Source organism: Zingiber officinale, chromosome 3A (assembly GCF_018446385.1).
Source record: "Zingiber officinale cultivar Zhangliang chromosome 3A, Zo_v1.1, whole genome shotgun sequence".
Classification (NCBI taxonomy): domain Eukaryota; kingdom Viridiplantae; phylum Streptophyta; class Magnoliopsida; order Zingiberales; family Zingiberaceae; genus Zingiber; species Zingiber officinale.
Window position 1 is genome coordinate 2,393,750 of NC_055990.1, and position 60,948 is coordinate 2,454,697.

General features: G+C 39.8%; 6 protein-coding genes across 13 annotated transcripts in view; 3 read left to right on the forward strand and 3 right to left on the reverse strand.

Moving 5' to 3' along the window:
- LOC122051005 (eukaryotic translation initiation factor 6-2) overlaps nt 1-598 on the forward strand; it is a 3,989-nt gene extending 3,391 nt beyond the window's left edge. Inside the window, exons 7-8 of the mRNA XM_042611900.1 lie at nt 1-65; nt 151-598. The exon at nt 1-65 is cut by the window's left edge and continues 46 nt beyond it. Of these exons, the coding sequence (XP_042467834.1) occupies nt 1-65; nt 151-408 (323 nt within the window). The 3' untranslated portion in view covers nt 409-598. The remainder of the gene's footprint in view (nt 66-150) is intronic.
- A 22-nt stretch (nt 599-620) lies between these two features.
- On the reverse strand, nt 621-3,569 carry LOC122051003 (probable receptor-like protein kinase At5g61350). The gene has a single exon (XM_042611897.1). The coding sequence runs from the start codon at nt 3,445-3,447 to the stop codon at nt 778-780; it is 2,670 nt and encodes an 889-aa protein (XP_042467831.1). The 5' UTR covers nt 3,448-3,569; the 3' UTR covers nt 621-777.
- An 806-nt stretch (nt 3,570-4,375) lies between these two features.
- On the forward strand, nt 4,376-8,403 carry LOC122051006 (putative pre-16S rRNA nuclease). 4 transcript variants are annotated; one of them, XR_006131299.1, is made up of 9 exons: nt 4,376-5,007; nt 6,006-6,250; nt 6,824-6,881; nt 7,065-7,136; nt 7,209-7,304; nt 7,379-7,468; nt 7,738-7,839; nt 7,958-8,037; nt 8,162-8,402. XR_006131299.1 is itself a non-coding variant. In XM_042611902.1 (8 exons), exons 2-7 carry the CDS (start codon nt 6,102-6,104, stop codon nt 7,792-7,794), a joined length of 522 nt encoding a protein of 173 aa, XP_042467836.1. In that variant the 5' UTR covers nt 4,376-5,007; nt 6,006-6,101; the 3' UTR covers nt 7,795-7,839; nt 7,958-8,403. The 4 variants fall into 4 exon arrangements, 2 of the variants coding, with proteins under 2 accessions (XP_042467836.1, XP_042467835.1); XR_006131298.1 differs by having other exon boundaries at nt 4,377-5,007; nt 7,738-7,826; nt 8,162-8,401; XM_042611902.1 differs by having other exon boundaries at nt 7,958-8,403.
- A 1,516-nt stretch (nt 8,404-9,919) lies between these two features.
- LOC122051004 (mitogen-activated protein kinase kinase 9-like) lies at nt 9,920-11,253 on the reverse strand. The gene has a single exon (XM_042611898.1). It carries the CDS (start codon nt 11,185-11,187, stop codon nt 10,132-10,134), a length of 1,056 nt encoding a protein of 351 aa, XP_042467832.1. The 5' UTR covers nt 11,188-11,253; the 3' UTR covers nt 9,920-10,131.
- Nucleotides 11,254-25,351: 14,098 nt separating this feature from the next.
- LOC122051007 (protein GID8 homolog) lies at nt 25,352-37,281 on the reverse strand. The gene is made up of 6 exons (XM_042611903.1): nt 37,098-37,281; nt 36,860-37,019; nt 36,646-36,752; nt 26,465-26,596; nt 26,007-26,163; nt 25,352-25,657 (listed from the first exon to the last, which is right to left on the reverse strand). The coding sequence occupies exons 1-6, from the start codon at nt 37,149-37,151 to the stop codon at nt 25,536-25,538; spliced, it is 732 nt and encodes a 243-aa protein (XP_042467837.1). The 5' UTR covers nt 37,152-37,281; the 3' UTR covers nt 25,352-25,535.
- Nucleotides 37,282-38,624: 1,343 nt separating this feature from the next.
- Nucleotides 38,625-51,391, forward strand: LOC122051008 (F-box/LRR-repeat protein 15-like). 5 transcript variants are annotated; one of them, XM_042611907.1, is made up of 18 exons: nt 38,627-39,076; nt 39,166-39,754; nt 40,477-40,708; nt 40,791-40,923; nt 42,754-42,853; nt 42,945-43,142; nt 43,236-43,506; nt 43,586-43,684; nt 43,758-43,846; nt 43,919-44,018; nt 44,128-44,295; nt 45,368-45,520; nt 46,498-46,658; nt 46,734-46,932; nt 48,157-48,608; nt 48,701-48,764; nt 49,175-49,264; nt 50,986-51,391. In XM_042611907.1, the coding sequence occupies exons 2-18, from the start codon at nt 39,315-39,317 to the stop codon at nt 51,055-51,057; spliced, it is 3,021 nt and encodes a 1,006-aa protein (XP_042467841.1). In that variant the 5' UTR covers nt 38,627-39,076; nt 39,166-39,314; the 3' UTR covers nt 51,058-51,391. The 5 variants fall into 5 exon arrangements, with proteins under 5 accessions (XP_042467842.1, XP_042467841.1, XP_042467840.1 ...); XM_042611906.1 differs by having other exon boundaries at nt 38,627-39,054; XM_042611905.1 differs by having other exon boundaries at nt 38,627-39,004.
- Nucleotides 51,392-60,948: the final 9,557 nt, after the last annotated feature.

Below are 60,948 nucleotides of genomic sequence, written 5' to 3' on the forward strand. Positions count from 1 at the left end.
GGCAAACGATTGCTGGAAACATACTAGTGGGGAGTTACTGTACATTTTCGAATAAAGGGGGACTGGTTAGTTCGTGAGCAGCAAGAATTGTTCTTGCTAGATTTACCACTATCCTTCGTCTTCTGATCTGTGACCAAAATATGAATACAGGTACACCCTCATACATCCATCGAAGACCTTGATGAACTGTCAACACTTCTCCAAGTCCCTCTGGTCGCCGGAACAGTGAACCGAGGCAGTGAGGTCATTGCTGCTGGAATGACTGTCAATGACTGGACGGCTTTCTGCGGATCTGACACCACCGCAACTGAGCTCTCCGTCATTGAGAGTGTCTTCAAACTAAGAGAAGCACAGCCAAGCTCCATCGTAGATGAGATGAGGAAGTCTCTCATCGACAGTTATGTGTGAGCTCTTGAGATTCTAGTTACAAAAGTATGCCTGGATAATATCTACTGTTACTTTGCATATGGATATGCATCGCTCCCAATGCTATTTTAATTTAAAGTCTATGGATTCAGACACACTCAAAATTATTTAGATAAGATTTAGAAGGAATCTTACTTAAGATTGTATGAATTTATATGATGATTTTGCTTTACGACTTGCGAGTATGATGTTGGTAGCAAAAAAGAAACACACGCACATATGATTTGTGTCAATAGAAATAGAATTTAGACAAAACAAAAAATAAGCTCTAAACTGAAAACAGAGGCTATTTATCGACGCCATAGACATCATAATTTATATTCATGAGCTTAGACCCCTCCTCAATTACTTTCACCTCCCTTGGCACAGTGGGTTGCTCATTAGAGTCGACTCATCGTCGCCGGTGGCGGCTCCGTCGTCGCAGGTGGCGGCTACGTCGTCGCGAAGGCGAACGGGTCCTCCGTCGAGCGGGATGTGGGTGGCACTTTCGTCGGTGGTGTCGTCAACGGCCTGCTGCCCCACACCCGCCTCCTGGAGCTGCAGGGCGTACTCCAGGCTCCAGAGCACGTCGCCCATGGACGGCCGGTCCACCCCGCACTCCGCCAGGCACTTCTCCGCCGACTCCACGTACTTCTTCAGCGACGCCGGGCTGATGGTGCTGGCGATGTGCGGGTCGACGATCTTCTCCAGCTGCCCCCGGCGATGCCACTGCATCGCCCATTCCGCCAGGTTCACCTGATCCCGCGGCAGCGCCGGGTTGAGCGCCGCCCGCCCGCAGAGAACCTCAAACAGCACCACCCCGAAGGAATACACGTCCGACTTCTCCGTCAGCTGCTGCCGCCGGAAGTACTCCGGGTCCAGGTATCCGAAGCTACCCTTCACCGCCGTGCTCACGTGCGTCTGCTCCAGCGACGGCGCCGCCTTCGACAGCCCGAAGTCGGCCATCTTCGCCACCAGGTTCTCGTCCAGCAGGATGTTGGTGGTCTTCACGTCGCGGTGGATGATCCCATGCGACGCGCCGGTGTGGAGGTAGTGCAGTCCTCGGGCGGCGCCGATGCATACCTCGAGACGCTGCTTCCACGAGAGCGGCGTCCGGTCGCCGCCCACGAAGTGGTCGCGCAGCGGTCCCTTCGACATGTACTCGTACACCAGGATCATCTCCTTGTTCTCGTAGCAGCAGCCAATCAGCGAGACCAAATGTCGGTGCCGGAGCTTGGACAACATCTGAATCTCTGCTTGGAATTCGTTGATCCCCTGCTCCGACGACGGATTCCCTCTTTTAATGGCCACTTTGGTGCCTTCGAACTCGCCCAAGTACACCTTTCCAAATCCACCCACACCAACCACCGCCTTCTCGTCGAAGTTGTTGGTCGCTTCCTTCATCTCCCCCAACGAGAAGATCCTCCCAAGTCCCATCGCCCCAGACGGGAACAAATTCGCGTACCCGCTCTTGCACTTGTTCGATCCGAACCGATCTCTCGAGCTCCCCTTGCTGCTTCCACTACTTCTCCCGTAGGTCCGGTGCTTCATGTGCACGGGCAGTAGCCACGACGAGATGCCGTTGATCTTCCTCCACTCCGCCGGCCGCCGCCTCCACCGGCAGAACATCATAACCACTAGCACCATCGCCACCGCCCCCAGTACCAACCCGACTCCAGACACGATCCGCCGCTCCAGGCTCACCGCCCCTGATCCTCCGTGATATGACCCGTCAGCGGAGAACTGGCCGTCGAGGCTTCCTGCTGAGTTGCTCATCTTCATCACCTCGATCCCGTTGAGAATCGCGTTGGGCGTCCCCAAGCCAGAGTTGGGTGGCGGTCCCACCTGGATCGTGATGGCTTTGTTCGAGATAGTGGAAGCGTTCGCTACGAAGTCCTTGAAGTAGGCCACCGAGAGGTCGCCGGTCGCCGTGGAGAGGTCGAGGCTGGAGACGCCGATGAGGCCGTTGATGTACACGTTGAAGTAGAGCTCATTGAGGTTCTTGCTCACGATGTCGCAGAAATGGAGGCGGATCAAATAGGAGAAGGACGGATCGACCGCGAACTGCCATGTGATGTTGAAGTGCCGCTTGTCGGTGTTCGCGTTCGCCATCTCCTGCGCACTCGCGTACACTTCGCTCGGCGCGATCAGCGGCGTCACCGATTCGTCTTCGGGGAATTTGATCTTGCGGGCGGCGACGGAGACATTTTGCACCGTCTTGAGCTCCTTCAAGAACCACTCATCGGTACGCCATGTCCGCGAGAGTGTATCATTTTCAGGCGCGATCTCCGGGCCCCCCGCGTTGATCCGGTAGGTGACCTCGAGGGAGTAGTGTCTTAGGCCGGTGAACTCGACCTGGGGGGAGATGCTGGTAGCCGTGTTGGCGATGATTTTGTCCGGCGCCGACACAACCTCGATCGCATTGACGAATGCCATGCGGCCCTTTTTGGGGCAGAAAATGAGCGACACTCTGTCCTCGGTGATCTCGATGAGATACTCCTTGAGGAGCGGCGACGCCGGCGGGGTGGTGGCGGACGAAGGATTGAAGTCTTGAAGGAGGACGAGGTCGTCGGTCCTGACGGTGAAGGACGCCGCCGTGAGGTTGTAACCCGCGTTAGGGAAAGGGAAGAAGTAGAGGCGGATCCAGTGACGGCCGGGCTTCGAGATGAAGAAGCTGTATTTCGACTCTTCGGGGAAGACCCTCGCCGTCAGATACAGAAGGGGCACATCCGTCGAATTCGCTGCCGCGGTTGAGTTATCGGCGACGATCTTGATGTCTTCCTTGGTCGACAGGTAGGAGGACGATTGCGACTCTGAGCGAAAGAAACGGCCGTCGTCGCCCTGGGTCATCTTAGGCGAGCCGCAGTCGATAAGGTAGTTGTCGATGGGAGAGAACCTCACCGGCGCCAGCTGGGCGGAGGATCCCGCTGCGTTCGCATACGGCAAGGTGGGAGGGGAGATCAAAATAAGGAGGGAGAAGAAAACAGGCGCCATTACTTTTTTCTTAGTCGTTGTCGACCCATGTTTCTCACCTCCGGCCATATCATCAGCTACGGTGAGGACGCGGCAGCGCTCAATGGCCGTCGCCGACGTGCATCCTGAAGGCCGGTCGGCGAGATGAGCCTCGATCAATGGATGCAAGGGGATAGAAAGTAAAAAAAAAAAATGGTGGTTTTTTGGGGACGCAAAATCCGTTTTACCGAACGGAAAAGAAGACGTTGCGAACGCGGAAAAAGGATTGGTACGGATTTGAGGAAAGCTTGCAGAAAGAGAGAGAGGTGGACGGGAAGAGAAATGCCGTTATTTTTTGTTGTTTGGTGGATCCTGTTGGACTAGTTAAGATCAATTGATGAGTTCTCCTTCTATGCGCTTTATTGGCTAGTTTCTATGTTTTCTGTACAGGACTTATAGGGGATTCGTTAGAATGGCGAACTCCTCGGTGGTCCGTCCTTAAATCATGCACTTAAATGGCTATCCTTTTGGGCCGGGCCGTTTTGTGATAATCACTCTTTGGGCCGGTTTACCTGCGCAGCTTTGGCGGCCTCTCTCTTTGTCCAGGTGAGTCTCCGCCACCGGTCTGGGTCAGTAACTACTACAATGTGTAGTAATTTATCTACAATATGTAGTAATTTATCGATAATAATTGTTATAAGTAGAGGGTGATCGAGGATCGGGTTGGTTCGATTATTAGGATAAAAAATTATCCGGCCTTACTAGACCTGATAATTTAATATCAGGACCATATATCCGGTCCTATATTCGGCGGATTTTTTTTTCGATTTGACTCGGATCAATATAAACGGGTTGATTGATTTAACGAATTGATTGCTGACCCCTAGCTCTAACGCCTACCTATCCACATGAACCTACCTCTATATTTATTCATCGGCCAATTTAATGGGGCGGATCTACCATTTAAATTTCAAAAAACTAATTGTAAATATAAAAAATATTTGAATCCTTTTGCAAGAATGCAAAATTAATACCCAAACCCTATTTCACATTTCCCGTCCACTCTCGCTTCTCGCCGTCCGCCAAACCGACGCCGCCGTTCGCCGCCCACTCTTTTCGTTTCTTTGTGCAAGACGTGCCGGCCTCTCCCCGTGAAGTCGTCGTCTTATCTTCTCCGTTCAAGAGTTTCCTTGAGCAAGTCCTCGCCAACCTCGGTAGACCTGGACAGCACAAGCGCACAAGATCTCGATTTGAGGCTGCCGTTGCTAATCCGAGCGTTTCCGATCTCTCGCTTTCACTCCCACTTCGTGAGCTTCGCCCCCTAGCCAGTCTCTTCTCTAGCAGAAGCTTCCTTTTCCCCTTCGGCGCGGGCAGCGACATCCCCCTCGGTTTATTTGTCACGATCAGAAAATTAAGAGCGTTCTGGTCCATCCGTGTTGCTTCCCAATTGGCGAGCAGTGGCCACATTGAGTTCAACATCAAACATAAATTCTAGCAAGGTGAACAATAGGCTGTGATAGTGGTGAGGACCGTTCCGCAGAAAATCAGCGGGTTGAGAAGAGCTCTGCGACAACAAAGCGCCACCAGTCCGTATCCACAGGGTGTAGAATTCCCCAAGGCGAACCCAAAGTGATCTGAATCTTCGACAAGGTGGAGGTTTTCTTGCTTGTTTCATAATAGTCGTCTTGTGCATGATTAAATACAGAAGATTAATGATATTAAATAACTAGAATAGTATTTTTAAAGAGTAAATTATTAATGGGTTGTTTGATTATGAAATGGAGAATAAATAAACAAATTGTAGGGATAAATAATGTAAATAAATACTAAAAAAATTGATTTCTTTTCCTGCTTCCCATAATTCTATCTTGCTATGCTTGAGTATGCAGTATGTTGGTAATACACATGGGAGGTTTTTTTTTTTTTTTTTAAAAAAAAAACCTCATTCTTTATTTTACCTATTGCTACTTATTGTGTTCTTGCCTATATATTCTGATTGTTGAATGCCTACTGGCCTTTCATGTTAAAGTTATTACTAATAACTATGGCTATTAGAGTAACTAATAGATACAGGAAAACATTATGATACATGGTTAAAGACAACAAGTAAATGGGAACCCCTTTATATATATGAACAGGCACTGTAGAGCTACACTTATGGTATAGAGGGATAAGACTCATGGGTCGTGACAATTTTTCTTATGTGAAAAAATTAATCAACTAATTAATTAAATTAAATTGATCTGTAACAATTCTGATATGATGTTAAATATATTTTAATTTAATATTGATTATATTTAGTTTATATCTTAAAATAATTTAAACTAATCAAAACAATTTTAGTTAAATTAATTTTAATTTAATTAATTTTAAAATATGTTTAAATTAATTAATTGTGTTAATTTTTTTGTTAAATTAATTAATTGATTTTAGTTGAATCAATACTATAGGATATTCAAATTGGTGATTTAAATTAATTTAATAAATTTAAAATTTGATTTAATCTTATCTTTGCCTCCATTATGTTCAATTAGTTCCATCTTTTCTTTTTTATGCTTTAAATTATGCTACTTGATGTCCTTCCTAGTCATAATTTTACTAGTCCTTGTAAAATTTAATGATAACCTATTATTTTGTTCATCCTGCAGGTAATACCTCTACTCAAGCAAAACCACACCATTGAAGAGAGTCTATTGCTATTTCAGATTCTAGGTTTTTGCTTGTTAATCAAGAAGTTAGAAAAGATGAAGGAAGTTAAACCTGTGGAGTTATTCAGAAAGCTGTACTGTTTACAAAACAAGCAGAAAGCAAGATTGTTGGGATTAGATGTTGGGCAAAAATATGTTGGTTTGGCTGTTTCAGATGTCACTAATCAATCAACGTCACCTTTAAGGTCCGTTGTTTTTGTATATTTGATTTTAGTTGCAGTGCCAACTCATTTTTCTTGTTTAAGTCTTGCCTAATCTTACTGCTCATTTTTCTTCATTCTCTTTCCCTTGATGGAATTACTAATATCATTAGACTGCACAACATCTACAATTGTATCTGCATTCTGTTTGCACGCATAGATTATCATTCTGTGTCAATATAAAGTGTTTTAAAAATTGTTTAAACAACATTGTCAGTGCCATTTAAGAACTTCTTTCTGTTCAGTAATTTTTTTTTAACATCCGGACCCTGTTTTATAAGGAATTTTTTAGATTAAGGGCTTTTGAAGGGAAGGATTTAGTATCCTTTCTGGAAAATTCATTTTAAAGGAGATAAATTTTATTCTACTATGTTTTTTTTTTCAATGTATTCACCCAATATGGTAGCTTTCTTCAAATAAGAGGATTTGAATTTCATCTCTCTTCTTGTCAGTTTTGTATTTGTACTTTGTGCATGCTTTGATTTTGCTAAGATGTTATTTAGTTTTGTGATTTGTGTTACCTTTCTGAGGAATCTACGTGCTTAATATCTTATGCAGTGTCTTAGTGAGGAAGCAGTCAAACATTGATTTGATGGCCAAAGATTTCCAAACATTAGTATGTTGACTGATTCCTTTCTCCATTATTTAGTGGCAGTATAAAGTTAGATTACTAGGTTTCATTGTCTGCATTGAGCAGTTTGATGATTCACAAAAAAGATATAATTATCAATGTCATGCTTTTCTTGAAGTCTACATGTTTTAAATCAGAACTTATAATGAATCTAATTCTCCTTTGCAGGTGTCTCAATTTTCTCTTGCGGGTTTGGTTGTTGGTTTCCCTTTTAGCTTGATGGGCCAAACAAGTGTGGAGGTACCCTAGCCGATAACTTCTATTTTCAAGTTTTGAACATATCTTTGACCATTCAGTTGTTCCATGGAAAAGGCTGTGCAAATTAGGCTTTTCATGAAGGAGCTATGCAAAACAGGGAGACTCGATGGCCTTACCTACACTTACTGGGATGAAAGTTATACGTCAAAGGTGAAGATCATACGTTAACTTTTAGTAATGTTGTCGCGAGGATAATTTCTTTCCCAATAATTGATTGTTTGCAGTGTGTTGAAGCCCTTTTGGAGCCTTTGGATCTACATCCAGTGGAATCCAAAACAATCGTAGACAAGTTTGCTGCAGTTGGAATACTCCAGGTAAGACAGTATTGTGTTCCATTGAAGCCTTCTATCAATTGAATGATGCTCATACTAGTTAACGGCAATAACCACATGCTTGTGAACCAGTATCTACATATTGACATGCATGTAAAATAAGTTGGCATTGCCTTGTACTAGCGGTTCATCCTACCGCTTTGGTGGTTCAAATGTATGCCTTGGATCTCTGTTTTATGCTCTGGAGTCAGTCTGCCTTGTTGATCAATATGATACTAATAAACTCTTGGGTGACTAATATACGTCGACAGGGGTATTTGGACAACATGAACAGAGATTTGAGATCAAGGAAAATCACAATAGAATGATGCTACTGCTGGAAAGATGTCAAGATGGAACGGTAACACTGATTCGTATGTTCTAACATTATTATAGTTGAATGGATGATATTTAGGAATATGAAAGTTGAACATTATGTTTCTTTGCATACTAATCTTATTAACGTCTTAAAAAATTGTATTTACTTAATAGAGATTCTGAAGGTGAGCCTGGGCAGCAATTTTACATGGGTTTGAGTGGAGAGAATAGTCTCTTGCAAAATGTAAGGGAAGGTAAGATTACGTACGATAAACACAATATAACTCGATTCTTTCATGGGATCTCGCATTGGTAGCAATTTTATGCATTGATCTATCCTTTTTGCTTAATAGTTTTTCTTTGTTTCTTGTGCTTCAGAGCCCAAACACCTACTCGAACATTGTCTTTCTTAGACTTGGAATTCCAAATTATAGCATGCCCAACTTTGTCTAAATTATTAACTTAAACGTAGAAAGTCATCTGTTGTTCTAATTATTCAGCCTAGGCACACTTGACTTGACAATGAAAACTTAATCTCCAATTTATTTAAAAACTCATGGCAGCTGGCTGCGTTATGTAATATAATATCTGCAGTCCAAATTAGAAGAATTAATTTGAACACATAAGGAACTTCTTGTGTGTGTGTTTTTTTTTCTTTTTCTGCTAGATGATGTTGAAAGTGAAATAACAAAATAATATTTGATGCAAACGAGGTTTGGAATTATTATTTTTAGCTCATAAACTATTCTCATATTTCTCTGTTAAATCTTAGTAACTAGGATAAAAATAACTGATATCTCATTAAGTTGCCAATTAGAGTTTAACTGAGCGTGCCGTCTATGCCAATATGCTCATTTTCTTTGCTTATAAAAGATAATCATCGCGCTATAAATATTCAAAGTTGGCTCGGTGGACTAGAAAACTATTCTTCAAAATAACATCAAACGCCAGGGCTAAATCTTGACAAAGTCTGAGGAATAAAAAATTTAACAGTTCCTCTAATTTAAATAAATATCTATGGGATGCTATTTTAAATAAATATTTAATGAGTTTTTTTAATTTTCTTTTAAAAAATGTTTCTAAATTGTTATTTATATAATTTAAAAATCTTTTTATTAGAGAGAGATGATATAAGTTCATTTAATATTGAAAAATGATATATTCAAGAAAAAATTTTCAAGAAAAAATTTAAGATAGACATATAGGTGTCCATGAAAAATGAAATGATGGATCATTAATTTATATGTAATTTTTTCTTATACATATCATTGGTGGCAAAAGGTGAATATATTCGCCCCCAGCGCTCTCGTCAATTCATCTCAAGGTCAACACGGAGGAGGTAACTCACGGGCGGTTATTAATTTTTGGAATAGTGACTAGCACATAAGGGAGATATTTATTTTGATTTTATCGAGATTCGAACTCCAGATCTCATTGATGACAATATTTCATGTGTTAACTAATAAATCCATCCAAAAAGACTTCTTATACATATCATTGTTCTTTAGTATTATTGATTTCATCATAAAATAGACAGTTAAATTAGAAGGATATTTTATAGTAACGCTACTGCACTCAGAAAAAGATGAGACATGTTTTTTTTTTTACCTCCTTTAACAATTGACCGAAGACCTGGTAAAAAGTGTAGTCTGTGTGCTAACATGTGACGGCTTTAAAGTCCTGTTATTGTTGCCTGACGGATCATCCATACTTTCTTTTTGTTTTGCTTACGTGCAAATTCCCGGAACGTGCAGGGTAACCTTCCACGTGCAGATAACTGAATCCCTCACGTTTTTAACTGTTGCTTGAGCAAGTGCATCAGGCAACCTGCCTGCCGTTACAATTTTCTTCCATCTTTCCAACGTTCATTTGTTTGTTTATTTATATAAAATAATGTATTCTTCAGTCGTTCCCAACCTCCATTTATTTATTATCTACTTTAAGATAATATTTTTTTTATCTTAATTATAAAATGATGTATTTTAGACACATTCATTAACTTACCACTGAATCGATTTAAGAGATGATAAATTAATAATATAGCAATAATTTATAAAAAAAGATTAATTTATCAACGTTGTAATAGATACCTTTGCTTCTATAACTTGGCATATCGAACAACCTTCGATAAAAATCTCCACTGAACTCAACAATATTATTTGTACTGAAAAACTTATAAAGGAAAATTCACAGAGCCCTTTAAATAATTAAAGGCACCAAAAATGAAAAAAGAATTGGGGTCACGTGGACGTTGACGGTTGGCCCAATCCAAGTGCTGCCGACTTCCATGTATGTACACGAGTAACGACAACCGCCGAGTCGGAACTCGGAACTGCAGGCGCGGCGAGTTACGATTCGGCCGAGTTCTCCCGCACCAGTTCACGAAGCGCCTGCTCCGACTCGGCGCGGTCCGCGCGGGCGACGAACGGGTGCCCTAGCAGCTCCGCCACCGACCACCGCTTCCCGCTTTCCTTCTGCAAGCAGCACTCGATGAATCCCCGGAACTCGCACGACGCCGCACCCTCTGCTACCGCTCCGATCGTCTCCCCCAAGCAGATCGCCACCATCAGCGCCGCCCAATCGGGCTGCGCCCCCTCCGGAAGCAGCGGGAAGTGACCGCGGTGCAGTTCCAGCACCGCCAGCCCAAGGCTCCACACGTCGGCCGCGTATGGGTCGTAGTCCCCACCGTGCGACGCCGGATCGAACCGCTCCGGGCTCATGTAGGCGCAGGTGCCCACGTAGGAGTCGCAGGGGTCGAGCGACCGCCGCAGCACCTTGCCCACACCGAAGTCGGCGATCTTGATCACGCCGGCGGAGTTGACGAGGAGATTGGCGGGCTTGATGTCGCGGTGCACGATCTGGCGGGAGTGGAGTTCGGCGAGGCCGAGGAGGGCCTGGCGGGCGATGGAGGCGAGCGCAGACTCCGGAAAGGGGCGGCTCCCCCTTCGGCGGAGCAGGGCGTCGAGCGATCCGCCGTCCATGTGCTCCAGAAGGAGCGCTACGTCGCCGGTTGGAGTGTGTACAACGGAGTGTATGCATACTACATGGTCAGAGTCCGTGGCGCGGCGCAGGATGTCGATCTCGCGGTACGCCTGACGCCGGAGGGACGGATCGGCGTGAACAACCTTGAGTGCGTACACGGCGGCGCTACGGCGGTGGCGAACCCTGTAGACAGTGCCTCCGTTTCCGTGTCCGAGCACCCGAAGCTTCTCGAAGTCCGAGAGCCGAAACTCGGTCGACAGGGTAGAGGAGGAAGACGAAGATGAAGAAAAACACGGTGCCGCGGCACCCGCCGGCAGAGGTGGAAACGGGAAGCGGAGGCCACAGTCAGCCGGGGCGGCGGTTTCCGGAAGTTCGAGGGTGAGATTGAGGTGGGGAAGCCTTCGATTGCCGATGGCCGCCATGGCGGAAACCTTGGTCTGTAATGGAGAAAGAATTAGGGCTCTATCGGAGGACCTTCCATTCGAAGGCTGCGGCCTTTTATGGACATCAGTCGGACGAGATGAGTGAGATTCTGGTCACCGCACCTACGATTACCAAACCAAACGTGAAATACCAACGGATCAAGGTAGTCAGTAGCCTGTGCGGGGCCGTGGGACCTGGGAAGGAGGTGAAGATTATTAAGGTGAGCAGATCCCAACGGAGTGAAACGTGGAACGGGGGACGAAGTAGGGTAGAAGGTGTGGCGATGGCTTCCTTTTATTTAATCAAATAAACCATTAATTAATTGCGTTTGATGGGAAAAATACTTGAAAGAAAATGACGTGGAAACCGTACGTGTATTGTTTACGCGAGGGTGGGCCCATAAATGGGATGAGGACGAGTTTGTTTCTCTCAGAGCCTGCGCGATACGAAGTATTGGTTGAGAATATTTCTCTAAATATTGTAGATCTCAAATATTTTCATGAATATCACGGAGGAGATTTAAAATTACATTATTTATTATATATATATATATATATATATATATATATATATATGTGAAATTTAGAATATTTGATAATGAAATATTTAATAAATGATCTATAAATATTTAATTTGTGAAATATTTAATTGTGACATTTAGTATATTTAAGGAATAAAATTGATATGGACGTGGAGACATAAATATTTGGGAGAAATATTAATGATGCTCTTAAGACATCCATAGAATATATTTGTAAGGGATATTTTTCTAATTATTTTTCATCTTAAATATTCTCTATTGGAAGAGGACATTATGGAAGAGATTTAAAATCACAGTAGAGATTTAAAATCTATGTTTTTTAACAAAAAAAAATTAAAAATATATTTAATAATGTAATTTAAAATATTTGACAACGTGACATTAATAGGTAATTAGTCCCATAAATATTTAGTTTATGAAATATTTAATTATAAAATTTAGAATATTTCAAAAATAAAATATTTAATTGATGATATGAATGGATGTCATAAATAAATATTCCATATTACTATGGATGCTGTTAGCTAAACGGTGGTCTAATGGGGTGAAATTGTTTAATAAAATATTATTATTTATTTGAGATGTGTTTATCTTTAGATAAGGTTCCTAATGAATAAATGAAATAAGGATATTTAATTTCTATTTTTTTCTCTTTATTATTTTTATTATTATCATTTGTTTGAGTATAATCAGTTCGACTTTGCGTTGACTGTTATCCGATGCTGTTCTACGACTGGTCTTGTAATCATTGCGAAGGTGGCTAGAAGCAACTCACATGGCCATTGCTTCAAGTAATTAATGCCTTCTCATTTAATTCGCAGTCATCCAATCCATTTGCCGTTCTAAAAAAGGAAACAAAAATTAATTTTAATTTAATATTATTCATAGTGTAAAGATATGATATTTTGTGTTTCACTATAGAATTCATAGATTTGTGTATAATAAATGTTGTGATGATGATAAGGTCTTGCCTTGGTATTAGTGTAGAGGTCAAAGTTAAAATGGTCAATACTTATAAGTTATTTATCGATCAGAGGAGCATGACTTGATCGGGAAGAGAAAGGCCCGATCTGATAGCACATATGACTCGGCCATGAGCCGAACACCCGACGCTCAAATAAGAGGATGACAAAGGGAGCAGTATGCAGAAATCGGACTGAGTGACTCTTCCGCTCGACCTAGCAGCATATTTGACATCAACCAACTGAGCGACTATCCCGCTCGGCCCAGCAATAGAGCATGCGGACGGTGAAATTCTGGTCAAGCGACTATGCCGCTCGGCCCAGCAACAGAACATGCGGACAGTGAAATTCCGCCCGAGTGATTATCCCACTCACCCCAACAATAGAATATGCGGACAGTGGAGTTTCGCCCGAGCGGTTATCCCGCTCGGCCCAGCAACAAATAACACGCGGATGACGAAATTTCAACCGAGCGACTATTCCGCACGGCTAGGAAACAGACACAACAGACTATTTTTTGACATCTTTTTCGGAGCTAGTGCCGCTAACAGGCGGCATGGTCAGACAGAGGATCGTACGGCGGAAGCTTTCACTGTCACTTCAGAGATATGCCTGACATGTTAAGGTACTGTGTCAGGGACACTTTACCGATGAGTTTTTTCAGGGAAAACTTGGAGACACGTGTCTGCCTTGGGAAGCGTGCACACGCGCTACAGGAGCTCTATATAAAATGGGGTCTAACCATCGCCGGAGGTATGCCATATTTTACTGTTGCACTACATTCTTTTTATTGCTCCGCTTACTGCTTCTTCTTCTTCGTCGGAGACTAATTTGGGTGTCGGAGGACTATCGCCGAGGACCCCTCTCCTGTTTCGGCACTGACGTCAGTTGTATTACAGGTCGGAACGAAATCTATAAGAGGTCAGTGGGAACGCCACATGACCCACATCCCCAGCATTCATCTCATCGACTTTCAGACATGATCAATAAATATTCTTGTTTTTTAATTGCAAAAACAATTTTAGAATGCATGTTTTTATAGAATAACTATTTTAAACTTTAAAAATAACAATTTTATTTATTGAAATAACACATTAGACTAACTCTATTGCACTAATACTAGCACATTAGGTATCACTAGGCTGAATGGTTTGACCGTCTCACTAAGGAATAAGTTATCAAATTGCTAATCCACCTAACAATATCGCATGACTATTGTTGATAAAGACAAAATCAAAAATATTTTTTCTCCCAAGTTGGTTAAATAAGTAAGTTTCTTCGCAACTCAACTCAACTCAATCATTTTGGGGACAAGCATTGAAGCTGTAATACAAAGAATCCGCCACCTTGGAAGGAAGATGGAAGGTGCACAACATCAATCACATTATAATGTGTCACGCATCGTTATCTTTCTTTATGTTGCCTTCAAATTTCCATACTTGTTTTTTCTTTTTGTTCATAGGAGAGCCATGGGGCTCATTTTATTCGAGCTCGAATGGTAGTTATATAACTTCCACAACGGTGCTATGTTTGTTGCGACGTTAATGTTCGGGTGGTTCTATAGGTCGTGTAGTTTGGCGACGAGAACCAGAGTTGGACATGATCTATGTAATTCGTGTTAGTCTCGGGCAATCTGGGCCTATGATCCATCAACAGGCCCAGAATTATCCATATTTGATCCAAGAAAAATTCACTAGGTTCTAGTGAAATTCTAATTGAAATTATTGGAAAAATAAAATAGTTGGTTGACTACCATAGTAGGGTGAGAAAAGATTAGTTAAATCGAATTAATTGATTGAATTTGAAAGTTGGATTCGATTAATTCAGAAATTTAGTTTTTATTTTTATTTTATTTATTCAGTTCAGTTGTAGTTTTAAAATTCATATAATGATTAAATCAATTAAAGTAAGTCATCATTAGTCGATTATTATATACTTGTATCAGTAGGACTGTAAATGAACTAAGAGTTCATAAATAAATTTGATGTTTGATTTAATAAGAACTTGTTTATGTTCGTTCAATATACATAAGATTAATTAAATAAATAAGCTTGAATAACTCGTTAAGCTAAATAAACAAGCTTGAACACATATGTGTTCAGCTTGTTAATGTTCGTGAATATTTCGACCCTAACAAGTGGTATTAGAGCAAGTGACATCATAGGTGGATAATCATAACTCTCAAAATACCTAGATAGATATGCATGATCTCTAATTTAGGGTAAAAAAAAAAAATCAAAATCTACATCTCACGAAGACTATTAGGTGACTTGTATATGTTTTAGTGCACATTAAATACAAGTGAGATGTTAGGGTGATGAAAAAGACTCAAGATGTTGATTTAGTGCATCTTTTTAAGTTTGATTTCATCAAAACACATAGTTATGTGTACTCCAATTATTAGAAAAACTAATGTACAAGTAAGTATGATGATATATTGAGCATGTGGATAAGAGTTAAACTCAACAATAAATAACAACCAAATCAGATATTTATGAAATGTAGGTATACTTTCTACATTTGCACTAATCAATTTTCTTGCATATCTAGCAACAATAGCACATAGAAAGTAACCATAAGGTGATGTTAATTTAAAACTCAAGAAGCCTTAATTAGATGTTAAATAACATCGCATATAGATGAATGATGTACCGATGAACATTGTTGATTTAGACCACCATTTGCATCAACTATCAGATAACCTGATGGTTCTATTGTAGAAGCAAAGAAGCATATCAACAAATATTTATCAATCAAAATTATATCATCCATACGCAGGCATACTGATATTTCTGGTTTAAATTAGATACTGGTTTGCCTGGGATAAGCTGAGTGCAGACTCTCATGTTAGTCATTTACCAATGTGGAAACATTAGATGGTCTCGTTAATTAGAAGTACATGTAGCTTGGACGAAATGCTCCAATTCATGTGCTAGTTAATTTTACAAGTCGACCAAGCAATGAAATAGGAAAAAGAGGTGGTGGTTCAATTATTCTTCTCCATCTTCACCTACTAGCAAATCCGCAGTTCTTGATATAAGTCACTTAGTTTTAACCATTAATAGTTTGAACTAAAACAAATTGTAGTAGCTTTTGGACAAGCATGAATGTGAACATCATGACGAAAATAGGAAAATCACCTTTATTCATGATAAACAATGATTGCCCGTGTAGATGAATCAGAGACATGATTAGCACTGCTGCACTCATGTCATGAATCAAGGCTTTGGTAAATTTATATCAAATATTGTAAGGAGAAAAAATTTTCTTCAAATTAATTAGCCTAAGCAGATAGGCAACATATGCTCAAGAAATATTAATGCAATTTACATTTTTCTTTTTGAGGAAGCACATAAGTTGACATTGTTCATTAGAAAAATGAATGCGTCAAGATAGCTAACAATCAAATATGAAAAAGTATAATGATGGGAGAGTCAATATTGATGACAAATATGTCATAAGCTTACTAGACTGAGAAAAATAATGTAGAGAAAAAAAAATCATAATGCAAAAGTTTCATGTGCCACAAGAGGTATTAGTTATTAGTGAGTCCAAATCTTATTGTGCACTACAAAAATGATACGACACTAAAATAACAAGTAATCCATCACTGATTGTAAAGAAGGCAAAAGATCAAATCTAACAACATGACAGGATATGTATAGCAAGCAAACAAGATAATCAAACAAAACAAGAATGTGGCAAGCTGTGTACTCCAAGTTTGTAGATTTGTCCTTGTGAACATGAATCTAAATGTTAAGAGAAAGCATTTAACAACAAAAATGTATAATGACGGTAAGACAGATTTAGAAGTTCTATGCATTATTTTAAAATGTGTTTCATGTGGCCACATGCAATGCTTTACCAGACTGCATATTAGTGCCTATTCAACTGCAGTCACAGATTACCTTAATCAATTAACTCACCTGGAAAAAAAATATTTTTAATTCATAGAGATATTCAGCTAAATGTATCGGCAGTTATTAAATAATATTCTCACGGACCTGATCACAAACTGTATCTGTAATTTGGACTACATCGATGCCATCTTCTGGATTTTGTGATAGAATACACTCATCACGTAGTCTCACCATATCATCCTAGAAAAAGTAAATATGTTAAAAATAGTGTAAAAAATAATTATGCACGGTTAAGAACAAATTCACTAAATAAGATCATAATATACATATGCAGTTTTTGCCGTGTCCCCAATCCACCCTTTCTTTGAGCTATATTGAGTTTCATTAAAGACAGTAATCCGATCTTTTCTTTGTGACTGATCGATCTAAAAAAATAATGCGTTAATATTTTAATCAACAAACAGTATAAGATAATTATAAAATTAATACTTACACCATCATAATTATACTGAATGAATGATTTAGAACCTCCGCGATGGTTATATGAGAGTTTTCCTCGATTTTTGACATTTATTGCAGATCGTTTCTACAACACAAAATTTTGTATAAACAAAACAATAATTATAGAACAAATAGTTAAATTTTTATATAAATAAGACGTTTGTTATAGAATGAGTTACCTAAAATGCCTCAGATTCAAATAGAGTACACATGTAGTCCCAATCATCTTGAGCCTCACAGAACTCAATCGGAATATGCTGTCGGCGCTCAGCAGGAGGAAGGTGCGATAGCTTCTTATAATGGCTATGCATTTTAGATCTATTGTCTCTATATCGTGCACTTATCAATCGGTCGGTCTCCTTCATGATCGACGATGAACCCTCCTGAAAACTTATATCAAAAGCAGCATGAAAAAAATAAATTTATTTTGCACATGGTTAGTAATAAAGGAGTGGTTATAAATATGTTGAATTACTTATACTTACTGATATTCGATCGTATATCATCCTTTAATTCTCAGCGGGGATGTGCTTCCAGCTCTTAGCTTGTAAGGGAGCAAACTTCTTTATTGAGAGGCCTAATTCGGTCATAAATGAAGCTGTATTAGGGTCAATGGGATGTCCATCGCTCTGACGGAAAGTAACAGGCAATCTACCCCGATCACTTATTTAGCGTCGTAGCCGATCAGAATGTGTGCCACGTGTCTCCCTACGTATCGGCCGACTTGTAAATGTAATAGTGTTAACAATTAACAGATGAAATATTTAAATAAAATTTTTGTAAATTAAATATAAAACAACTAACCACTGGAAGAACTATCATCTATAGGTGTCTCCAAAACTGGTAAATGCTCAATCCTCTTAGGCGGCATGGTTGTCGCATATTCATCATATATAGATTAACAAATATGCATCAACATATATAGACATCTACAAGTAATGAATTAAAAAAAAAAACATATATACCATGTTCATAAAAATTAATAACCACTATCATCTGAAAGAGATAATTGATCATCTATGTTATTATCAATTTCAGTATCTTCATCTAATTTCAGTATCTTCATCTTCATCGTTAAGAAAACTTTAAGCATCCCTAGCAAGCTCCACTTGTGCATTTGACATATTTATATGTTGATGCTAAACATCTAATCTACAAAGTTGGGATATCTCTAATTCTTCACCAACTACTAAAGTTGGTTCATTAGAAGAATTATCTTGGTTAGTGTCAATATTGAAATTATTTCCGGATTCAATTTCTTCTGATACTTCATCAACTTCAGTTACTTCATATATTTCTCGGTGTTGAACCTTCTACACTACCATCCAATAGCATCCACACTTTATATCATTTAAATAATAAACTTGGTTTGCTTGGTTGGCCAAAATGAATGGGTCATCAACGTACCATGTTTTAGAAGTGTCAATAGATAATAGACCAAACTCTTCAATTATTGATTTTTTTTTCGGATTACATTGTAACTATTCGCACCAAAATAATTGTACTTTATATCTGAAAGAGTAAAATAGTTGAACAACATCCTTCAACACTCCAAAAAAATCTAAATTGTCCCCGTCATCAGATGATGGTACGCTAACCCCGCTGTTCTGAGTAGTTCTGCGAGCATCACGAGATCTTGTATGATATCGAATACCATTTACAATGCATGCATCATACAATTGAACTTCAAGATCAGGTCCCATTGCTAAATAATATATCTCGTTTGTGATTTCTGAATTTATTAAATTCTTTAACTTTATCATTCTATCCCTAAACCATTGTGGCAAATCTCGCTCATGGTATTGAAGAAGTTGATTTGAATGAACTTTATGTGACAAAAGTTGTAGATGTTCACTTGTAACAACCCGACCCTTGCGGCTGCCCACTGGCGGCCCTTATGTTGTCGGCCCATTTGGCAATCTCTAATGTCGTCGACCGACGACCCTTTGGCCGTGCTGTTACTTACTAGGACTTTCCACCCCTGGTTGCGGCTCTCACTTGGCTATCAGGATTCATAAACTCTAGTACTTAAGCCTAGAGGTCTAGAGTTCGAATCCTGGGGAAGGCAAAAATCCACTGGCCAAGGGTGGAAAGTCCTAGTGAGTAACGACACGGCCAAAGGGTCGTCGGTCGACGACATTAGAGGTCGCCAAATGGGCCGACGACATAAGGGCCGCCAGTGGGCAGCCGCAAGGGCCGCCCAAGAGGCCAAAGGGCCGGGTCGTTACAATAAAAAGGCGCTTTTTTATTGTAATGACCTGACCCTTTGGCTTCTTGGACGGCTCTTGCGGTGACCCAACTGGCAGCCCCTTATGTCGTCGGTCCATTTGGCGACCTCTAATGTCGTCGACCGACGACCCTTTGGTCGTGCCGTTACTCACTAGGACTTTCCACCCCAGCGCTCACTTGGCTACCAAGATTCATAAACTCTAGTACTTAAGCCTGGAGGTTTAGAGTCCGAATCTTGGGGGAGGCAAAAATCCACTAGCCAGGGGTGGAAAGTCCTAGTGAGTAACGACACGATCGATGGTTGTCGGTCGACGACATGAGAGGTCGTCAAATGAGCCGACGACATAAGGGGCCGCTAGTTGGGCCGCCCAAGAGCCCAAAGGGCCGGGTCGTTACAATAAAAATGCACCTTTTTATTATAACGACCAAACCCTTTGGCCTCTTGGGCGGCCCTTGCAGCGGTCCACTGACGGCCCTTTGGCCGTGTCGTTACTCACTAGGACTTTCCACCCCTGACAATGGACCAACTGACTTGGTTACTAGGATTCATAAATACTAATACTTAAGCCTGGAGGTTTAGAGTTCGAATCCTGGGGGAGACAAAAATCCATTGTCAGGGGTGGAAAGTCCTAGTGAGTAACGTCACGGCCAAAGGGTCGTCGGTCGACGACATGAGAGGTCGCCAAATGGGCCGACGACATAAGGGCCGCCAGTGGACCACTGCAAGGGCCGCCCAAGAGGCCAAAGGGTTGGGTCGTTACATCACTGTAGAAAAAAATAATTATTTTACAATTGTATAATGAAGTATAAACAATAAAATTATATAATGTAAAAACTTACTTTCTATATTGGTCAACTTCCTTACAATTGTTGAGAATATACCAATGTGCTTTCTTATGCAAAGTCAAAGGCAATTTCAGATTATGTGGATTGTCAAATACTCTTGTTTGTTGTGAGAAAACACTTAAATTGCATGTTACTGGTTGAACATCTTGGTTTCATTCTGGCCTACTAAATCTTGTCTCAATTTGACTCATATATAAGGAACTGAAAGTCAATGCCTCATTTACAATATACCCTTATGCAATAGATCCTTCAGGCCTTGCTTTATTACGAACATATTTTTTTAGTCTGCCCAAATATCGTTCAAAAGGATACATCCATCGTGAAGAAACAGGTCCAACTAACATGACTTCACGAGGTAAATGAATTGCCAAATGAACCATAATGTCAAAAAATGTTGGAGGAAATACTTGTTCCATCTTACATAATATGAAGATTATTTCCTCCTCCATTTTACATAAGTCCGCTAAGTGTAAAGATCTTGCAGTTAGCTTTTTGAAAAAATCACATAACTCAATTAGTGTGTCGCATATGTCTTTTGGAAAGAATTTCCGTACGGCTACTAGAAGTATTCTTTGCAACAAAACATGACAATCATGTGATTTTAGTCCATGTAACTTTCCATCATTTGCATTCACATTTCTAGATATATTAGCAGCATATCCATCAGGAAACTTCATGGATTTTAAAAATTGACAAAATTCACGTATTTCTTCTAATGTCAATGTGTAACTTGCATATGGTTTACTAAATTTGTCTCCAACTTTCTTTAAATGCAATTCACTTCTAATTCCCATACCCTGCAAGTCTAACCTTGCTTTAAATGTATCCTTTGACTTTCCATCTATATTAAATAATGTGTCAACCAAAGCGTCACAGATGTTTTTTTCATGTGCATCACATCTAAATTGTGTCTCAACTTTAAATCTAGCCAATACTTTAACTCAAAAAATATAGACTTTTTTACCCAATTGGTTTCATCCAAAGATCGCTATCGCTTTTTACTTAATGTAGGATCCTTACTGAATGTCACTTGGGGTAATGCATTTAACTGTGCTAAAATCTCATAACCATTAAGTCTTCGTGGTGGTCCTTCTTGTTCAACCTTTCCATTGAAATTCTTATTTCTACGCCATGGCTGTTGCACATTCAAGAATCGACGGTGACATATATAGCATATTTTACTCCGTAATCTTTGGGATTTAGTTTCATTAAGACATACTGGACATGCTTTATAACCCTTTGTGCTCCATCCAAATATTGTTCTATATGCTGGAAAGTCATGAATGGTCCACATCACAGCAGCATGTAATTGAAATACTTGTTCAGTCGATGCATCATAAGTTTCCACCCCATCATCCCATATCTCCTTCAGTTCGTTGATCAAAGGTCGTAAGTACACATCTATCTCTTTCCCAGGTGATTTAGGACCAGGAGTTAAAAGAGACATTATCAAATATGATGGCTTCATCATTTTCCATGGTGGTAAATTATAATTTACAAGTATAACATGCCACATACTATAAGCATTTGACATGTTTCCAAATGGATTAAAACCATCAATAGCCAACCCTAAGCGAATATTTCGTGGATCACTAGCAAATATTTCATGTGATATGTCAAAATCTTTCCATGATTCACTATCTGCTGGATGCCTTAATACACCATCTGTTTCAACCCGTTTTTCTTTATGTCATCTCATATCTTTTGCTGTATGTTTGGCAATAAACAACCGCTTAAGTCTGGCCTTTAAAGGAAAATATCGAAGAATTTTCTGAGCATTCTTTTTCTTATTCATCTTCCCATCATATTTGTATCTAGGCTCCTTGCACACTGGACATATATTTTTATTCTCGTGCTCACCCCAAAATAATATACAATCATTTTTACATGCCTGTATCTTCTCATATGTCAATCCTAACTCTTTTAACATTTTTTTGCTTCATAATGAGAGTTTGGAATCACATTCGGTTTTGGAAATGCCTCTTGCAATAACTGAAGTAACATATCAAAAGATTTATTGCTCCACCCATTTAACACCTTCACATGCATTAACTTGACCAAAAAACTGAATGCAGAAAAATTAGTACAATTGTGATACAACTCTTTTTGTGCTTCTTCAAACATTGAGGTATAACTTCCTCTAATATCATCTGCATTAATATCATCTGATTGAGGTCCACTGTATTGATATTTTCTGCATTTCTTAAATCAGTAAATATATCTTCAAAATCATCTTCTTGATCATGTTCCTCTTCATTAACAATATTTATATTAATAGATGATGTAGTACGTAGCTTCTCCGTGAAAGTTCCAAACTTTGTATAATTTATCAAATCCCCACCTATAAAGATGTCCTCGAACATAATTCAACTCATATTTAAACAAATTGTCACACCTTCGACATGGACAACGAATTTTAGATAAATTCAAACTTATCATATAATTCTCTGCCACCTTTAAAAACGGATTTAGTCTATTTATATATTCAGGCTCAATCTGATTCTCAATCATTATCCAACTTTTATCTATATTTATAACCTGATTAATAATATAAAAAAAATCATATTATTCAATAAAATAATCCTAAAATTAATTAATAGCATCAAAAGAACCCTAAAATTATCATCTAAGCATTAAAATATTACAATTATAAACTAGATAGGCAAGATTTGACACAAAGCTAAGATTAATTTTAATTACCAAGCTAAGATTTGACACAAACATGAGGAGTGGACGGGGATAACAAAAATGTAGGCAAGAGATCACCAAGGACTAAAGAACTAAACTAGACATAAGCACATAAAGATGAATAAAAATGAAAAACACAACTGACAGAAGGTTTCGAGTTTCAATTAATGCTCACTCCTTCTACGAAATTAACATTATCTTCTATACTATGTACTCCTTATGCGAAACCAAATGAACCGAGATGCTTCATGTCTACTATGTACTTTTGAATCAAATAAAAAACTAAAGGAACAAGAAGCAGAACAGTGCAGGTTTGAATGAAACACGTTCGTGGAAAGAACTGATATGAAGCACGTTCAAGAGGAAGAACACAAATCCACAGCAATAACAGGCAATAACAAGAGCAAGAAGGAGGGAAGAGTCACCTCGCCGGAAGGAAGGAAGAGACAAGGCGTTCGGTGCAGCGTTGGGGGAGTCTCGCCGAAGGAGGGAGGGAGGGCGTAGGAATGAGGGAGGAAGAATCGCGGAATCGAGTGTGTCGGGAGGAAGAAAGGGTCAGTCCAGTGTCGGTGGAGTCTCGCCGGAGGAGGGAGGCCGCAGGAATGAGAGAGGAAGAATCCCAGAATCGCTAAGGGAGGAAAAATCGCGTGCGTCAGGAGAAAGAAGAGGGTCGGGGCAGATTTAGGGTTTAAAACGGATATTAGCGGCGAAATTCCCAATTTCGTCGCAAACATTTAATCATTTGCGGCGAAAAAACCAGTTTTCGTCGCTAAATTTTTAGCGGCGAATTAATTCGCCACTAGAATCGTCGTAAAAATATATATATTTTTTTAAAAAAACAATTGGCGACGAACGGTACTTACTTTCATTGCAAACATATATTTTTTTAAAAAAATGGGAAAAGTTTGTGTCGATACTATATTTAGTTGCAAATATCGTTATTTAGCTACGATATTATGTTTCGTCGCTAATACTTCATCGCTATTTTCCTAATTTTTTGTAGTGAGCCACTGATCTCCGACGTTAATTTCCTCCGCGAATGCACGGAAGGCCACGACGACCGCACGGGGCGGGCTCGGTGGATGCGAAGCACTGCTGGTTCCACTCGCTCTCTTGGGCAAGTCGCTTGGCCATGGATGCCAACCCTTCTCATTGGCCCATGTTACGCGCTCTGGCAGTGTTCGAGACCTCCGACACGAGATCGGTAGGCTCAGGTCGGTTGAGGAGGGCCTTGGGGGGTGGGCAAGTGGTTTGGACCATAGGCGGCGACGATCCAGTCCTGGATCATGCGATGAAGGGAGTGCTTAGGAATAAGGAGGAGTCCGACGTCAAGGTTGAGGGGGCGATTGGTGACTGGGCGAGTAGCATGACCGTGTTCGAGCCATTCCTCATGCTCCGACGGTCGTAGGTGATGCCGGTGGGCATAGTAATCGGACCCTCCATGAGTTCAAGCAATATTGATGGTTATCTGAGATGGTAAGTGGTGATTACGTTTGCAGCTTAAAACGTGGGGTCGAACCACAGGGATGTCGGGCGTAAATCTTCGGACTCTGTGTGTCTCACCCCACTCACCACTTATTCTCTCAGCTACCGTGATTTACTTCCCTCGTAATGACCTTAGTTAGGTGCGACAAGCTAGAGACGAGTGATTTTGCCTTTTGCAGATATTGGGCACCGGAAGTGGGGGACGAAGGAGAACTCATCGGTGGCACTGGATCCTGCAGCAGAGAGGATCAGCCGCTTGACTTCTGCGAGGGAATGCGCCGGCGTCGGCCTCTCCACGGAAACGCCATGGGAGATGAAGATTGGAAGAAGACGGTAGGAGAAATTAATGAGGAAAGGGAGGAGGATTAAATGGGCCCCTCCCTGTTTAACATGGAGACGAATTGTTGACCTTTCATTTTTTTGAATGCCTAAGCCGCGGGAGAAACGGTAAGAGCGATTCTTCTATTCACTAACAATACTTTTTAAAGTATTTTAATGATATATTTATTCTTGGTAACATTTTATAATCTTTGTTTAAATACAATTTTGCTTAGATATTATAATAAAACAAACTTTTTGAAAAACATTATATTATTATTGTTGTTGTTGACTTGACGGTCTATAACAAAAGACAGACCGTGGTTAATCTTCTTGATCAACATGTAGATCAAACCTTTGAATTGACCAGTTGGCATGTTAATTTATGTAAAACATGATGACAGGCAAATTGATGAGTGCGATTTAGCACAGGATGGAGTTCGAATTATATGGGTTGACCGGTTCTATTCTACTGATTTTTACCGGTTTGGAAACTCCCATCTCTAGCAAGTTGTTCATTGAGGTTTGCTAACCAACTCAGAGATTTTGACACCACCTCAAATAATGGTGCCAGATCTCAATCTACCAAAACATAGTCGAGTGGGTTCTCTCCGACCCACTTCACCTGAAAGCTCCGTAGACGGGATACCGTAACCTATGCTCTTCTCGGAGGCATCAATGATTTCGCTTACAGACCTCGAGTGCCCAGTACTGTGGAACAACCCAGAAGAGCTTATGGCAAACGAAAATGAAGAAAGTAACAGGAATGGCTGGACTGTGTACATTCGATGAACAATTACTATGCTAATCGATACATCTACGAGTCACAAGCAAAACTTTTTTATTGGCCATACATGCAAGCTGCAGGCTTTCGTACGAGGATGAGATGCATGCATGCGAGATAGGCTATAGATAATTCAGATTTCTGGGTCTTCGAGTGCCGCTGCAGTTAGGTTGTTGATTTTTGGGTAAACTGCCTTCTCGTCCAGCTGATTCTGAGCCCATATCAGCATCTTGAGCATGCTTGGAAGCTTTGGATCTGCCAAAAGTATTGATTGAGTCTTGTTCACATGAACTTAAAACAATACTTGAGTGTAAGAATATGATTGTGTGGATTTGAAAGCTCTGTGAAGAAAACTAAAAATCCACAATCACTGAGGTTTCTATGATTGAACTTGCTAGAGACAAGTTAAGCAATGTTTGGCACCACAAAGATGTGAAAGGAATTCGAATCTGCATTGAATTTACTAGCAACAGCCTAGATCATCCATCATGAAGCATTGAGATTTAGGTTCATTAATAGGGGATTTAGTTTTAGAACATTCAAGCAGACGTTTTATTCTATAAGAAAACAACATGAAACTCAAACCAGAATAAAAATCACCAACCTTTCTCATGACTTTGGCTTGTCAATATGGCAGCATTAAGCTCGCTTGCAGTTTTCAGGCGTTGCGACACATCTAGAAGGTCGCCGTAAGGACAATTCTTTGCATCTTCAAATACCAAGAGAGATACTGTCTTCTCCAACTCTTCTAGGAAACTTTGCTGCCAAAATCAGTATATAATTGAATTAGATACAAAACCAGCACATTCATTTTGCTTGCGATCAGAACTAGCAAATAAAAAATAGAATAAACTGGTTTAAAATTTTGTTTGGGAAATGAATATAGTATTTTCAACCAAACAATGCAGTATAGAAACCACAACAAGGTTCTTAGATTTAAGCATATGATCTTATAAAATTACCAATATGAGTAGGTCAAATGCAAACCTATTTTGGTCTAAGTTGGTCAAACACAATGACAATAAACCTCATTTGATGTCTAAGCAAGCATAAAAAACATACATTTTCTTCTCCTCTTGGTGCAAGCTCCTCTTGGGCAAACTCTAGAGCCTCCTCTATCTTTCCGCTGCGAATCAGCTCAATCAATCTCTGCTGTTGTAGATGGAAATACAGTTGAGGGTTGGTGTCTAGAATCTGCAAAATGAATACGCCAAGTTAAATAATATGTAAGAAAACACTTCATTTTACAGTACAGTTTATACTTTTGAAATCATATGAATACAGTTTGGAAACAACAAATTGAAGTATGTGTTCCAGAACAACATACTAGGTACTAAATAAAAAGGTTCACATGAGAAGCTCAGATATGCACTGTGCAAATATACTTCATTAGTCAAAGCAAGATCAAGTTAACTGGATGAATTGAACCATTCGGTTGTTTTAGTCTTGGCTAAAATGAGACACTATAGTGTGGTTTCGGCTTGTGCCGCAAATGATGCCGTACAAATTTTGCAGTCGCAGACAAAATCATGGCCGTGAACGAACTTATGGACAAAGCTTGCAATCATAGACAAACTTGCGGTCGGGGATGGACTCACATAAGAAATTCACAATTGTGGATGAACTCATGAAGGGCACACTCGCTATACTATGGGGTTTGAAGGTTTTCGAAGCTAAAGCTCACAAATGAACTAATGGTTGTGGACAAACTCATGAACAAAGCTTGAGGTCATGGGTGAACTTGCTGAGGAAGCTCGCGGTCGCAAATCAACACTCGAAAGAAGCTCACAGATAACTCACAATAAAGTATCCACTCACCATACTGGGAATTTCAAAGGTTTTTGCATGCTAGTCGATGGATGGAATGAATTTTTTAGCAAATGCAAAATGGCAAAGAATGCGATTTTAAGCAATAGAATAAATAACAATCAAATTCTTTACGAAAAAAGGTTAATATGTAAACCTAGCATAGCCTTTCCACGTTTTCTCAAATCTAATTAAAATCTAGAACTAGTTAAAACTTTTATTCACCCATCGTTAAAAAAACTTAAATAGCCTCCACAGAACATTGAGTTTTTGATGCTTGGCATTTTATATTGGGATGCCAACATGGATTACACATTGAATTTTTGACATATTCGAGGTGATATGCAATTTACATCAAAATCACGAAAAAGGCAAAAATAATGGATGTAGGTATCCCAATATACACTTTGCTGAGTTGACATAATGTTATAATGGTGCCCTGTTAGCCCTGTAAAGATGGACAAGAATGCAACATGTACTTACATTTTAACACAATTTGTTAACATTATACTCATAATTTTAAAGAGCAGCCTAGGTAGCTGCCTAACATTTTAGCAGCCTCCTGCTTCACATATAAGGTACATGGTTCTTGTTAGGCAGTTGATTCAAAAGGTGAGATAGGCAGTTGGCTAGGCAGCCCAAGCAAATCACGTTGAAAACCTATCTAGGTGCCTAGTTCAGCTCATTGGGAAAAAAATGAGCAACTTAGTGAAAGGGATGAGTTCAGATAATATAACCCTAAACTAACTTCCTAAATTGAGCGTATGAAAATAGATATTTTTTATGTTTTGATATTGTAGTATGACACTAATTACAAATTTGTTATGCGTTTTCTTGCAATGTGGATTGATTTTAAAGTATTGTGCAATTGATTTTAATTTTTGTTTAATTAGTTGCAATGTGAAATAGGATTATTTTGTTGTTATTATATGTTTAATGATTTTTAGTATGTGTGCTTACAGTGTGATATATAAATTAAGATTTATAATTGTAAACTTGAGTGTCTAATCATATTTTTGTATTGTAATACCAAGTTGCACAGCCTAGGTGCTTACCTACGGTCTAGAACTACTTTTTAACATCTTGAATAGGCTAAATATGAAAAAAATGTTTTTTTTTCTAAATTAACAAAATGTAAAAGTTGCTAGGTTTATACATTAATCCATAAAAAAGTCCAACCTCCAGCAGTCTACTTAGGTTGTAATACTAATATGATCATATGGCCTATGATACGGATATATGAGGAGGGCTCGAAGTGTGATAATAGGGAAGACAAAGGGCATTATTGTCATCTCACTTGCTAAGGGTTTTAAGTATAAGGGGAGCACGGTTCACGAAGGAAAGGAAGGGGGGGCCGCTGTGCATAGGAGGGAGCTCCTTTGGTGCGTGTCCACCATCGCCGGGGAGGAATAGGAGAGGGGTTTTTCCGCCGCCATGATCGCGTGAAAGCCACGACCAGCACCCCTCCTCCACGCCGCCGCCGCCGACTTCTCCTTCCTCACCAGCTAGCCATCTCTCTCTTTCTCTCTCTCTCTCTATAGCTCACTCCACGCTCTGCTCCGTGGGGAGCTGTAGTCGCCGCCAGGGAGAGCACACCTTCGGTGCTACCACCGTTTCCAGCGGTTGCCGGTACCTCCTGCCGCCACCGCCGTCCCCAACGGCTGTGGGTTCTGCCAACGACGGCCACCGCTACCTCCGTTCGCGGTCATAGTCGCAGCGTCCAGCGGCCTTTGCCGCTGCCGAGTCCGGCGACCACCGCCGTCGTGTGTAGCAGCCACCGCAGCTTCTCCCGTTGTCCAGCGCCACCTCCTATCCCGGTGACGTCTCCAGCGGCAGGTGCCGTTTCTTCCAACAGCGCCTCCGGCGGCCAGCGCCGTCACCTCCGGCAACCCCTGCCGCAGCCACCGACACCTCCGGGCAGCCGTCATCACCCTCCAAGCAGCCGTCATACGACGGGCACAGTCATTAGTATTATCCGGCCTGCGTGCCGTGTGCCGGCCGGTGAGCCGCTGTATTGTTCCGGGCCGCTGCGACTCGATTAGCGACACGACCAGCTCATCCATCCATCTGAGGGCGCCCCCCTGGGCCAGGGTAAGTTCTCGTACTCGGTATCTGTTCATTTTATTGCTATACTATTATGCGGTTACTTATATGTCTGTGGGATTCGCCTCGAGCACCGAGGTACCAGAGACCGGGGGAACCCGGTCGCTGGATACAGGTATAGTTGACCGGAGGAGGACTTCAGACGACTTGGTCAACGCAGTGGACAGATCATCAACCGGGTCATGGGGATGCGGTCAACCTTCCAGACACGTCATACCGGCAGGTTCGTCTTCTCAGCTTTCAGACAGGATCAAATTGGCGCCGTCTGTGGGAACGCGCCTGATCTGGAACGTGAAGATGGACGATGCCGGAGAGTTCTGCCGTTCTCATGACCCCGGTCAGTTTTTCCGTTATTTATTTTGTCAGTTATATGAATTGCATTAGTTCCTCGGGCGAAGACCCCCGAGCCGATCGGCCGGGCGGATCATATACGAGCCACAGGCTCGTTGGCGAAGACCCCCGAGCCGATCGGCCGGGCGGATTATATACGAGCCACACGCTCGATGGCGAATACCCCCGAGCCGATCGGCCGGGCGGATTATATCCGAGCTGCAGGCTTGATGATGAAGACCCCCGAGCCGATCGGCCGGGAGGATTATATCCGAGCTGCAGGCTCGATGACGAAGACCCCCGAGCCGATCGGCCGGGAGGTTATATCCGAGCTGCAAGCTCGATGACGAAGGCCCCCGAGCCGATCGACCGGGAGGATTATATCCGAGCTGCAGGCTTGATGACGAAGACCCCCGAGCCGATCGGCAGGGAGAATTATATCCGAGCTGCAGGCTCGATGACGAAGACCCCCGAGCCGATCGGCCGGGAGGATTATATCCGAGCTACAGGCTCGATGACGAAGACCCCCGAGCCGATCGGCCGGGAGGATTATATCCGAGCTGCAGGCTCGATGACGAAGACCCCCGAGCCGATCGGCCGGGAGGATTATATTCGAGCTGCAGGCTCGATGACGAAGACCCCCGAGCCGATCGACCGGGAGTATTATATCCGAGCCGCACGTTCGATGACGAAGACCCCCGAGCCGATCGGCCGGGAGGATTATATCCGAGCTGCAGGCTCGTTGGCGAAGACCCCCGAGCCGATCGGCCGGGCGGATTATATACGAGCCACACGCTCGATGGCGAAGACCCCCGAGCCGATCGACCGGGCGGATTATATCCGAGCTGCAGGCTCGGTGACGAAGACCCCCGAGCCGATCGGCCGGGAGGATTATATCCGAGCTGCAGGCTCGATGACGAAGACCCCCGAGCCGATCGACCGGGAGGATTATATCCGAGCTGTAGGCTCGATGACGAAGACCCCCGAGACGATCGGCCGGGAGGATTATATCCGAGCTGCAGGCTCGATGACGAAGACCCCCGAGCCGATCGGCCGGGAGGATTATATCCGAGCCGCAGGCTCGATGACGAAGACCCCCGAGCCGATCGGCCGGGAGGATTATATCCGAGCCGCACGTTCGATGACGAAGACCCCCGAGCCGATCGGCCGGGAGGATTATATACGAGCCCGTGGCTGCCACGGGCTCGATGGCGAAGACCCCCGAGCCGATCGGCCAGGTTTGAATTAGCCCTCAGGGCCGTCTAGCCCAGACGTTAAACCGTAGAGTCGAACCGGCGACTATAAAAACCCCGGCTTGAAGACCGTCTAGCCCAGACGTTAAACCGTAGAGTCGAACCGGCGACTATAAAAACCCCGGCTTGAAGACTGTCTAGCCCAGACGTTAAACCGTAGAGTCGAACCGACGACTATAAAAACCCCGGCTTGAAGACCGTCTAGCCCAGACGTTAAACCGTAGAGTCGAACCGGTGACTATAAAAACCCCGGCTTGAAGACCGTCTAGCCCAGACGTTAAACCGTAGAGTCGAACCGGCGACTATAAAACCCCGGCTTGAAGACCGCTACATGGACTAGTTTATCAGATATTCTATTTCCCCCGTTCGGGGTTGAGCGCATCAGTTATTTCATCTCCCCCGTTCGGGGTCGAGCGGTCGGCACTGGTCTCGAACTAGCTTCAGATATTCTATCTCCCCCGTTCGGGGTCGAGCGGTCGGCACTGGTCTCGGACCAGCTTCAGATATTCTATCTCTCCCGTTCGGGGTCGAGCGATTATCACTGGCCTCGAGCCAGCTTTTCAGCATATCGTATTTCTTATCTCCCCCGATCGTGGTCGAGCTATCTCCGATGGTCGCGAACAAGGAGTATCTCCATTGGTTTCAAACCAGAATATAGGTTATGCGCCCGTTCGGCTCGTGACTTTCGCCTCCACGAGCCTTCGATTCACGGGCTACACTTCCGATCGACTCACGAGTGATGCGGTCACTCGGCATCATTCCATTTAGTTCACTCGATTGCTGGGTGGCACCTTACGATCGCTCGTTGACTATTCTTGAGGCTGCACAGTCAGCACTTTCATAGCCGTCCGATCGGCATTATTTCGATCGCTCGCACGACAGCGTCCGTCGATCAACTATTCATCCGATCGGCATCATTTCGATCGCTCGCACGACAACGTCCGTCCACCATCTATCCAACCGATCGACATCATTCCGGTCGCACGCGCGGCATCGTCCGCCCGACATCTATCCGTCCGATCGACATCATTTCGATCGCCCGTTCAGCATCTTCGTGGTCGTGAGCTAGGCATCGCTCGTCCGCTCGGTCTACTCGGTGTCCAGCATGTCGCTTAGTCTACTATCCTTGCACTCTTAGCTCGCCTGCTGTTTTGCCGCTCGTTTGATGTTTTGTCGTTCACTCGACATCGGGCCGGTTATCGACTTAATTCGCTCGGCACTGTTGCTATCTCATGCGACACCATTATTATAGCGACCGCTCGCGTGACCTTGTACATTGGGTTCATCGATTTGACTTTGGCATCGAGAGCGGTTGAGCCTTGGTGATGGACTGTCTAGTCAGTCGGACTCGCGCCTCCTTCGACTAGACTTGAAGGGAAGGCTTGTGATACGGATATATGAGGAGGGCTCGAAGTGTGATAATAGGGAAGACAAAGGGCATTATTGTCATCTCACTTGCTAAGGGTTTTAAGTATAAGGGGAGCACGGTTCACGAAGGAAAGGAAGGGGGGGCCACTGTGCATAGGAGGGAGCTCCTTTGGTGCGTGTCCACCATCGCCGGGGAGGAATAGGAGAGGGGTTTTTCCGCCGCCATGATCGCGTGAAAGCCACGACCAGCACCCCTCCTCCACGCCGCCGCCGCCGACTTCTCCTTCCTCACCAGCTAGCCATCTCTCTCTTTCTCTCTCTCTCTCTATAGCTCACTCCACGCTCTGCTCCGTGGGGAGCTGTAGTCGCCACCAGGGAGAGCACACCTTCGGTGCTACCGCCGTTTCCAGCGGTTGCCGGTACCTCCTGCCGCCACCGCCGTCCCCAACGGCTGTGGGTTCTGCCAACGACGGCCACCGCTACCTCCGTTCGCGGTCATAGCCGCAGCGTCCAGCGGCCTTTGCCGCTGTCGAGTCCGGCGACCACCGCCGTCGCGTGTAGCAGCCACCGCAGCTTCTCCCGCCATCCAGCGCCACCTCCTATCCCGGCGACGTCTCCAGCGGCAGGTGCCGTTTCTTCCAGCAGCGCCACAGCGCCTCCGGCGGCCAGCGCCTCCGGCGTCCAGCGCCGTCACCTCCGGCAATACGACGGGCACAGTCATTAGTATTATCCGGCCTGCGTGCCGTGTGCCGGCCGATGAGCCGCTGTATTGTTCCGGGCCGCTGCGACTCGATTAGCGACACGACCAGCTCATCCATCCATCCGAGGGCGCCCCCCTGGGCCAGGGTAAGTTCTCGTACTCGGTATCTGTTCATTTTATTGCTATACTATTATGCGGTTACTTATATGTTTGTGGGATTCGCCTCGAGCACCGAGGTACCAGAGACCGGGGGAACCCGGTCACTGGATACAGGTACAGTTGACCGGAGGAGGACTTCAGACGACTTGGTCAACGCAGTGGACAGATCATCAACCGGGTCATGGGGATGCGGTCAACCTTCCAGACACGTCATACCGGCAGGTTCGTCTTCTCAGCTTCCAGACAGGATCAGCCTAGTTTTTCAAATGTATCTCAAGTTTGTTATGACCACTTGACGTTTGCCCACAATTGTGTTGATCTTAAAAAATATAGAAGAGCATCATAAGCAAGGTTTAAAATTTTGACCCGTGTCGAAGTTTCGGTCCTAGATCGAAACGCTACAATTTTGGTACCGTATCGTGTCGTGCCAATATAGTTTCGATATTTTTTAAATATAAAATATATTAATTAAAAAAATAAAATATTTAACATAAATATTTAAAAATAAACAAAATAAACAATATAAAAAATAATCTTTTAAAAAAGGAAAAGATATGAAAATAGATAATAAATAAATAAAAATTTTATGAGGATTTAATAAAGCCTATTTAGATTATCTCCATCATAACTAGGAGTTGATTAAAATAATTAACCTAAGTTTAATTAAAAAAAATCCGAAATACGATGCCACTCGCGAGCTCATGCTACTTCAACTATGTCGCGGGGTTGCACAACTCCTCAGCCATGGCCACGAGGATCGTGTGACTCCTCCAACACGATCACGGTGATCGTGCGACCCCTCTGTAGCAGCCGCAGGATCGCACAACGCCTCCGTGGCGGCAGCGAAAGGCTTATGCAACCCCCTTGTTATTGTTGCGGGGTCGAGCGACCCCTTCGCTGCGGCCACGGGGTCATGCAACACGTCACAGCTGTCGTAGGCTTGGTGCCGAGTTGTGCCGATACCGATCGTCGAACGGAACCAGATATTTCGCCCGTTTCGACCGTCTCAACAAGACACTTTAAACCATGCTCATAAGACCAGTCATCCTGCCAGCAGTGAGCCTTATATTAGATGATCCAAAGTTAAACAAGAGAATTGAAGCTACAGACATCGTATTTTCTGAAAATTATCCTTCGACTATATCATCTCTATGATTGGTATTTCCTATTTAACAATGCATATGCAAAAAGACAAAGCATGAGATAGGACTATCATTACAGCAGTCTGTTATATGTACCAGATTATAGAGTGGAAATACTTAGAACGGAGATTAGCATTATGCTAAAACTATGCTACAAAGGAAAAAAAGAGTATAAGCAATTACACAAGCTGAATGACTAGAAAATATGACAATTCTCACAATGTGCATTGTAAACCCATGCCGTCAACCAATCTAAGGATGTGAAAATATTGTGAAATTCACATTCCAATCTCCCCTACTACATCTTAACAGATACATAAATGATAATTGATTTCATATACCTATTCTAGCAAGCTTCCACTGTTTAAAGAAGCCTCAACAAGTAAGTTATTGGTATTTTTATAGAGGGTTGCTAACCAACCAAGCTTGGCAATCAATCTCCATCAGAGTCTAGGAAAAAGAAGTTTAACCTGAAGTGTTGGTGAATAAAACTCTTAGCTGATATATATCCACCCAACATGAAAGGTATAAGAAAATCATGATTACTGTATGCCAATAAAAGTAGAGCCAATAATTTGGTATTCTTTATGAACAAAAATGAATGTAAATTTGCCAAGTTTTCACATGTCCGTTTGACCTTATGGTTGTTTTGATGTGATCAACCAAGTTAGGTTAGATCATGTTTGTTATTTGATCGCTGTGTCTAAGTGTGCAGGAACTTAGGATCGCAGGAAGTCGAGCGGAAGACGCAGCTAGCGAGAAGGACGACACGGGAAGTAAGCCAAAATATTGAAATAAAACATTTAATTAACTTACTGACAAAGTATGAAACTAGAAATTAGAAAATGCTTTAAACAATTTTTTTTGGAAATTTCTCAATTTTTTTTTTAAATTACCTAAGTAAGAATTTTTCTCTTACTTAGAAAATTTTCCTGCTTAAAAATGATTTATTTTAAAACTTGAATACCTTTTACTTAGAATATTTTTACTTGAAAATTATTACCCCTTTTTTTTTATGTGATCAAAGGGGGAGAGATAGGTACAAGTTTAGGAGGAGTTTTAGGGGAGTTAATGTTTTTATATTTTTTTTACTTAGTGTTGCAAATTCTTTTATTGCAACCTTTTTGCTTAAAATGTTAGTTTTAAATTACTTGTCTGTTTTTTGTTCCCTAACTTGAACTTAGGTTGATGCACATCAAAAAGGGGGAGATTGTTGGACCCCGTGGTTATTTTGATGTGATCAACCAAGTTAGGTTAGGTCTTGTTTGTTATTTGATCCCTGTGTCTAAGTGTGCAGGAACTTAGGAGCGCAGGAAGTTGAGCTGAAGACGTAGCTAGCGAGAAGGACGACACGGAAAGGGAGTTGACGGGCTCGGTGCGTCCGAAGGACGAAAGATCTGCGGAAGAGTACTCCGATGGAAGAGAAGAACGTGCGCGACGTTTGAGGGACGAGAAGCCGGGACGGAAGCTTGCTCGAGGAGAAGGCCGGAAATTGAGTTCGGATGAGCCTTATTTCAGTTGGTTGAAATCACCCAAGCAATCGGAGCTTCGGAAAAAGAAAAAAAAGAAAAGTTGGAAGCTATTTATATCATGCAGGTTGAAGGTGCCCTCAACAACATTGAGGGCGCCCTCAACATTGAAGGCGCCCTATGCCATTGAAGGCGCCTTCGACCCAGTCTACATGACTGTTTCGCAGATTGGATAAAGTTTTATCCATACCTTTGTTGGAGGCGCCCTCGACCTCGTTGGAGGCACCCTCAACCCTCGAGATAGGATTTTCAGGAGCTATATAAAGGCCCCTGGAGCTAGGAAATTATTTAATCAACTCTGTAATCAATTCCTAGCAACTTGTGAGCTTTCTTAGCGTGTAAAAAGGCTTCTCCGCCTACAGTAAAGGAGACTTTCTTAGTGCGCTTTCCAACTGTCTTGGATTAACAACCTTCTTGGTTGTAACCAAGTCAACTCGCTGAGTCTTCCTGCTTTTTCTTATTTTTATTTTCTTATTATTATTGTTGCTATTATTTTTGAGTTGAAAGTGTTGAGGAGGATATTTTTATTTTACAAGTAATTCACCCCTCCCCTCTTGCCGACCCCGCTGCACCATCAATGCCTTCTTGGATAAATTTTATACGGTTCCATAAATTACCAAGGGTGAGAATTCCTACAATATAGATGAAGGCTGCAAGTACACAAAACCAATTTTCAGTAGGTTCAAATACTAGCACGGGTAGCATCATATAACAACAATTAGTCGACCTAATTCCTAACTTATATATGAAAATAATTTTTTCACATCGATCCATCTTCCTTCTCTAAGTTAGCATCGTAAAATTATACTGGCAAGTAACTTAAGAAAGGTGCAGCGACAAACTTGGATCTTACCGTGGGGTTCAAATCATTAACCTTCTCGATAGCATCCTCGACGTTGCCAGATTGCAAAGCCTGCTTCACTGCCATGCGATCAGTTATCGTGCCGAGGTCAATATCCGCTAATCACATATAAGGAAAATCAAATCGCAATTATCAAGAGAAGAATCAAAACAAAAGCGAAGAATAAACTCAAAATTCAAATTTCAGCAAATAAGTTAGAGGATACGCTCGGTGCCGGATTCAATGCGGAACTTCTCGGCGGCCTCCACATATCCTTCGGTGACGAGGAAGTTCATGACAAGCTTATTCATATCCTCCTTCCTAATCTTCACCTCCTTAAGCTTACGCTCCCATTCCTCTCTCGTAATCACCTTCTTTGACATCAGCTGCAATACGGATTGAGTCAAGATCCGAACCAAACCCTAATTGGCTTCGCCGAGAAGGGGGGATGAAGGCAAAATTACCGGGATCTCGGCCTGATTGAAGAGTCCAAGGAGGTAATAGAAGTGATGGGACATCAGAATATCAGATCACCAGCTCAAGGCGGCGCAGCTGATCCCATCGGAAGCGCGAGGAAGAAGCGGTGGTGCCGTGGTTGTCGTTGTCGGCTTCGTAGCCCAGACGGGAGTGAAATATTGCTAATGGAGCCGGGGCAAATGGATAAATATAGCCCAATTTATCATAATATAAAATTTGAAATTAATAAAATTATTATTTTTTCTTAAAAAATAATAAACTAAGGTAACATTAAATATCAGTTAAATATTAAAAGATAATATTAAATGGTTAGAATTTGATGAACTAGAATATATATATATATATATATCTATATATATATATATATATATATATATATTAACCTTAGGATGAATTGAAAGAACGCTGAATAAACGTATTTAACTTTTTGTCATTATATATATATATATATATATGAGTATTTTAATAACATCATATTTATATATTAATTATATATATATATATATATATATATATATATATATATAACTTAAAATTTATTTTTAGTCAACAAAATTTATTGCATATTAAATAGGCCATGTATATGGACTTAATAATTTTGTCAACTAACAACTTCCACAGTAAAAAATATTTAAAGGAAATATTTTTTAAACATTCTAATCTTAAATATCTCCTATTAAAAAGAGATATTATGGAAGAAATTTGAAATATTTAATTTATGAAATATTTAATTATGAAATTTAAAATATTCAAAGAATGAAATATTTGGTGACGATGTAAATATAGAAATTTAAATATTTAAAAAAAGTATTTGACATTTAATAGGAATGCTTTAACATATTTAGTAGTCAATTAAAATTTTATTATGTTTTTAAGTTAAGTTGGTTATAAGAATGGCAAAGTTGATTTGATTAGATTTGACAAGAAGGAAGATGTGACGGCTTGTAGTATCCTATTAGAAAGCGGTATATTAGAAAGCGGTGGAAGTGGTGACTTTTAAAATATATTTATTAATAAGTACATATTTTATTATTAGTATTTATAAAATAAATATTTTAATTTAATCAATTTTAACTCATTTTCACAATTGGAAATTTGGAATGACTCAATAATCTCACCTCGTTGCTCCGCACCTGCCCCATGACCTACCTTGTGTGCCTACTCTGCACGGGGCTCACGGGCTCTCGTGCCGGGGACGAGGGACACCAGCCACACTCCGCTCAAATAGGTTCGACAATCCAAGACCGAACAGCAAACTCCGTTTCCTCGCCCTACTCTTTTCCACCACGAGTAAATTACCAGTGGGATCGGCATCGCAAGGCGAATTATTCGATTTCTCCCTTCTCGGTGTCGGTGCTGAGACGCGGGATCTCTATTTGGCAGATGGTTAGGCTCGATGAATACGCTCAACAGCAACCGCTCGTTTTCCACTACTCGTTAAGCCCCACGCGTAGAGTTATAACCCGCGATGGGACCCGGAGTGGGACCCATAAAAGGCCGCGCGTGTTCCTCCATGTCTGCGAGATGACCCCCCGGTCGATTCCATTTCTTCACACAACAAATCCAGACATCTTCCTGTCTCTCCCTCTCTCTCTTCTCCCTTCTCTTCTCGGAATCGACGACTACGAGGTTTCAAAAAGCGAGCGAGAGGACGAGAGGCGCGTCGATTGTCGGAAGAGGAGAAGAAAGAGGGGCGATTTCCAGATTCAGATTTATCATTACAATCCGATCCTCTGCGAGGTTTCAGGAAGCGAGCGAGAGGAGGAGCGGCGCGTCCACTGTCGGAAGGGGAGAAGAAAGAGGAGCGATTTCCAGACTCAGATCTATCCCCACAATCCAATCATCGTCTTCCGGATTACCGATCTGAGATAGTCGCGAGGGATCTACATTTTTGGTGATTTTTTTTTTTTTTTTGCTCTCGGACCCCTTCTTGTTTTTCCAACGGTAAAGATCGCGTGCCGTTCTGGTAGAAATCGTGTTTTTCCATTTTGCCCCACTCGTTCTCCTTCATTTTGACGGATATGTGTTGAGTTGATGAAAATGTTGTCATTTCAGGCTCGGCGTTGGTGTTTTTTGGAATTTGCGTTAGGGTTTTTACTGTTAAGATAGGGGGAAATCAGCGATTGCTCAGCTATGGCGATCTCAGATGTTGGGATAGGATCTTAGCTTTTTTCTTTTGCTGTGAGTGGGTGAAGGGTTGCAACATGGCGGATGAGCGCATGAAGGCTGTGGTTGAAGAAGATGAAGTTGAAGATGGTGACGGGGAGGTTGGGTTGCAGGAAATGGTCGAACGCGACGAGGAAGATGATGAATTGGAGCTTAGCCTCTCACTGGTCAACCAGGGATGGAATGTAGGGTTTACAAGTGATTGGCCTGCGATGGATACATCGATATGGTCAGAACAGGGTGCTGGGAGCTCCCTGGACGTCAAGAGGTCAGGACGCGGTAGGCAACTGGATACTGGAGAAGGGACGAAGGACTGGGGAGACGTGGGAGACTCTAGAGAGGGCTTGATGGAGACTGAGCCTCTGCCTCACATAAGTCCTTTGTTTGATGCTGACTATTTGGATATGAAGATGGGAACAATCTTTGGCAGGGAGAAGGATACCCAGCACAAGCGGCCTAAAGTCGTTTCCAACCAACAGTAATCCTTTTAGCGCTTTTTCTCTTTCCAAAAACATATTTTCCAAAGATTCCTTCTCTTTCTGGTTATTTTATATAACCTTCATGCTGATCAAAATGCCATTTTCTCATGTTTTTACACAGTTCCTCAAGATCTTTTGCCTGTTAAATTTTCTGTTTGAAGTATGAACTGGACTAGTTTGGGGCTATTAGAATTTATTTGCGCTCTTCAAACTTCTTTACTCCTTGCAATGGTTATTTTTTTTATCTTAATTTGTATTGACTGAGCATAAATCTGAGGCCACTAGATGGAAATGTGTGTAGCATGTCCTTGTGAAAATGCACATTGATAGCTTGCTATCTGTCATCCATCTCAACCGTCTCATGTTTAAGTCTTGATGTAGAAACAGTGGCGCTCCTTATATTTGCTACCATGATTATACAGTTACAATGAATTTGCACTAGGGTTTAGCAATTTTTTTTTCCCATGGAAGTGGATTGATGGAGTTTAAACTGATCATCTTCTGGTGTTTATTTGTATGCCCACTTGTATTTGTCATGTCTATGTGATTGAGGTTGTCTACCACTGTAAAGTCTATTTTTTAGTGTCATTATGTTTGGAAATTTGATGTCATAATGTTTATTGCCTTGTCTTTTAGTTATATACTTATGTTTAATTCCCAATACTTCAAACATGATTTTCTTTTCACTCTTGCACCTCTGATTTTCGTTGTCTTTAATCAGTGAAGTGCCTACCTCTTCTGCTAATCCAATTGTACCAGCAGAAATTATCGATTTCATGACACTAAGTTCATCATATCAACCTGCTGAAATGAAAGGTCAGACCTCAATCGTTCAATCAGATGATGGGACCAACAAACCCGATGGTGGGGCCCCTTATGGGGATAACATAGGCGCTAGAAATGCTGAAGATATAGAGTTCAGGATGGATCTTTCAGATGATCTGTTGCATCTGGTGTGTCTTGGACTTTTTGTTATATTTCCATTTACTTGAAGCCTTGAACTCCCGTTCATTATGAGTAGGGTATATTTTGCAGGTATTCTCTTTTCTAGGACAAAAAGATTTATGCAGAGCTGGGTCTACATGCAGGCAGTGGTTAATAGCCAGCGCAAATGAAAATTTTTGGAGGTGCTTAAAATTTGAAAATACAAGGATCTCCCTGCAGAACTGTATGATTTCTTCTCTTCTTCTTGTTGCCCTGATGACGCACTATTGTCAAGTCTAGTTGTTTTCCAATGCAACTCTAATTAGGCAGTAAATTTCATCCAAGGCTAAATATTGGTGAGATCGATAACAACTTAATAGAATTTTGATCATTAAATCCAACTTAAAATGGTTTGAAAGCAGAAGTACTAGAGCCCCCCTTTCCATTTTCTTAACTTTCCTTCTGAATTGAAAAGGTCCACTTTGCTTGATGAATTGTTTGAAAGGATTTTTATTCAATATGATTTGATACGAATTGTATTTTGTATGATATTCATTAAAAAAGAAAGCTATTAAGTAATCAAATTTGACTTATTAATTTAAACCTCAACCTATTAATGTAAAATGAAATCATTGTAAAGAAAATAAAAGGTGAATCTTATGCCACACAATGGTGGATAGGTTGATGGAGAGGGAAGCTAGTAAGTCAAGTGACAATGTTGAACATGAAGAAATTTTATTGTGGGCAGACTTAGAATTGACACCCTTGTTTCTAAAAAACAAGTCTTGTTGTATTGAGTCTCAAATTCAAGGATGAAGGTCTTTGGGGAGAAGTCTTGATACATTGAAGATGTCATTCTATTCCTCTTCCTATAGTGTTGTCATTGTCTTCCCCTTTTGTTCTTCCTCTATTCAACCATGTTATAGCATTGAGACTTAGACTGAGTTTACTTTGGTGGAAAGAGGGTAAGGTACTTTGGTGGAAAGAGAGTAAGGGAAGTACATATAAGTGATTCATGCTCCATATACAATATTGTGACCCTTTCCCTCTTGCTCCCTTTCTCCTTCATATTTTTTCATCCAAGTAAAACCAGTCTTACAGTCAAAATTGAGGGGCATGGTCGAAGATGACTGCCCCATTTTCATAAGCAAACTACAATATATTGTTTTGTTCATTGTAGCACAATTCTAAATCAACTGAAACAGACAAGATTCTGTAATTCTTTGGTCAATAGTAGATATGGATTTATATGTTTGTGAATCATGACAAGTCTGCTCCATTGATGAAATGGTGCTATTAAATATGGCATTATGTCAATTCATAAATGTTAGGATATAAAATATTATTCCATGCAGGTAGAATATTGTTAATCTATTTTATGAATTTTCAATTGCATCTTACAAGCGGACAACCTTGAATTTCTATCTGCTAAATTTTAGTTCTAAATATCAACCTGAAGAAACACATGAAATCAAAAAAGTTTGCATTTCACTTTGCTACTTACATAGTAAAGATGTGGTAAATTAATTTTAATTTAAATCGTGGTGCATTAAGCAATTTTAATCTTAAGAAATTTAGAAGCCTAATCTAGGGTTTCTCTGTCCTCTTCCCTTGTCTCTTTCAAAGTTACAGTTTTAAACAGTTTTTTCTAGAACATTCCAAACTTCATCAGTGAAGGATCCATTGAAGGAAAGGTGATTGGAAGAGTCAGAGTCCACATTGCATATTGAGGGCATATAGGTAACATAGAAAACCAAAAGAAGCCACCTAGAAGTTCTTTTTCCTCTTTTATGAAGAAGTTTCCAGTAGAAAACTCTCAATCTGAGGCTATTTCCTGTTTCCATGCTTAGCCATCTAATATGTCATTGGATGGGATATTTAATATTGTGTGTGCACGAAAGTGATAGGCCTGCGAGAGGCTTCTCTCCTTTGGTTTTCAAATCCAGATGTTATCTTAGTGAGAAATTACTGTTTGTTGACTGTAAATAGTTCCTCATAAACCAAATGATTTTTCCAACTATTTACCTTGTATTGAATTTTGCTTTTCTCATCAACTGCTAAAGAACCATTGCAGTTATTGCTATTTGTGATCGTTACCCTAATGCTACTGAAGTGAATATGATTGGGACACCAAATGCTGATGCGCTTGTTAATATTGCAATGAATTCTCTGAGGTCTGTTTTACCATTCTTTTTTACTTTAACTCAAATTTTAATGATTTTACTCAGAGTTGTCCCTTACATGTTAGTTTGCCATAATTCACAGGAGACTTGAAATTTTAATTTTGGACAAGGGGCATTTCAGTGATGGATTTTTTCATACATTGACGGATTGTCCTGCATTAACCAGTTTGAAAATTTCCGATGCATCTATTGGCAATGGTATTCAAGAGATTACTGTATACCATGAAAATTTACACGAATTGCAGATGATAAAATGTAGAGTTCTTCGAGTTATTGTTAGGTGATTATACTGCCAATTGATCAGTAATATTTTCTTTTCCATAACCATATTGCAATATATAAAATAATTATTTTGCATAACATTACTTTGCAGATGTCCTCAGCTGCAAACTTTGTCACTGAAGCGCAGCAGCATGGCCCATGCCTTGCTTACTTGCCCACAGCTACATTTGCTGGATTTATCTTCCTGCCACAAATTATCAGACACTGCAATTCGAACAGCTGCTATGTCCTGTCCTTTATTAGCATCTTTAGACATGTCATCTTGCTCTTGTGTCACTGATGAAACCATACGTGAGATAGCTTCCACCTGTCCAAACCTATGCATTCTTGATGCTTCAAACTGTCCAAATATTTCATTAGAGGTTAGTTTTTTAAGGCCCTGATATTTTGTAACAATACTTCTAAGTTGTGTTTACCAGAGCTTGTGTTTGGATTTTCAAGTCAGTAAAACTCCCAAAGTTAATGGATTTAAGGCTTGAAAGCTGTGAGGGAATAATATCTGCTTCTATAACTGCAATATCTTACAGCCAGATGTTAGAGGTTAGAGGCATACAACCCTTTTTGCATTTAGTGTGTTTCATTTTGTTAATTTTCTCACCTTGAGATATTGCAGTCACTGAAGCTTGATAACTGCAGCATGCTTACTGCCATGACACTTGATATGCCAAATTTGCAGAGTATAAGTCTCGTACATCTGCGCAAGTAACAATTTCTTCTCCCTCCTCTTTGATTGTGTTTTTCCTTTTCTGTAACTAAATTTGGCACATGTATTAGATTTGTGTATTTAGATTTGCGGAGTCCTGTGCTCAAGCAGATCAAGATTTCTAGGTGTTCAGCACTCCAAGACATAAGTATTATTTCGAATGTTCTTCAGGTTCACTTTCTCTTTTCTGAAACTAGAATTTATTTTCTATTCTATTATAAAATTTTATTGAAGTGAATATGATTTTGAAAGTATGACCCCCTGATTCTTTTTTATGCAGAAACTGGTATTGCAAAAACAGGAAAGTTTGGCTTATCTGTCACTGCAATGCCAAAGCTTGCTAGAACTGGACCTCAGCAATTGTGATTCTTTAACAGATTCTCTTGAAGTTTTCAATAATGAGGGAGGTTGCCCCAAGCTTAGGTCATTAATTCTCGACAATTGCCAGGTCTGCTGTTTACTTATATCAGTGTTCTCATGACGATATTGAATTTCAGTGATTCTTTGCTGTTTAGTTATGTCAGTGTAGTAAATAACAATATTGAATTCCCATGAAGATATATGCTTTCTAAGTATTAAATGTGGTTTAGATATTGTGCTACTGATATAGATGCTATTCTAGGTGCAATATATTGTTTCAATTATAGGTACCAACATAATAGACATGAAGTAGCTTGAAAATTCAAACGATCAGGGCAATGAAAAAATAATGAAAAGAAGATAACATAAATATTCTGTGTAGGTATTTAATGTAGTGAGAACACTACATTATATATTAAAGAACATGTGCGATCATCCAGCTTATGGCATATTTGCATATATGTTATGTGAATGCATGTACATGTGCATATGCCATCATTATTAAGCAATTGCTTAACATTAATTGTATTTGTTAAAATGGAGTTGAAGTAGTTGTTGAGAATTTGATAAAAGCAATTCAAAAGGATTAGCTACACATATCATAGGCAACAAAATGCAACATGAAATGCAAGTTTTGTTAGAATTTATAGTCTACTTCCACATGGGATATTATACTTGAAAGCACACCAATAAGGATCTTGTGTTCATTTGCATTCTTGCCTTATAGATGCATGCACCTTTGTTAAAGTTGATTGCCTAACCACGTATTCAAAATCTGTTAGTTGCCATTATGAGGGACTAGACTTTGGATACGTGAACCTATATCACTTACAAATTACAATACTTAGCTTCTTATTTATAAGATATATATACTTATCTGGCATAATTCATGATGTTACTACTGATATATGGCAATCTAGCTGTTAACTTGAGCATTTTGTTTTGGAAATTTTGAAAGGCTTGATTCAGTTCATGATGCTCATTTCCAAAATCCTTATTATTCACCTTTCAACTTTAGTAATTAAGTATTTCGTTTATCTGTATTCATCCATCAGAATTATAACTAGTGTTCTATTTTTGGTTTAATGTTATGTTGTAAATCATGTTCAAAAATAACTGGCTTGTTTATATTTATTCATTGATGGTTTCATTTTGTCCAGAGCCTAAGTATAATTGACATTAAAAGTTATACTCTTGTCTCCCTATCCTTGGATGGGTGTCGTGCCATCACTACCCTTGAACTGTCATGTCCAAATCTTCAAAAACTAAATCTTGACGGTTGTGATCACCTTGAAAAAGCTTCGTTCTGTCCGGTATGTGACTGTTGTTCATTCTGCTATTTGTTTCATGTAATCACTTTTATTACCAAGAGGGAAATTTCTCTGTATATTCTAATGATCATTGTTAGCAAAATATTACAAGTTTTTTTCTATATTTTGCGGTAACTTTTTTAAATTTAGATTTTAGTTTTTCCCACCTAATGGAATAAGGCTTGGTTGTTGTTGGTAGCTTTTTTAAATTTATAATTTTATATATATTAAGATCATACATTTTCTATCCTGTATGTATTGTGAACTAAATGTCAAATAAGAGTCTTTTTTTTATCAAGGTAAGTTTAATATTATTTTAGAGGTCTTCAGATGTTTCTTTTATAAGAAAACGGAACCTAAAATGCTTGAATTTATAAATTTTAAACATCAATAGAGTCAATTCTCTGTTGCAAGCTTTATTAGAATTTAACATTGGAGCAGATCTTTGAGCAGCTGCAAAGTGCTCTCAGCTGTTAAATGCTAGATTAGTTATTCTGATAATCTATTTGGTGTTGTTAATTAAATCTTGTAACTCATTCTGAGTAATTTTTGGTAATGCAGCTGTTAAAATTTTGCAGAGGTGATATTTTTCTCAAACTGTTGTAAACTAACACTGATTATCCGTTTTGTTGATGAAATTTTAAGCTCACTAGGTGCAATTGTTTGGCCGAATCTCACATAGATGACTATTTTCTTAATACATCACCTGTTAGAATTTGGAAACTGATGCTATTGCCTATTCCTCACAGATTTACTTGATCGTGTTTCACCTAGCTATTATTGCATTTTTTTTGCTCACAATGTTTCGAATTTGATGCTTTGCTGCTACTTTGGATGATTGCTGGGAACTTCTTTCCTCTTTTTTTAATTGATTTGGTAAAACGGATTCCTAACATGTTTTGGGCATTCAGCCATGTTACTAAATGACTACCTCACAACACCTTTTATATGCCTTGATATCAATCTTGACTGTTTCTTAGGTTGGTCTTGAATCACTTGATTTGGGTATCTGTCCACGATTATGTGTTCTACGGATTGAAGCACCAAAAATGCTACGGTTAGAGCTTAAAGGATGTGGCGTGCTGTCTGAGGCTTATATTAATTGCCCTTGTTTGGAGTCCTTGGATGCTTCCTTCTGCAGGTTATCTACTGTCAGTTTCTTCCCTTGGAATAACTGTTTTCTTTTAACAAAACTTACGTTTAGTCTGTTTTGCAGTAAGTTAAGTGATGAATCATTGTATAGAACAGCTGGATCATGCCCACAGATCAGATCCTTGGTCCTATCATCATGCCTATCTGTTGGACCTAATGGGCTATCTTCCTTGCATATGCTTCAACATCTGGCTTTACTGGATCTGTCCTATACCTTTGTGACAAACTTACAACCTGTTTTTGACAATTGCTTTAAGTTAGAAGTAAGTTTTTTTTAATGTTTTCTCTTAATTTTGTATCTTTATTTTGATTCATATTTGTGATTTGGTTCTGAGCTGTTTGCAGTCATTCAAATTGATTTCCATGAATATACCTGATAAAAGTTCAAATTGGTCACTTGTATCATAGTTGTCGAAGTGTGCACTATTTGAAATTTACTCTAAAATGTATCATGCAATTTATATCAAATCAGTGGAATATGGTATAAATGTGTTCAGATGAAAAAAACTTTGAATATCAAAGCTAATTTCTTGTCACTGCCCAGGGTATTCTTTCACAGACCAGAAAGTACCCTCAACTAGTTACAATTTGTTTGGAAAAATTCACAATTATGATAGTAGAGAGTGTGCACCATCTAGAATTTACTATAACATGTATCATGTGGCTTTGAATATCTAAGCTACTTCCTCGTCATGGCCCAACATATTCTTCCACGTAGTCGAGAGTACCCAACCTAGTGACAATTCACAGTTATGATACTACGAGATGAGACATGCTAAGCTAATACTGAACAAAATATACATTTTATTATTTTCAAGTAGAATAACAAATTTACTAAATGCAAAACAAAACATTTTGTATAAGTGAGACCAGGAGAGGAGAGAGATTTAGGGATAGAGAAAGCATTTTTGAGAAGAGGGGAGGAGTGGTGTTCACTGATGGTTCCAATAGACATCGCCCGCACTTGAGCGGGAGATTGGGCCAAGCGTCAACATGAAGGAGGAGGAGAGGTGCGGAAGAATTGGGAGAAATGGGTTACTTTGGGAGAGAGGAAATAGAAAGGAATTCAAATAATTCTAAGCAACTCAAAAACTCCACTAAATTGAACCGGACATGATTGAACCAGTTTTGCTAACATCAAGTTGATTCAACCCCTAAAAATAAGTAAAACAAATTCAAATCGAGTTTGATTTGAACTTTAATCACCGGACCTACTTGAAGGACTAAATCATCTCTCACTAAACCTCATAGGGTCCCCCAAACTCAAATTATTGGTTTTGTTTTGCTTGATTAGTCAATAAAATTTAAAATTAAATTATGACTAGGAAATTAAATGGAAATAAAATTTGATATGTAACATTTCTTTGCCTGCAAGCATATTTTCACCTTTTCAGCCTCACAATATCATTCAGATATTTTGTTTAGTTATAAATCCAGTTGTAAGCTTGCACAAATAATGATTCTGTTTTTGGGATTTTAACATGCAGACATTAAGGCTCTCTGCTTGCAAGTACCTCACAGATTCTTCCTTGGGTGCCCTTTATAAGGAGAGTGCACTTCCAGACCTACGAGAATTAGATTTATCATATTCATCTGCTGGGCAGTTGGATATACTAGATATTCTTATTTATTGTACAAATTTAGCTCATCTGAATTTGAATGGCTGTGCAAATATTCATCAACTTGTCTGGAGCAATTTATCTCAAAAGTTTGTCAATTTCTGTTCACCTTCCATATTGAAAGATAGTGACAAGGATGTCTATCTGAAGAATGGCCGTCTTCTTCAAATTTTGAACTGCACTGGTTGTCCAAACATTACAAAAGCCCATATTTCTTCAAGTGCTAATTGTTTTTATTTATCTAAAATAAACCTTAACTTATCTATAAACCTGAAGGAGGTAGATTTGGCATGTGGCAGCCTCTGTATACTAAACTTAAGGTAATACTTATTCTGAACAGTTTGGTCAAATAAATGGTTCTTGCTATGTCTCTCTCTATACTTTGCTGACACATCTTACACTGTTTGTTTAGTTATTGTAATTCCCTGGAGTTCTTGAGGCTCAAGTGTCCAAGACTAAACAATCTCCAGCTCCTGGTAAATGACTGCTTGTGATTATTCAGATTGACGATACTATAATAAGAGGATTTGTGTTTGGGTTGGGAGAGGGGGTGCTTGGATTTAAGTGATTTTTGAATGAGCTGTTTGTTGTCGTTAAGTGTTGTGTTTTGTCTTTAGTTTTTGTTCTTCTTCTAATGTCAATATTCCAGAAAGAATGTGCCAACTTTGATTTGGCAATTTAATATGATAACATATGGGATTTGTGTGAGAAAATTTTAGACAACTTGTTGTCATATTGCAAACAATCTTTCTTCCATTGCATTAGCGTACCATAAATTTACTTTTTACATATGCGATAACTAAACTTGCAGATTATATTATCCTTTTTACAATTTATCACTGGATTCTTGTTCTGCTTTTATGTGAGCATTTTCTTTAAACTACAGGCTTGTAGCATGTTAGCTGAAGAACAGTTGGAAGCTGCAATTTCTCAGTGTCCTACCCTGGAAATTATGAACATTGACTTTTGTCCTAAGGTTAGATATGATATTTACTTCTTGGTACATTATTTGATATCATATCTACATCTTGGTTATGTTTTTCATTGACTCAATGTACAAAGAGAACTTAGATTAATCATGTTTGCAATGAATTGGTAATATAAGCTAGAAATTTGGATTTCGTAATTATATGTTCATAAGCACCAAAATATTGATTGGGTTTCCCAAGTAATTAATCAATCATCATTCCTGTATCAATGGTGGAAGATATGGATAAGAAGTTTTGGGCAGATGCCATTATGGGGCGTTATCCACACCCAATACACAATAGAATTGATAGACATCAATAGAGATATGGTTTGAAGAGAGATAGAGAGGATAAAAAAAACCTAATGTTAGAAATATTAGGTTATTAGTGCTGTGGGTTTAGACCCATGTAAGATGTTTAGGTTTAGGGTTCATCATGAGCCTATATTACATGTAATGGGTATCTTTCACAAAACATTCTCTTCTTCCTTAGCAATTTAATTCAAGCCGTGACTTTATTTCTCAGTTTTCATGTTCCTCTTTGGTTCGAGGGGCACTACAATCCAGATCTCAGCTTCCCTCTGTTGGGAAATTTCTTTCTTTGCCTTTGTCCTCATGCTGCTTAACCACTGTGAAGCCTCTTTTTCCATTCGGGAAGACAATTTGTGATCTCCCCTCATCTCCTTCTGCACTGTGTTATCCTCATGCTGCTTAAGTTCTCGTTCTCTAGCTAGCTATATCTTTTTTCTTCCTTTCTGATTCATTGTATTGATGCTCTCTTCTCTACAAGCTTCACTAGTCCTCTTCCGTTGCTAATGCGATGGCTATCAAGTCCCTGCACCAAGCTTTGCTTATATCTTTCTTCTTCAGCCCTTCTCAAGATTGTTGTGAACTCTACTAGTGGATCCTTCACATATGAGGCCTTAACCACCATGAGGAGCACTAGGTGCCTGATGCAACCATGGATCTGCACTGAAAACTAGTATAAATTCAATGTTCTTCTCTGTATTTCAATGCCCCTACTGTTCCTCTTTCCATGAGCAGGGAAAACCACAAATCTAGTGTTGGCCCTGGACCAGCCCTATACTACTTGTTTCTTAGAGTTCTGTTACTTATTTCTTCAAGATTATATGGGGCTGCTTGTCTTCCTCTACATTGGATTTCTCATAATTGATATGCATCTTCTATGTCATCTTTCAGCACTTCCTGATTTCTTCTAGCTTTCAGTATTTCTAGGTTCTAGCAATGATTTCTTAATTCCTCTTTCAAATAGCAACTTCTTGCTTCTTTGTAATACATTTTTTGCTTTCTGTCAACTCTTTCTGAAACTTAGTTTCATCGGCTTGCAAAAGTGCTACTTCATCTTGGGCAATGTCTTTGTCTATTTTTTTTAGTTTATGTAACAAGCTGTATTTAAATAGTTGCTCTGCTCCAACTTAAGGGGAATGCCAGAGGTTCTCAGTGGAGCTAAATCCGTGCTTGATGTTTTAGAATTAGAGATTATGTTTTTGTCCTATATATACAAAAACAACTAAATACATTCTCATTTGTGCTACTTTTAACATTATAAAGGTTAGAGGAACTGCCATTTAGGTTTCTAATTTAGTGATTTATCTTGTCTGTACCTCAATCCAGATATTCTAATTGCTGTATGGTGAACTGTGCTCCTTGTTTTCAGCTGTAAGAGTGAAAATTTCTTTGCATAATACTCATGGTGTTTTCTGTTGCAGATACATAGTAAAGATTTTTATAAATGGCATGCAATTTGTCCCAGTCTCAAGCGCATACAAAGCTGCTCATAGAATTTGCTCCACGATCGGCAATCCTTTTTGAGTGTAGCTAGTAGAAGTAAGTAGATTGTTGGCTTCGAGGCCGGCTATTTTGTGCTCTTTTATTGTAAATTTTAATGCCACTCGTTGTCCTTATTTATAAGGCTATTAGATGTAGATGCACTATCATGCTTGCCTTTTAGCTTCCATACTTTCCAGACCTTTTTTTCTTTTTCTTTTTCTTTTCTACCGTAGAGAGGGTGGTACGAATATATGTATTATTGAGATGAAGTTACGGTATGCAGACAGTTGAAAAACCTTGTTTAATTGAAATTCGAAACAGAATGCTCTCTTGGTTTACTTTGAAGAATCAGCTCAACTAATCAGTCCGGTGTTCATTCTCTTAGTTTCCTCGGCTTCGAAGGGAGGCAAATAGTTCTGTTCATCATCTCACAGTCTGTCATTCAGCAAGTGAAGCACGAACCAGCTCCGCTGCTGCCCATTTGCATTTAGTAAATAGCTTAGTGATATTCATTATGATATTATTTTATAATCCCTATAATATTATGTTATTTCATTAAAATATTATTTTGGTAAAAATAAAAAACAAAGGTGTTTTTTTTTCAAAAAAAAAAAATATCCCTTTCATGATTTTATTTTGAAAATACCTTTGGATCCAATATTAATGTAGAAATTATTTGATAGTTGTTATAATGTGTTTAGAGTGAGTTTAGAATTTAAGATTTAGGATTTATATCATGTAAAAGTTATTGAGTAACTATTAAAATATCTAGAAGTTATCTAGTAGTTATAATGTGTTTAGTGTGAGTTTAGGGTTTAAGTTTAGAGTTGTAGCAATTAGTTGTGTTCATCATCTCATTCAGCAAGTGAAGCACGAACCAGCTCCGCTGCCGCCCATTTGCATTTAGTAAATAGCTTAGTGATATTCATTATGATATTATTTTATAATCCCTATAATATTATGTTATTTCATTAAAATATTATTTTGGTAAAAATAAAAAACAATGGTGTTTTTTTTTTCAAAAAAAAAATATCCCTTTCATGATTTTATTTTGAAAATACCTTTGGATCCAATATTGTTGTAGAAGTTATTTCATAATTATTATAATGTGTTTAGAGTGAGTTTAAAATTTAAAATTTAGGATTTATATCATGTAAAAATTATCGAGAAACTATTAAAATGTCTAGAAGCTATCTAGTAGTTATAGTGTGTTTAGTGTGAGTTTAGGATTTAAGTTTAGGGTTGTAGCAATTAGTTAGATAACCGTCTATATAATTATTTTAAAGTGATTTTTGATCAAGTTGGTAATAATATTTTGATATAATACTGTTATCCTAAATTGTAAATCATAAATAGTAAATTTACACTAAATATGTTGTAATTTTGATATAATACTGCTATCTTAAACGGTAAATCATAAATATTAATCTTACACTAAATATGTTATTGTAGCTACTAGTAACTTTTATACATTGTAACAACTATTAGATAGTTTTTACATAGCATAAATATTGAGATTCAATCAAAGTCTCACATTGACAAAATTTGATAAAGATCGCGGGTTAAAAGGATGTAGGATATCTTCATTGGCATGAGACCTTTTGGGTATAATTCAAAAGCAAAGTCATGAGGGTCTAGGCCCAAAGTGGACAATATCATGTCATTGTGGAGGTATGTGAATATCCTTTGAGCGCAATAATTGGTATCAGAGTCATGGTTCAGACTAGATGTCATGTGGGGTAGCCTTTAACAAAGTTAAGGGTAGGCCAAGTTGACAAAATGATTGCGGCTTACGGGGAGGCTTGGAGCAAGTCAGAGTGACCAGATACTTGTACCTGGGGCAGGGGGCGGGGGGGGGTGGGGGGGAGCAGGTCAAGGTGACCGGATGCGGATGCTTGCGGGGAGGTCCAGAGCAGGTCAGGGTGATTAGATGTTCGCAGGGAGGCCTGGACCATGAGAGTAATTGTGATCTTTCGTTTGAGGGGAGGATTATTAGGATTCAATCAAAGTCATTGTGGAGCCCAAGAGCAAAACTATGAGGGTCCAGACCCAAAGTAGATAATATTATGTCATCGTGGAGATATGTGAATATCCTTTGGGCGCAACAATAAATTCTAAATACTAAATTCATCTTAAACACGTAGCTATTGGGTAATTTTTATATGTTATAGAAGTTGTAAGTACCTCGGGTTAGTTTTGACTTGGCCAACCAAATGAAGTGAGGTCCTTTGTGTTTGATACTTGTGTCTAAGTGTGCAGGAACTTAGGAATATAAGAAGTGGAGCGAAAGACGTAGTGGATGAGAATGATGGCATGGGAAGCGAGTTGACGGGCTCAATGCATCCGAGGAGCCAGAAGCTGCGGAAGAGTACACTTGTGGAAGAGAAGGACCCGCGTGACGTATCCGAGGGACGAGAAGTTGGGAGGAAGCTTGCTTCAAAAGAAGGTCAGAATTAAGTTTGGGTGAGCTCAATTTCGGACGGTCAGAGTATCACCCAAACAAGAGTGAAGAAGAGTTAACCAATTTTGAAGGTTAATTGGTCGAGTTGGCTGGAGAAGGTGCCCTCAAGGTGATGGAAGATGTCCTCATGTTTTTTCATGAAAGGCACCCTCAAGGTAATGGAAGACACCCTCAATCTGGTTGGAGGTGCCTCTAGTAGCCATTAAGCTATCGTTTAAAGAGGATAAAACTCTATCGCTATGAGGACAAACTCTATCCTCTTGGAGGCATCTTGGACTCTTTAGAGGCACCTCCAATCGATACAAACCAACGATAACTTCTATCTAAGAGATTATAAAAAGTCCCCTGAAGTTAAAAATTAATGAACAACTCTTATATTTAATTCCTAACTATTTTTGAGTGCTCAACGACTGTAAGAGGCTTATCTGTCTTTAACGAAGGAGATTTTTACTAATCTTTTTCATTACCTTGGATTAATAACCACCTAGGTTGTAACTCAGTAACTGATGTGTCTCTTACCTTTATTTCTATTTATTGTTGTTATGTTAATTGCTTAATTAATTTGATTATCCTTGCTAAGTAAAAGTAAGAGATTTGACTAACTTTCTTTTAAGGCTATTCTCTCCCCCCCGGGCAGCCTAACGTGAACCTAGAATTAGTTTCAGAGGAAGGTTGCTTCAGAAGGACTTGTTAGGTTTGCAAGATTGTAAACATAGTCCCACATTGAAAACACATGGGAAAGATCATGAATTTATAAGAAAAAGATATCTTTAATTATATGAGGTCTTTTGGGTAGAGCTCAAGAACAAAACCATGAGGGTTTAGGTCTAAAGTGAATAATATCATGTAATTATGGGGATATCTAAAATCTTTTGATTCTAACAATTGGTATCAGAGCAAGGTCGTCTTCATTGGACTAACCGCCGGAAGAAGCACGAGCCATAGCTATGATCCAAGATCGAACCATGTGAGTGAAACCTTGAACGAAGTAGGGGAGACCTTGAGCAGGTCAGTGACTTGATGCTTTAGGGGAGGCTCTAAGCAGGTTAAGAGTGACCTGATGCTTAAGTATGAGGCTTTTTGGGTAGAGTCCAAGAGAAAAATTATGGGTACTTAGACCCAAAGTGGACAATATCATGTCATTGTGGAGATATCTGAAATCTTTTGGTCTTAACCGGACTAACTGCCATCTAGAACACAAATGACCGGAGCAAACATTCATCCACTGAAGTTCGAAGGAGACTTTGCTACATGGAAGAAGTAGATGGAGGTATTTTTTAAAAATGGATTTGACATATTACTTGAAATTAAATATGGTTTTGCAGCATCCAAAGATCAGTAAGGACCCAAAAAAGAATAATAATTTTAGAGCAAGAAGGATCAAACCAACTCTGTGGCAAATGACAGAGAAGAATTTCATCTGCTAAACGTTTTGCCACTGCAAGAAGTCAACGAGATCGATACTTACAACTTTGCCAAAGAACTCTGAGAGAAATTTCTGGAACTATACGAAGGGGCATCGGAGGCCAAGCTAGCAAGATAGGACTTGCTTAGAAATCAGTTGACAAACCTTTAGATGCAAGAAAGAGAAATAGTAGCCTAATTGCACAGAAAGATCAAGGAACTTATCATCGGATTGACAAACCTCGGAGAATTGGTAATAAACCGAGACTCAATTCGATATGCTCTCAACGCCTTTTTGAGAACACCCAAATGGACTTCGATAGTAGACGCTTACTATATTTCCAAGGACCTCGAGGCAAGTAGTTTAGAAAATATATTTTCTACCTTTCAATTACATGAATCTAGATGTATAGTTAGAAGAAAGGACAAAGAGCCAAATAACAACATTGCACTGAACACAAAAAGGTCGATCGCTTGACAAAGATGAAAAAGTTTACTTGGTAAGAAAATTTTTAAAGTTTTTAAAAACTAACAAATTCAACAAGTTTCAGGCTAAGAAGCTTCCACGAAATAAAAGAAAAGTACAATACTGCAACTGCAATGAGGAAGGACACATAAAAAAGAACTGTCTGAAATTAAAAGTCAAAGACAAAGGTCAAGAAAGCCCAAACAAAAGAACTTCAAGGCAACATGTGACTAGTCATCATCAGAAGAGTCAGAATTGGAAGAGTATGTTGAACTATCACTAATGGTGAGAGTCACTAAGAGGAGACAATCGATGAAGGAGGAGCTACTTCAGAGGAAAGTAGCAATAAAGAGGGAGAGTCAAACTTCGAGACCGACATGGTAAGTGAGGTATGCCTTCTTCTTCCTAACCAACTTTATGAAGGTATAAAATTAATGTCTAAATCTTTATGTAAGCTTACAACTAAGAATCTCAAATTGAAAAAGAAAAAAATATGAATTTGAAAAATATCTTAGCTAAAGCATATCCACGTGGAGAATTTTGATAAAGTTAAAAATGAAAATTAAAAACTTAAAGAATAAAAAGAAATTATGAAAAAGTCCATGTCTGCTCCAAAAAGAAATTTCAAACATTATAGCATACTTAATTGGTATATTAGGAACCATAGGAGTAAATTATAAAAGTATCTAGAAGTAAAATTTATAAAAAATACTTGATAAATTTAATAGGTAGAAACTTATTTTAGGTTCCCAAAACATGCCTAGTTTGATTAAAATTAATTTTCATTCATATCTTAAATTGAATTTATTTTAATTTTTAATATTGTTTATAAAATTAATTATTTCACATCCTTCCTTTTCATATTTTATATTAATTTTTTTCTATGAAAAATAAAATTATTATCCGTTAATATAAATTTTTTCAAAATTTTTAACCCTAATATTATTTTTTATAAATTTTCTAACAAAAATCATATTTTTAAAATTAAAATTATTTTGAAAATAGATTTTTTGAAAATTTTGATTTTTATGTGACAATGAGTTAGGTTTTCTATTTCAATAAAAATTCTATTTAGTAATTATCTGATTTTTTATGAATTTTTAATAAAAATGTTATTTTAAATTTAAATTTTCTTTTGAAGATAAATTTGAAAAACCTCATTTTTAAGATAAGGAACGTTATATTTTAACGTTGTGAAAATCAGAAAGATTTTTTGAATTAAAAAATTATTTTTAAATATTTAAATTTGAAAATAACCATTTCTAATTTAAAATTTTATTATGGTTCAAATAATAATACTTTATTCGTGAAAATTTTGATCATATTTATAACACTTATGCTTATCATTTACAAAAATTTTAAGCATTTTTTAAACTTAAAAATAATTTTAAAATTACTTTTACCAAAATTGAGATTTAATTGATAAAAATTATTACTTTTAAAAATTAATTTCAATAAAAAATAATATTCATGAAAAGTCTATTTTAAACCCCAAGAAAATTTTCTAAAATTTTTTTATAAGTTTTTATATTTTTTTTTCGCTTATTTTTTATGTGATCGAAGGAGGAAAAAACGTAAGGGCTAAGGAGGAGATATTGAAAATATTTTTTACATTATTGCAATTATTTATCTGTACTTATTTGAAAATCTTTTTTTTACTTAATATTTTATATGTTATTTTATTATTTTTTACCTTAACTTAACTTGGATTGATATGGAGATTGTAAGTTTTTGGATTGATTTTGATGTAGTCAACCAACTCAAGTTAGGTCATGTTGTGTTTAATGTTTTTGTTGGTGTAATTCCTTAGGTCAAGGTTGACCAGTTTGACAAAGCTTGAGTTGGCTCAAGCTTGAGTCTTGATATTTGAGTTTTGATGTTTGACAACATATGAAGATTATAGGTGCAATTGTCCATTATGGGAAAATTGGTTAAGGTTTGACCAGTTTGATGTGAACAAGAGTTAAGTATGTCAATGTTGACCGGATACTTGATTGAAAAGTCCTAGTGAGTGAAGTTAGACAGTTGTAAAATACTGATGAGTAAAGCTAGGTGAAAAGCCTTAGTGAGTGAAGCTAGGCAGTGAGAAAGTCTTAGTGAGTGAAGCCAGACATGTGAAAATCTAGGTGGGTCAATGGTTGACCGGACACCTAGTAATTGGTAAGTCGAAGTGGATCAAGACTGACCGTACACTTGACACGAGATGGAAAGTCCAAGTGTAAAATATGACATCCAAATAATAATTAAATAATAAGTGTTATTGGAAAAATAATTTTAACAGAATTTTTAGGAATTTTAGAAATTTTCTGGGATTTAATTGGAGCTCGTATGACGTAGTTTAAGGGGATGGATCTATTGGGCTCGGAGAAAGCCTATTTGGAATATCAATTTATATAAGAGTTGATTGGATTAATAAGCCTAAGTTTTCTATTAAAACCTAGGTTTCTTATTGTTAGGACCAAAAGTAGCTAGAGGGGGGGGGGGGGGGGGGAATAGCTCGTAGCGTGCTCGTTGCTCGGTGTTGCTTGTTTCTTGAAGAATGCGCAGCGGAAAATACATAAACAAACACAAACAACGCTAACACGGTTGGTTTACTTGGTATCCACCTCACAAGAGGTGACTAGTCCAAGGATCCACACCACGCACGCACCCTCCACTATGAAAACACTCCTTTTCGGTAACTACCGAGGGCGGAGAAGCCCTACAAGACTCTCAGTACAAGAAGAAAGGAAAGGGAAACAAAATACAAGCTTACAATGAGTACAAAACCCTAACCCTAGCTTCTCTTCTTGCCTTTGATCCGCCTCTTGACTTGGAAAGCTTCCAAGATCCTTCAAGAACTGGCGATCGAGCGCTGTGGAGGAGTTGGCGAGAGCTCGGAGTGAATCGGAGAAGTTCTTTTCGCAGCTATCGAACGCCTGCGGCTATAAACGACGCCAGCGGTCGGATCCCGATCGATTCGAATGTTCCCATCGATCGGGAGGCTTTGGATCGATCCACGGATCGATCCGACCTTCTGCTCGAAAGCGCTGGATCGATCCACGGATCGATCCGGCGCTTATCGCGAACAGCGTCCCAATCGATCCAGCGATCGATTGGGACCTCTGATCGATCCACGGATCGATCCGAGCTTTCAATGGCCGGATCGATCCATCGATCGATCCAGCTGGATCGATCCATCGATCGATCCAAAGCTTGGTTTTGTCCAAAACCAAGTCCTAAACCTCCCAAACCAACATCCGGTCAACCTTGACTGTTGGTATGTCATGCCTAGCATCTAGTCACTCCTTGACCGCTAGGACTCCTTACCAAGTGTCCGGTCAATCCTTTGACCCACTTGGACTTTTCTCTGTGCAAGTATCCGGTCAATCCTTTGACCTACTTGGACTTTTCTTTCATGCCAAGTATCCAGTCAATCCTTTGACCTACTTGGACTTCCCAACACCAGATGTCCGATCATCCTTGATCCATCTGGATTTTCCCTTGCCTGGCTTCACTCACCAGGACTTTCACCTAGCTTCACTCACTAGGGTTTTCCATCTGCCTAGCTTCACTCACTAGGACTTTCACCTGGCTTCACTCACCAGGGTTTTCCATCTGCCTAGCTTCACTCACTAGGACTTCCATCTGCCTAGCTTCACTCACTAGGACTTTCACTTTGCCTAACATCCCAGTTAGGACTTCCCAGTCAAGTATCCAGTCAACCTTGACCTACTTGACTTTTCTTCAATCAATATCTTATTGTCAAACATCTAAACCCAAACCAAGACTCAGCTTGGTTACCCAGGTCAACCTTGACCTGAGGGATATTGCACCAACACTTATTCTCCCCTAATCTCTCTGCGCTGAATTCCTTTCCCTTCCCCGTGCCCTAAGCCCGACGCCGATTCTCCCCTCTCGCTGCGACGCCGCTTCTTCCCCCAAGCCCTCACCTCGTGACGTCGCCCTCTCCATCCTTCCTGCCCTCTCGTGAGTTCCCGGACGCCGCCGACCTCTCCTCCTCACGCTCCCTCTCCCTAGCCCGAGCACTGCTCTTCCCTCGTGCCACAAGCCGTCGAATCTTGCTCCCTCACGCAAGCACCATAGTCGCCGGAAGGAAGGGTCACCACCAGCCTCGCGTCTCTGCCTCGACAATCATTTCCCTTCCTCGATTCAAGTCGTATTCCCTTCCTCCTCAGCGTCGATCCACCGCCACTCCCTCTGTCGTCTTCATCTCTACTGCAATCGACCTCGCCTAGTGCCGCCGCCACCGATAGGAAGGATCAAAGCCAAGCCCTTTGTCATAACTGTTTCGGTGTTGTTGTTGCTTCTAGCCGGTGACACCGTCTTCTTTTCCCTTGCGCCACCACTAGATGTGTGCTGTCGGGAGTCCACCGTCAGAGAGGGGGCAGCTAGGGAGCAACTGATCAAGGTAAGATTGTAGTTTGGGGAAATTATTGTTTGGTAATGAGGTTTGATTTCAGATATAAGGTGTTTATCATGGAATTGGGTTTAATGCTCAATTGTGGCTAAATGGTTGTGTTATAGGGTACTGATTTGGAAATCAGCAACTCTATTTGGCTACGTTTGGTTTCGACAGCAAGTTCTCCGGTTGAATTGACAATGAAGTCTTTGGATTTGGGTAAGTTTGAGTGATGATTTATGCATTGATCTAATGCAATTTGATTTTGGAAGAGTTATGGATATCTATTCTAATGTTGTTGTGAAGGATTATGAATGAGGTTAATTAATTCTTATTGAAATAAATTTAGTATGGTTGATTTATGAAAGGTTAGATTTAATCATTGAATTAATTAGAGATGATAAGATGATTAAGCCTAAGTTGATCAATAAGAGATTAATTAATGCATGGTTGATTTAAGACATGGATTAAATGATGTGTTTATTTGGGTGAGTTTTGGAGATAAATCATGTATAAACCTAATCTAATTATGTTGTAGTATGATTAATGTTAATTGGGGGATTAATCCATAATCATGTTCTATTCGAATTATTCTAGTTAGGTAGGGAGTTATTTACTTCATATGTGACTAGCTACATACATTATGTGACTGCAGGACTTGGATTCGAGACGAGCGTCTTGACATAGGATTTCTAGATATGATCTTCTTTTAAGGCGGGTACTTCTTACTTTGACTCTTTAGTTCTTTGAACTTAGTGCATGAGCTATCTTTGGATAGAAACTACTTTTACCTTGACTTCACTCTTATTTTTCCTGCGTTTGATATTTCCACTCGATCTTTGAGATATTCATTTTTATATCTATACAGTCTTTTATTGTTATCCATGATACGTAGCAGATACTAGATACTGTGTTTGTATGTTTTGATTGTTGTTTATTTATGTTCTGTATTGAGCATGCTGGTTTCATATAACATACTTGATTTCTGCTTATACTGTATGATGACTGTTGTATTTTGCACATCATAGCATTGCATACATGTTAACGGCAAATTCTCCCTTGCAATCGAGAGAGTCGTTAACCAGGGTCGCACGCTCGACCACTCGAGAGAGTGGTAGCTGGAGCAGATATCGCTTGTCCTGTCGTACCGCACTCGGCTACTCATGGGT

Excerpts from the sequence above, each read along its gene's own strand:
- LOC122051008 (XM_042611904.1), top strand. The coding sequence starts at position 39,315 with ATGGCGGATGAGCGCATGAAGGCTGTGGTTGAAGAAGATGAAGTTGAA. Across the intron at positions 43,685-43,757 it reads CTTACAGCCAGATGTTAGAG|TCACTGAAGCTTGATAACTG; the intron begins GTTAGAGGCATA and ends GAGATATTGCAG. Across the intron at positions 48,609-48,700 it reads CTCTGTATACTAAACTTAAG|TTATTGTAATTCCCTGGAGT; the intron begins GTAATACTTATT and ends CTGTTTGTTTAG.
- LOC122051007 (XM_042611903.1), bottom strand. The coding sequence starts at position 37,151 with ATGTCCCATCACTTCTATTACCTCCTTGGACTCTTCAATCAGGCCGAG. Across the intron at positions 37,020-37,097 it reads TCAATCAGGCCGAGATCCCG|CTGATGTCAAAGAAGGTGAT; the intron begins GTAATTTTGCCT and ends TCCGTATTGCAG. Across the intron at positions 26,597-36,645 it reads TTAATGATTTGAACCCCACG|ATTCTAGACACCAACCCTCA; the intron begins GTAAGATCCAAG and ends TTCATTTTGCAG.
- LOC122051004 (XM_042611898.1), bottom strand. The coding sequence starts at position 11,187 with ATGGCGGCCATCGGCAATCGAAGGCTTCCCCACCTCAATCTCACCCTC.
- LOC122051003 (XM_042611897.1), bottom strand. The coding sequence starts at position 3,447 with ATGGCCGGAGGTGAGAAACATGGGTCGACAACGACTAAGAAAAAAGTA.
- LOC122051006 (XM_042611902.1), top strand. The coding sequence starts at position 6,102 with ATGAAGGAAGTTAAACCTGTGGAGTTATTCAGAAAGCTGTACTGTTTA. Across the intron at positions 6,251-6,823 it reads CAATCAACGTCACCTTTAAG|TGTCTTAGTGAGGAAGCAGT; the intron begins GTCCGTTGTTTT and ends TATCTTATGCAG. Across the intron at positions 7,469-7,737 it reads CTGCAGTTGGAATACTCCAG|GGGTATTTGGACAACATGAA; the intron begins GTAAGACAGTAT and ends ATACGTCGACAG.